The following is a 64,111-nucleotide window of genomic DNA, read 5'->3' on the forward strand; positions in this document are numbered from 1 at the left end:
CACATACTCTTGACACCACTGCAGCTCAGTCCCTTGATAAATTGGTAGATGGGAATGAAATCTTAGCGGCTTTATCAGCAATAGGCTCTGAAAGAGCTCCGGGACCAGACGGTTTCTCTTCTCTTTTCTTCAAAATCTGCTGGCCAGTAGTGGGTATTGATTTCACAAGAGCTATTCAGTGTTTCTTTCAATCAGGCCACCTACTCAGACAGGTGAACTCAACCTCAATTACTTTGATCCCAAAAGTACCTAATCCTTCTTCTTTAAGTGATTTCAGGCCGATCTCATGTTGCAACGTCATATATAAGTGCATCACAAAGATTCTGGCGAATCGGTTAAAACTTTATGCTTCCTCCCTAATCAGTGAAAACCAGTCGGCTTTTATATCAGGCAGACTAATCCAAGATAACATCATGTTGGCTCATGAATTGGTCCGGGACTATGGTAAATCTATGGGTCTAGACAGATGCACGGTAAAGATAGATCTTCGAAAGGCATACGATACAGTGCGGTGGTTTTCTTTGTTTAGAATATTGAAGAAGTTTGGGCTCCCTGATAGATTTATTGGTTGGATAAAAGAATGTGTTTCTACACCACGATTCTCGGTGATGGTAAATAGTTGTGCTCATGGTTACTTCGAGGGGAAGAAAGGGTTAAGGCAAGGCTGCCCTCTATCTCCGTATCTCTTTGTTATGGTTATGGAAGTATTTTCTTCACTCATTCGGATAGAACAACAGGAAGGTCATTTTAAACTCCATCCACGGTGCAGAGATCCTATAGTCACTCACCTTTGCTTTGCAGACGACCTTATGGTTTTCATGCGAGGAAATGTGGGCTCAGGCAGAGCTTTACATGATGTCCGTAATAAATTATTTAAATGCACCGGTCTCGCGGTGAATGAAGGAAAGAGTTCCATTTTTTGTGCAAGCATGCTAAATGAACAGAAGGAGGAATTACAGGTAGCTCTTGGTTTCCAACTAGGTGAACTCCCCATTAAATATCTCGGACTCCCATTACTCGCTTCAAGGTTATCGTATAAGGATTGTATTCCATTATTAAATCAGATTCAAAAGAGGGTACAATCATGGAAGACTCGCTTTCTCTCTTATGCAGGACGACTTGTATTGCTTAAGTCTGTCTTAGGCAGTATGCTTATTTTCTGGTCGTCAGTGTTTGTACTTCCGAAGCGAGTGTTTAAAGAAATTAATCAGATATTTAATAGGTTTCTCTGGAAGGGCTTGGAGGAGGGTAGTAATAGACCGGCCGTTAAATGGCTTGAGGTTTGCTTGCCGAAGGAAGAAGGTGGATTGGGATTGCGTGATATTGAAACCATGAATCAGGCAATGAATCTCCGACATGTGTGGGATATCATCAGTGAGAAGAATACTCTTTGGGTTCGTTGGGTGAAGAAATATTTGATCAGGGGAAAAAACTTCTGGACTATGGAGATTCCAACTAGTTGTTCGTGGTGTTGGAGACGTATTTTGGGCAGCAGAGGTTTGGCTGAAGAGTTAGTCCAGTACCTTATTCATGATGGCCGGAATACCTACTTCTGGAGAGATATTTGGCACCCTTTAGGGTCGCTGGCCGAGTATTTCAAAACGAATCAACGATTTGCTTCCCAACTAAGAGAAGATGCCCGAGTGTCCGATTTTCTTATTAATAGCAATTGGGTAGTTCCTGACCGAGTTAGCCGTGCTTTCCGTGAGGTGTTTAATGAACTGCAGAATATAGATATGGGGGGTTTGGAGCATGACCAGGTAGTATGGAAGGTTACATCTTCAGGTGAATATACAGTAAGGGACACTTATAACGCTATTAGGCGAAGAGGTAATCGACAACCGTGGTCCAAATTAGTTTGGTGTATAGAGGGAGTTCCCAAGCACTCATTTATCGCCTGGATCGCACTTAAGCGAGGTCTGAAAACAAAAACAAAATTGCGGGGTTGGGGTTTAGAGATGGATGAGCACTGCCCGCTTTGTCATTCTGGAGTGGAGACAGACGAACATCTTATTTTCCAATGTACCTTTCCGATCTTTGTGTGGACAGAACTATTGCTTATGATGGGCATACAACGCAATCACTCAGGTAATTGGGTAGAGGAAATTAATTGGTGTGTAGACACATTTCAGGGTAACTCACTCCTTGGCTGAATGGGAGGACTGGTGTTTACAACATATATTTACTACATATGGAAGGAACGAAATAACAGGGTGTTTAGAGGCGAGGAAAGGTCGAACAGAGAGACCTTAAAGGAAGTGATAAGAGCGGTCAAGATTAAAGTGACATCATGGAAACAGAAAGCAACCCAAACGAGCGAGGCATTGCTAATCATGGATCGTTGGAATCTAACACTCCCACTTACCATGAAAATTGCAACTACATGTAAATGGAAGGGTCCTGAACTTGGCCAGATTCTTGTAAATACAGATGGCGCTTTTGATTCGTCATATGGAGGGTTTGGTGCTATATTGCGTGATTATAATGGAGATCCGATTGTCGCAGCTGCAGCCATTACAATGAGAGAGTCAGTAATAACTCATGAAATGCATGGAGTCCGGTTAGGGCTCCAATTGGCTTTGAAATATGGTAGAACTCGGGTCAAGATAGCAACAGATTCTTTGCTTACTGTTTCTATCCTCACAAACCCAGAGAAACCACCACCGTGGCAGATTAAGAGATTGGTCTGAGAAATCAAATTATTATGGGAGCAATTCGAGGAGTGTTCTATTATGCACGTGTATAGGGAAATAAACCAGGCAGCAGATTACCTCTCAAAAATGAAGCCCGCAAATGGAATGATTGAGATGACCCCAGAAGCAATGCCTGAGGAATTAAAGAAGCTAGTGAGAGATGACCAGAGGGGTGTAATTAGAATTAGGCATACTTAATTTGCTGATTGATATGTTTCTTTATAAGTTTATTGTTTCATTCGTCATTTTCTGACTCATTAGTTGTGTAAAGGGTCGGGCCCTTCAACCCGTTGACAATTTCAAATAAAAAAAAAGTTTCTACGATAATGTCAAAAGAAATTGTTTTTCTTTTTATTCCAATGTCAGTTTTATTTTATTTTGTCTTCAGTGTCTTGTTTTGGTTGCGCTTTTCTTTTTGAATTTTGAAAATGGTGGGGGAATGTTGGAGATTTTCAAACTATGAGTTGAAATGTGAATGGATATAACCCCTCACCACCAGTAGCCATGCTTTTTTATTTTAATGGGCATATACCATGGGATGGATGAACCCATTCGTATAGCACCTATTGGTGGGTTATAAATAACCAACCCCCTCCCATTTGAGATACATATCAAAAACGAAATTCTCTGTCTCTCTCTTGCTCTCAATTTATGGTATACAAACAGTAAAAGCATTCTTTAAAATTTTCATCAAGTTATTTGATAAGTTTTCGGGTCAATTACTTTGGCATTATCAATTATATTTAGAGTGTTCACGATTTTGGTCAAGGCGTGCATACTTTGAACCAAGATAGTTGTTAAGACTTCATCGTATCCTGAAGGCATAATTCCGGACCCGTTGAGTACTCGTGGTTTATACCAGAAGGGGGCGAATTACTGTCTAAAAGAATCGATATTATCGAGCTTTGAAGTTTCGTGTATAACAACATCATATTTTCTGATTTTTCCATTTCAAACTTGTTAGCAATATTTTCCAACATGCATTCCATCAATGTCAAGTCCCTTTAGCTTCACTACAGATTCTACATGTCCCTTTTGATGTATGAAGTTCTCTCAATCTGCACGTATTAAAACAAAAATGGATGGTTTCCCTTTATCGGTACTTCTCTCCGTATAACTATAAATTAACTAAAATACCCTCAAGGAAGATTAAATATTTACCTTGCAACCTCAGCACGCCTCTTAACATGCTCAGCAATTTCAGAGAGCTCCCTGTAACTACTCTTAGAGCATCTCCAATGCAAAACTTAAAAAAAACTCTATTTGACTTATATGTTGAGTCTTAATTGAGAGTCTCTTTCTTATGTAGCTAACTTGAGTATCTCTAATTCAAGTCCTTCTCCAATGCAACACTCTAAAAAACTCTAATAGATACACATGTCACACATACATTTAATAGGAAAAAGTGGTTGAGAAAGAAAGACTTTCTATTGGTCCAAAAATTAAATTTGATGACTAGGACACTTACGACTCTCAAAAGAGATCTCAAAAATAGAGTTTCTAGTTGAGACATCTTAGAGCGTCTCCAATGCAAAATTTAGAAAAATCCCTATTCATCTTATGTGTCAAGTTCCAATTCAGATTCTCACTACCAAGTAGCGAAAATAGATATCCTCAATTTTTTTATGTCTCCAATGCAAAACTCTAAACTTATCTTATTTACTTACGTGGCATAGTTATTTTTGTATATAAATAATTAGTTATTTAGAAAATATAGAAGACTCGATTTCTATTGGTTGAAAATTAAATATTGATGAGTTGGACAATTAGAGATATCTCAAAAGGACACTCAAGAATTAGAGCGTCCTCTTGAGATATCTCTATTCCACCATCGATACGTCATCTTAGAGATCCAAATAGAGTGTTGCATTAGAGAGAATTTTTAGGAAAAAACTCTAAAAATCATATGTGGCACACTGATGAGACATGGAAATGTCCCATCTGAGTCTCTTAATTTAGACGAGTTAGTCTCTCTAGAGCAGTTACTCTCACGAATTACTCTCTTTTATGTTCAGGTACCTTTTTACAGAGTTACGCGTGCAAAACGGATAAAGTCGGAAAGAATACAGACTAGGGGAATTTTGGTCATTTGTTGATTCTGACTTCTTGGTCAAGGTTAGTGTTCGGATGGAAAGTAGAGTCCAAGACGAGCCCGTAAGCGAAAACGGAAGTCAAATCGGAGTTCGGATGAGAGACTTATAGCTAGTCAAAGTTTGGATTAAAATCAAGTCAACAGAGACACGTGGCGTGTAAGCTGATAGTGAGGGAGAATATTTCGGTATACTGGTGGTCACGCAGGTTATATTCGGGATCACTCCTAAGATGCTCACTCTGTGTAACCCGGCGCAAGATACTTCCATAGTCCCGTGCTCACAATGCCAGATCTAACGGTCTATGCATTCTCCGTCCACATGTTCTAATCCGAGGAGTTGCGTTGCACATTTACTCATCCAGCCGCAATACACCAAGTCTCCATCCCTACAAACAGTACGTGAACTGTTTCTCTATATTCTCTCCCTCCATTTTTCAAATCGTTTTTTTTCGAATCCAAAACAGAAAGGGATAGAGAAGAATTTGGGAGTCGGTTAGAGGGGGGATCCGATTGATCTTTAGGTCTATATAACAGGAGAGTTCGGCTGAAGAGAGGAGGTATCATCACAGGTTTTGAAGAAGAACAGGAGAGAGAGAGAGAGAAACCGAGAGCTAACACCTTTAGTTTTTCTTGAATCTTTTTGATTTTCCTTTTGTTCCCTCTGCTTCTTAGTGAGAGAGAGAGAGAGAGAGAGAGATTAAAGAGGAAGAGAGAAAGTTAGAGAGAGAGACAGAGAGCTATTGTAGAGAGAGAGAGAGAGACCCAAGAGCTTTAATGGATGTATTTCTTTGATTTTAATTTTATATCTCTTTGATTATAATTAGTCTGTCTTTGTGAGAGAGATAGAGAGAAAGAATTAACAGAGAGATTAAGAAAAGAGAGAGAAAACAGGAAGTTTAGAGAGAGAAAGAGAGTTAAGGAAGGTGAGAAAATAAATTTCCCAGAGGGAAACCATTTCCGGGAAGACGAGAAAATCGTTTTCCCAGAGGGTGCGTTTGGCAGATTTCAGGAAAAACAGACAGAAATCAACTCCTTAAGGCTCTGTTTGGTGGGAAAATCGCAGAAAAGTAAGTTCTTTCTTCTTTTTCTTATATTACTTCAAATATTTATCGTTTCTAGCATGAGTAGCTAAGTCTTTTATATCTAGGGTTTTAGATGAAGTCATAATAATAATTTTTTTCGATAAATTTATTAAAGTTTTTACCATTTTTAACGATAAAATCTTCCGGGTTTTTAGACCGTTCATGGACTAAAACCTGAGTTATATAAAGAACTCTTGAATTAGATCAAAATAAAATTTGTCGTTAGAATTGTTAGGAAGACGGATTCGAAAACCCTAGGTTCCCTTTTTCTGAATACCGACTTATTCCTTTATTTATTTTTGAGTTTTATATTTTATTTCTATTTTACCACCATCAAACCAATTTTAAATCTCAATAGTTTTAAGGTTAGAATTTAGTTTAACTTAGTCTCTGAGGAACGAACCGGTCTTACCGGAACTATTACTTGACGCCCGTGTACTTGCGGGTGGAGACCTTTTAGGGTAACCTTTTAGGCCCATCAAGTTTTTGGCGCCGCTGCCGGGGACTTAGTTTAAATTTAATCTAATTTTATTTCTATTTTTGGTAAGTTTATATTTTTGGACACTTTTACTTGTTTTTTCGTTTTTGGTGTAGAAAAAACACTAAGGAGCAAAGGAGAAGGCGCAACAAGGAGAGGAGCTCAAGAAGAAGAATTTACATTTTTTGTTATTTTTTTTTTATTTGGTGAGAGAGAGACTTTCTTTTTATTTTTGGTTTTAAAGTTTTGACCCTAAATTGGAGGGCTTAATTAAATTGTAACCGAAAATCAAAACGGAACCTCGGGTCGGAACACTCACGGGTCATCTACAAAGGTCATCGCCCGTCTTGAACGGGAGGTAAATTTCTTGAACACCCACGAATCTCCTGTCAGTGGGTTTTTGGTGTGAATTCGTGTGCTTAATTGCTGTGACCGAACTGTTTAGTGTAATCATTCTAGTAAGGGCACTAACCCAGTTACAAGATAAGAAACGGATTTCATCACCGTTCTCTTGCCCACATAGGTAACAACATTCACGAACCTAAACCTCACTTAAAAAGCTAAAATATTATTTAGACATTAGCCCCTAAGGTATCGAGCTCATAAGACCCTTCAAAAACAACTCGGGAAATTGACTTTTATCTAGGCATTCTCAGAGGAAAGTTTGTAAACAATTCTTGTCAAAAAGGCCGCCTCGAGAAGAGGAAACGTTTGCCGAAGGAAGACGGCTGTCACAACGTTCATCGTTGGTTGTCTTCCTGGAGAATTGTCTACCGACTACTCTGATCGAGTAACCTTTATAAACAGTCAAAGTTCAAGTGTTGTGGCGAAGTAGGAGCTGTCTAGATTTGTAGGGTGAATCTGACAAACCTGTCTATTGTCTAGATTTTGTTTAGGTTGCTTGGTGGAGTCAGACTGATTGTGTTTGCTTTCCTATAGGTTCCTCGTAGTGATTCTTTGGTTCGAATATCCTCGGTCGTTGGGCTCTAGTTTATGCCCAATAGATATCGTGATAAGAGAGGTCGTTTCATCAGTAGAGAAACACATTTAAGTAATCTTTTAGCGAATCTCTCTTTGAGTGACACTATGGGTGAGAATCTAAACCAAGCCAGGGATGGAAATCAGCCTATGACACTCAGGGATTACATGAATCCCACTAGAACGTGTCAACCGTCATGCATACAGTTACCCCAATGCACGACTCAATTCGAGTTGAAACCGAGCACTATTCAAATGCTCCCTGTTTTCCGTGGGGTTGAGAACGAGAATCCCTACTACCATGTTAGGGATTTCGAAGAAATCTGTGGGACTATGAATTTCCCCAATATGCCTGACGAAATATAGAGACTTAGGTTGTTCCCTTTCTCACTGAAGGAGAAAGCAAAATCTTGGTTGTATGCCTTACAACCCCATTCCATTACTACATGGGAAGAATTGAGCAGTGCATTCCTTCTGAAATTCTTCCCGAAACACAAAACTACCTCTTTAAGGCAAAGTCTTAACAGTTTTGTGCAGCAAGAAGAAGAATCTCTCTATAAATATCTTGAGAGATTTAAAGAAATCTTACTACAGTGTCCACACCATGGTTTTGAAAAGATAAGACTAGTCCAGATTCTCTATGACGGACTAAATTACCCAACTACATCCATGGTAGAATCATTCTGTGGCGGCGGTTTTACTCATAAATCCGCCGATGATTGCATGGCTTTTCTAGAAGATCTAGCTGAGAAATCCCAGCAATGGGAAACTTCTAGAGGACCTCCTACTAGGGCTAATCCTACTCCGAATAAAGCTGGCATCTAAAGAGTTGATGAGTCAGATCTTAAACTCGCCGCCATGACGAGAAGGATAGAAGCTCTAGAACTTGGTCAGCCTAAAGCATTCAGGGAGGATCCCACTCAAGTCATGAGTGTTGGAAATGAATCCATCTCTTATCCGTGCTCGGTCTATGGAGACCCATCTCATACTGGAAATAAGTGTACCCTATTTTTTGTTCCTGACGAGAAAGAGCATGCTAATGCTCTTTATCTAAACTCTAGGCAAGATAACCGTCAGAAATATGATCCTTATTCGAACACTTATAATCCGGGTTGGAGAAATCACCCCAATTTTTCTTGGTCAAAGGGTCAGGGTCAGGGTCAGATTAGTAGTTCAATGAACCCTCCTGGGTTTAATGCTCCTAGGAATCCTTATGCTCAAAACCAGGGTCAATCTAGTACCCAATATCCTTCTCAGAACAAGGAGTCTTTAGAGGAAACCATGAAGCAGTTAGCTAAGGCCCAAATGGAGTTTGCACAACAGACCAACCAGACTATATCTAGTCTAAGAACCGAGGTAGGTCAACTTACAGAAGCCCTTAGGCAGAGAGAACAGGGTATATTTCCTAGTCAACCAGAGCCAAATTCGAAGGGTAAAATGTCAATGGACCAGGCCAATGCAGTAACCACCCTTAGAAGTGGTAGGGCAATTGACAATAAGGTAGGAGTTCCCGAAGATAGTGAACCAAACTATGAACCACCAACCTTACCAACTAGTACCCCTAGTAAAGAGCCTGTGAAGGCTCCTGAGTCTGAAAACCTACCCATTGTGCCTGAGCCATATGTTCCTAGAGCCCCTTATCCTCAGCGTCTGGTAGAACCTAAGAAGAAATCTTAGTTTGAGGAGATAATGGAAATGTTCAAACAGGTTAGTATTAACATTCCATTATTAGATGCCATTAAACAGATCCCATCTTACGCTAAGTTCCTTAAAGACATATGTACTAGAAAGCGTAAGACGAACGTGCATAAGAAAGTCTTCTTGACTAATCAAGTGAGTTCTATTATCCAACAAACCCTTCCATCTAAGTACAAAGACCCAGGAAGTCCTACATTACCATGCACCATAGGAGAACATGAGATCGAACGAGCATTATTAGATCTAGGTGCTAGTGTTAACCTTCTTCCTTACTCGGTGTACTTACAGTTGGGTTTAGGAGAAATAAAACCCACTCCTGTAGTTCTCTAGTTGGCGGATCGGTCTATTAGACGACCACGTGGAATAGTGGAAGATGTTTTAATAAAAGTTGGTGAATTCATCTTTCCTGTAGATTTCATCATCTTGGATACCGATCCTGTTCGTGATACCCAGAGTCAGATTCCAGTCATTTTAGGACGACCATTCTTAGCTACATCTGATGCTGTCATATATTGTAGGAGTGGACTCTTAAAATTGTCTTTTGGAAACAAGACTGTAGAGATGAACATCTATAAAGCTGGACTTTTTCCAGATGATGTTGAGGATTTTACCGAGTTGAATCTGATAGATATGTTCGTTCAGGATTCTTTACCTGAAACTTTATCCGAGGATCCCTTAGAAACACTGTTGGCTCATTTTGGCTTAGACTTTGATGAGGAGGGAAGTATCAATGAGGTAAATGCTTTGCTGGATTCTACCCCATTACTGGATACTGATAAGTGGAAAGCGAAAGTTGAACCCCTCATTTTGTCAAAGCCAATTGACTCGCCAACTTTAGAGACAAATCAACTATCATCAACCAATGAGTCCAGTGGTCCATCTATCCCAGAGTTGTCTACATCCACAGACAAACCACCTTCCTTAGAATTGAAACCCTTGCCTGACAACTTAAAGTATTCGTTTCTAGGCCCATCTGAAACTCTACCTGTCATTATTGCTTCTGAGTTAGAAAAAGAACAGGAGAGTAGACTGTTAGATGTCCTTAGAAACCACAAAGAGGCCTTAGGGTGGTCAATATCAGATTTAAAGGGTATAAGTCCTTCTGTTTGCATGCACCATATCTATCTAGAGGAAGATGCTAAACCGTCAAGGGAAATGCAACGTAGACTTAACCCTCACATGAAGGAGGTAGTTAGAGCTGAAGTCCTGAAATTATTAGGTGCGGGTATCATATACCCTATTTCAGATAGTACTTGGGTCAGTCCTGTTCAAACTGTACCCAAGAAATCAGGCATTACTGTAGTCAAGAACGAGTCAAATGAGTTAATACCCACCAGGATGACCACTGGGTGGCGTGTTTGTGTTGACTACAGGAAATTGAACACAGTCACGAGGAAAGACCATTTTCCTCTTCCTTTCATTGATCAGATGTTAGAGAGACTAGCTGGGCATAGCTACTACTGTTTCTTAGATGGCTATTCTGGCTATAATCAGATTCCTATAGCCCCTGAAGACCAAGAGAAAACCACTTTTACCTGTCCATTTGGAACTTATGCTTATCGTCGGATGCCTTTTGGGTTGTGTAATGCACCCGCCACTTTTTAAAGATGTATGATGAGCATATTTTCAGATATGGTAGAGAGGTTTCTCGAGGTCTTTATGGATGATTTTTCAGTCTTTGGCTCATCATTCGATCAATGTCTGCATCACCTCACACTCGTGTTGGTTCGATGCAAAGAGAAGAACTTAGTTCTCAATTGGGAGAAATGTCACTTTATGGTTCGCTCAGGAATAGTCTTAGGGCATGTCATTTCTGAAAAGGGCATTGAAGTAGATAAAGCAAAAGTTGAGTTGATAAAAAGCCTCCCAGTCCCTAAGACGGTCAAAGATATTCGATCGTTCTTAGGACATGCTGGATTTTATCGGCGGTTTATCAAAGATTTCAGCAAGATATCTAGACCTCTTTGTAATCTTTTGGCAAAAGAGAACAAATTTGTCTTTGACGGTCCTTGCTTAGAAGCCTTTGAAAAACTTAAACTTATGCTTACTTCCGCCCCTATTGTTCAACCTCCCAACTGGAGTACTCCATTTGAGATCATGTGTGATGCATCTGATTATGCCATTGGAGTCGTGTTAGGTCAACGTGAGAATAAACTTCTTCACGTTATATACTATGCCAGTAAGACGTTGAATGATGCACAGCTAAACTACTCTACCACTGAAAAAGAGTTATTAGCTGTAGTGTATGCCTTAGAGAAGTTCAGATCATATCTCGTTGGGTCTAAGGTCATCATATTCTCTGATCATGCTGCATTAAAATATCTCCTTTCTAAAAAGGATGCAAAACCTAGGCTGATTAGATGGATACTGCTGCTACAGGAATTTGACATAGAAATTCGGGACAAAAAGGGTTCCGAAAATTTAGTAGCAGACCACTTGTCTAGACTTGTAGTCGAGTCTGTCAAAGACAAGTTACCCATGAGAGAGAGCTTTCCTGATGAGCAACTCTTTAGTGTCTCCCGATTACCTTGGTTTGCTGATATAGTGAACTATCTTGCTACTGGTCAAATACCCAAACATTGGACCAAGCAAGATCGTGATAAATTTTTATCTGAGGTGAAACGGTTCTTCTGGGACGACCCATACTTGTTTAAGTATTGTCCCGACCAGATCATTAGGAGATGTGTTCCTGATGAGGAACAATTGAAAATCATCTCCTTTTGTCATGATCATGCATGTGGAGGGCATTTTAGTAGTAAAAAGACGGCTGCCAAAATTCTGCAATGTGGTTTTTACTGGCCGTCTATATTTAAGGATACCCATGCATATTGTTTGGCATGTGAACGATGCCAAAAGTTGGGAAGCATTTCACGTAGGAATATGATGCCCCTTAATCCTATTTTGGTAGTTGAGGTCTTCGATGTGTGGGGCATCGATTTCATGGGTCCCTTCCCAAATTCATTTGGAAATCTGTACATCCTAGTGGCAGTTGACTATGTGTCTATGTGGATAGAGGCGGTTGCTTGCAAAATGAATGATCACAAAGTTGTGATCACTTTCTTGAAGGAAAACATACTTTCACGTTTTGGTACACCGCGGGCAATTATTAGTGATGGGGGCACACACTTTTGTAATAGACAGTTTGAGCTTTTGATGAATAAATATGGTATTACCCATAAAGTGTCTACCCCATATCATCCACAGACTAGTGGTCAAGTCGAGGTATCGAATAGGGAGATTAAACGCATTCTAGAGAAAACGGTTAACACCAATAGGAAGGATTGGTCTTTACGACTAACCGATGCACTATGGGCTTACCGTACAGCGTTTAAGACCCCTATTGGAATGTCTCCATATAGACTAGTGTATGGCAGAGCATGCCACTTACCCGTTGAATTAGAGCATAGAGCATATTGGGCTATCAAGCAATTGAATTTTTCGCTTGACAAGGCGGGTAGAGAGAGAAAGTTGCAACTCAGTGAGTTGGAGGAGTTGAGAAATGATGCATATGAGAGTGCTAGGTTATATAAACATAAGATGAAAATGTTGCATGATAAAATTATTTTAAGAAAAACATTTTCACCGGGTCAGAAAGTTTTATTATATAACACACGTTTGCATTTATTTCCTGGTAAACTTCGTTCTAGATGGACAGGGCCTTTTACGGTCAAGTTTGTGTATCCTTATGGTGCGGTTGACATTGAAGACAGAAATGGTAGTGTGTCCAAAGTGAATGGACAACGGCTGAAACCATTTTTAGAGATGTTGACCGATACAGAGGACGTTCCTATCGAAGATCCTGTCTATCAAAACTGATCTGCTATGATCAGTTTCGTCTGGCTGAAGACGTTAAACTTAGTGCTTTCTGGGAGGCAACCCATGCATAGGACTTCTGAATCTGGTAACATCTTTCCCTATTCCTTTTATTTTGCATAGTCTTCAGAACATTGAGGACAATGTTCGGTTTAAGTTTAGGGATGGGGGATTGAATTTTTAGTCCTTATTTCAAAAATTCAAAAGGGTTCAAAATTTTTAATTTTTGGATTAGAAACGTGAGTCTAGTTGTTTTTGCTTGTTAATAGTTATAGAGTCTGGTTGGTTGTACTATGCTTTTGCTAAGGGTTTTTCCACGAATTTTGAGTCTTGAAGTTGTCTGTGCACTAGCCATGTGAGTATTAGATAGGTGAAGAGTAGATTTTTCTAAGAGAACTTAATCGATCATTAGTGGATACTTAACCCAGGTGAGATTCTGAGCCTTTCTTTTTGTTTCGAGTGATCTCTTCTGAGCTAATTCTGAGTAGAATGAAGAGCTACTCAACCTCGCAGTATTCATTAGAACTCAGTTGATCTCTTGAGTTCAAATTTTACAACCACTAGGGATGCCATCAGGAATGCTAACCTTCTCTTGTAGTCTGAGAAACTTGAAAACAGTGTCAACTATAGGAAGATAGGAACTTCATCATTTAGAACCCTGAGAATAAGGCATGAAGCAAAGTGAATAGAATTTTACCCAAGAAAAGAATAATGTGAAGAAAGTATGTTATGTATTTTGAGTTTTATTACCAGAGTCAGTAGCAAAAAAAAAAAAAAAAAAAAGAGAAATGTTTATGTGGTTTTGTTTGAGTCCCTTGAAGTAGTTCTTGAAGATTTGAAGACGTCGAGTTCTAGTCAGATCCTCATTAGTGTCTATCGACCTCTAGGAAGCATTGTTAGATAGTAGGTCAGGTGAGAAGAGTTGGTTAGCTTCCCCATTCCATATTAGTGGTTGTTTCCTTCTTTGAGATCAGTCGTCCACAGAATTTTCGTCCGTCTTTTTCATGTGTTGAGTTTTCTTCATATTCATACCAACACATAGAGTGAACCATTCTTGAGTGACTTTGATTTTTGAGTGTATGACCGTGAGGCAGTAGTCGAGGCAAAATGTATCGAGACGGTAATCGAGGTCTTGTCTTTTCAGAACCGAAATGATACTTATATTGGCTAGTCACGTGCACTTCGAGTCTTGATTACTAGTGAAAAGATTTTTAGCATTTGTGTGGTTCGATTGCTTTGGATTTCATTTCTATTAACTTCCGAAAATCTATTGGATGAACATTTTTAGTCCACATCATATTTAGACCCTTTTGCATCTTTGATCTTTGAATTTTGTGGGTATATTCACTGCAAACCCTCACGAGACAAAACTCGTCCTCTTGGGTAACCTAGAGGTTTAACGGCTTGTTGCACGTGCTAAGTGCAATCGTGTTTCCCTAAGAAAGTGGTGAAATGGGTTTAGTTTTATTTTTCTGTTTTGCTCGAGGACTAGCAAAATCTAAGTTTGGGGATGTTTGATGAGACATGGAAATGTTCCATCTGAGTCTCTTAATTTAGACGAGTTAGTCTCTCTAGAGCAGTTACTCTCACGAATTACTCTCTTTTATGTTCAGGTACCTTTTTACAGAGTTACGCGTGCAAAACGGATAAAGTCGGAAAGAATACAGACTAGGGGCATTTTGGTCATTTGTTGATTCTGACTTCTTGGTCAAGGTTAGTGTTCGGATGGAAAGTAGAGTCCAAGACGAGCCCGTAGGCGAAAACGGAAGTCAAATCGGAGTTCGGATGAAAGACTTATAGCTAGTCAAAGTTTGGATTAAAATCAAGTCAACAGAGACACGTGGCGTGTAAGCTGATAGTGAGGGAGAATATTTCGGTATACTGGTGGTCACGCAGGTTATATTCGGGATCACTCCTAAGATGCTCACTCTGTGTAACCCGGCGCAAGATACTTCCATAGTCCCGTGCTCACAATGCCAGATCTAACGGTCTATGCATTCTCCGTCCACATGTTCTAATCCGAGGAGTTGCGTTGCACCTTTACTCATCCAGCCGCAATACACCAAGTCTCCATCCCTACAAACAGTACGTGAACTGTTTCTCTATATTCTCTCCCTCCATTTTTCAAATCGTTTTTTTTCGAATCCAAAACAGAAAGGGATAGAGAAGAATTTGGGAGTCGGTTAGAGGGGGGATCCGATTGATCTTTAGGTCTATATAACAGGAGAGTTCGGCTGAAAGAGAGGAGGTATCATCACAAGTTTTGAAGAAGAACAGGAGAGAGAGAGAGAGAAACCGAGAGCTAACACCTTTAGTTTTTCTTGAATCTTTTTGATTTTCCTTTTGTTCCCTCTGCTTCTTAGTGAGAGAGAGAGAGAGAGATTAAAGAGGAAGAGAGAAAGTTAGAGAGAGAGACAGAGAGCTATTGTAGAGAGAGAGAGACCCGAGAGCTTTAATGGATGTATTTCTTTGATTTTAATTTTATCTCTTTGATTATAATTAGTCTGTCTTTGTGAGAGAGATAGAGAGGGAGAATTAACAGAGAGATTAAGAAAAGAGAGAGAAAACAGGAAGTTTAGAGAGAGAAAGAGAGTTAAGGAAGGTGAGAAAATAAATTTCCCAGAGGGAAACCATTTCCGGGAAGACGAGAAAATCGTTTTCCAAGAGGGTGCGTTTGACAGATTTCAGGAAAAACAGACAAAAATCAACTCCTTAAGGCTCTGTTTGGTGGGAAAATCGCAGAAAAGTAAGTTCTTTCTTCTTTTTCTTATATTACTTCAAATATTTATCGTTTCTAGCATGAGTAGCTAAGTCTTTTATATCTAGGGTTTTAGATGAAGTCATAATAATTATTTTTTTCGATAAATTTATTACAGTTTTTACCATTTTTAACGATAAAATCTTCCGGGTTTTTAGACCGTCCATGGACTAAAACCTGAGTTATATAAAGAACTCTTGAATTAGATCAAAATAAAATTTGTCGTTAGAATTGTTAGGAAGACGGATTCGAAAACCCTAGGTTCCCTTTTTCTGAATACCGACTTATTCCTTTATTTATTTTTGAGTTTTATATTTTATTTCTATTTTACCACCATCAAACCAATTTTAAATCTCAATAGTTTTAAGGTTAGAATTTAGTTTAACTTAGTCTCTGAGGAACGAACCGGTCTTACCAGAACTATTACTTGACGCCCGTATACTTGCGGGTGGAGACCTTTTAGGGTAACCTTTTAGGCCCATCACACACAGAGTTTCGAAGATTGAGTGTTGCATTGGAGATGCTCTTAAAACTTAATGCTTCCAGATCATCTTAAGATCTCAATTGAGTTTTGCATTGGAGAGGCCATTGTAGAGGTTTTTTCTCAAAAAAAACTCTAAAGTCCTAGGTGCCACTTAGGATTTTAAGATTGAGTCTTGCATTGGAGATGCTCTTATCCTGGAAAAGAGCTTTTGTATTTGGTGCTTGTAAACCATGAAGTGTTCTTTGGGCCAAAGCCTATTGGGCTTCTCTTTCTCCCCTCCCATAATCATTCTTGTTGGTGAAAGATGTCTCGTATTAGATTCAAACCACAAACTAAATTAGATTCAGGTTTGACGATGAGCAAATTACTAAAGTACTCACAATGTATATTCGACACGATAACACAATCAAAGTAGAAGACAATGTATATTCGACGAGAGAGAAATAGAGTTATATACCCTGTTTTGAAGTAGGTTGTCCCAGGCTTTGCCACTCAATGCGTAACGGATAATGAGCTTAAGAATGTCAAGAGGGAAGTAGAAGACAATGCTGTAAATCCAAATAACAGCTACCCATCCCCATCCAATTCCTCTAACCCTTGCAAATTCTCAATTGGCGTAGGCGGCGATCAGCGAAGCAATCAATTGAGCAACTAAGAAGGCAACCATGAGTAAAAAACTAGGTCGCTCGATAAAGGACCACCTTCTCGACCGGGTAACGAAGATAAGAGCTTGACTCTCTTGTAAGTATAGAGCCATTGTTAGTTCTTCTTTATTATCATTGATTGAATGTACCCCAAAAGTTTTCTGCACACATGTTTGAAACAAATTTCGGGTGTTCATTATAAGCTAAGTAGTTGGGCTCGCAAGTAACTTGTGAGCCCAAAGTAAGTGGTTAGGCCGCACGGATGGGCCCCGTTATGGACCTGGGTTTGGCCGAACCAAGCTTGAGAGGGGACCCTACTTCCTTAGGTTACTAGTGTAGTAACTATTTGGTTTGTTTGGATGAAATTTGGAAATGGGTAGTTAAGTAAAGTTGCTTACAGTAAAGAAATTGGTCTCGACCGCAACCCAAAAGAAGACGACAATCATAACGGCAAGGTATGTACCAAGGACAACATCGGTAGCGAAGATCTCCTTGAGTTTCCATGAATCTGGCATAGGAGATGGAACAATTCTATCCTTGGAAATAGTCATGATAGTTCCGTCATTAAGAATTGCAATAATCAAAACCACGAAAGGTGAGAAATCGAACTTCCAAATCAAAGCAATCAACATGAAACCCAAAACAATCTAATAGTGATAGAAACTGCATATATTGTATAGTTCTTCATCCTCTGGAAGATTGCTTTACTTGTTAAGACTGCACTTATGATCACACTTAGACCAGGCTCTGTTAAGACAATGTCCGAAGCTCCTCTAGCTGCATCTGTTGCATCTGCAACTGCAATTCCAATATCAGCTTTTTTTTAGAGCAGGAGCATCATTCACATCATCTCCGGTCATACCACAAATATGTTTCTTGTTGTTTGATGATAAAAGATTAATCACAAAAACCACAAACAATATATATAAGACCCAATACTATCAATCTATAAATCTCATCAAACTTAGATTCATAATATGAGCTCAAATCTCTTTCAAATAACAAAGTTAAATATCCAAAATAACTACTAACCTTTCAAATGCACAAAACATTCACCATTAACTCAAGATACTGGCTTCATTAGTTTCTCTCACTAGACTTGCTCATACAAATACAAAGAAGCCACCAAAAAAACCCTTAAAAAAAACTTCCTGAACTATCTTCTATTAAGTCACTCTTATCTATCTAACCCTTTCCTATCAATTTGGACACAAACTCAAAACGGGCCCAAGCCCAATATAACATAAAATTTGGTTTATGCCCACTTTCTAGCATCCCCCCTTAAACCAAATTTCCGTAACTTCTCATACCTAACATCCACTTTAATCTTTCAAAGACATCATGCTTCAAGGGCTTCGTAAATATATCCGCTATTTGATCCTAAGACTTGCAATATACCACTTCAATATCACCTTCTTTAACATGTTCACGAATAAAATGGTAGCGTGTATCAATGTGCTTGCTTCTTTCATGACAAACGGGATTCTTGGCTAAAGCAATAGCCGATTTGTTATCAAGGAACACTTCGGTTGGACCAACTTGAGGGCATTGAAGATGCTTCAACATATTTCTTAACCAAATTGCATGACAAACCATAGAGCTAGCGGATACATATTCCGCTTCACAAGTAGATAAAGTCACAATGGGTTGTTTCTTAGAAGACCAAGTAAATGCCGTGTAACCCATAAAAAATACGAACCCCAATGTACTTTTTCTTTCATCTAAGTCTCTACCCCAATCACTATCGGAATAACCGATAAGCTTAAAATCTTGTTCACAAGTGAAAAATAAACCATCATTGAGCGTACCTTTAACATATCAAAGGAGCCTCTTTGCAACATTAAGATGAGATTCATCCGGTGTGTCCATGTACCTACTCACTAGCCCAACTCCATAAAGAATATCCGGTCTTGTACATGTAAGATAACGTAGACTTCCAATCAAACTTTTGAAATATGTAGGATCAACATCACTTCTTCTTGTGCATTTTCTCAATTCCACTCCACTTTCAAGAGGGGTGTTTACCGGATTACATGACTCCATTTTAAACCTTTTAAGGACTTCCTTAGCATAACCTCTTTGAGAAATAAATATGCCATTTTCCATTTGCTTCACTTCAATACCAAGGAAATGACCCCTCAGCCCAATATCGGTCATATCAAATTCTTAACCATGCTCTTCTTGAACTCATCAAATAGTCTTGAATCATTGCCGGTAAATATCAAATCATCAACATAGAGACAAATAAATAACATACCTCCATTTTCTTTCACTTTCATGTATAAAATGTGCTCATGAGGACACTTTTCAAACCCATTTTCTTGAAAATACTTATCAATTCTTGCATTCCATGCACGTGGAGCTTGCTTTAACCCATAAAGGGCCTTCTTCAACTTATAGACTTTATCTTCTTTTCCCTTTTTAACATATCCCAAAGGTTGTTCAACATATATCTCTTCCTCTAGGATACCATTTAAAAATGCCGACTTGACATCAAGTTGATAAATCTTCCATGAATATTGAGCCGCTATAGAGATTAACAATCTAATTATTTCCATACGAGCAACGGGAGCAAATACCTCACTATAATCAATGCCGGCCCTTTGCTTGTAACCTTTAGCTACAAGTCTTGCTTTGTATCTTTGGACTTCTCCACTTGCATTCTTCTTTGTCTTATACACCCACTTCACGCCAATAGGTTTGTATCCCTTTGGCAAATTTGTCAACTCCCACGTATCATTTTTTTCAATTGCATTAATTTCTTCATTCATTGCATTTTCCCATTTTTCTTCTTGGATGACCTCTTCATAACTAATAGGATCACAATCCATGAGAAAACAACACAAGTTTAATTCTTCTTTATTATCTACAACTTCATAAATTTCTCTCAAACTTCTTGATGTAGAAACGCAGCGGAATTAAAGAGATGAAATAACTAAATAAGAACAATGAAAATAAAGATCAAATAACTCTAAATACTCAACTTTATTAAAACTTCAAAGGGGTTTTTCTCTCAATCTGAGAATAATAGACAAACTAGATATCCTTTTATAGGATTCTGGACTTTCCTAGATAGACTTGAATTAGACTTCCTAAATAATTAAAATACTGCAACTGCCTAAATAACTAGACTCAATTCTGGACCTTTCCAATTATTGGAAATATTAAAATAGCATAATTTCCTAAACCTAAATTATCTAATAATCATACTAAAATAAGGACTTCCTAAATCTACTCTCTCTGGCCGGTTGGTCCATGACCGGGTTCGGTCATGGAAATAGTCTCCATGCCGGGTGCCCCTGCATCAGCATCCCCTTCCCTCAAGAGGTTCGTCCCGAACCGTTTGTGAAGAGAATGTAGTTCCTCCGATCCATCTTCAATTGGCAATAACGTCAAGATCTTCTTCTTCCATGGAAATTCATAAACAATCAAACGACCACGGTAAGTGGCATCAACATCAGATTGCCATGGTTGTCCTAGTATGATGTGGCATAAATCCATATCGGTGACATCACAATTAACTGTAGACAAATAAGAAGAACCAATAGAAAGATTAATAGTACACATGTGATCAACCCGTGTAGTAGTACCCGACTGAATCCAAGTGGTTTTATACGGGTTTGATTTAATCATTGTAGGAATACCCAAGTAATTGACCAGCTTTGTAGAAATTAAATTCTCTACACAACCATTATCAATCACAATAGTACACACTTTATTCAGTACTGTTCCTCGTGTAACGAACAAATTCTTTCGTTGAGATAAATTCCTCTTGAAAGGTGTGAAAAGAACTCTCCGAGTGAGTAACATAACCCGATCACCGTTGTCTGGAATAGTGTTAATTCGTTCCAATTGATCTTCATCTGAATCTGAATCTGATTTCTTTTCTACAATATTTGCTTTACCGCGAGAGGGGCAAGCATTAGAATAGTGGCCTGTTTCAAAACAACGATAACACTTAACTGATGGAGGTTTTTTATAAGGATTATCTGCTAGTGATTTAGTACCGTCCTCCGCCTGTTTCGATTGATCTAATTCATCCGGTAGAGTTCGAACTGCTTGACTTCTCGTACTGTGTCCTCGAAAAATGGAACGTGAATCTGATTCAAAAGACCGAGCTACACTAATACATTCAGAAACCGAATTAAAAGCTCTTAAATTAACCAAATCTTTAATATCATTCCGAAGTCCATCCTTGAATTTTTCAACTTTCATTGACTCCGAATCTGAGAGATTAAGTCTTGTAATTAGTCTTTGGAATTCCGAAGCATATTCCTCAACGGAACGTCTTCCTTGGCGGCAACGTAAATAATCAACACATAATTGGTTCTCATAATCCGGAGGGAGGAAACGGGAGAACATTAATGGTTTCAATTCTAACCAAGAAGAAATAGGAGGTAGGTGTAATAAACGACGATTTTCAGATTCCTGTTTCCACCAAGTAAGAGCAGTTTTAGATAAATAACCAGTTACACAACGTACCTGTTCCGGACCTTCAACTTCCATAACATCAAAAAAAATCTCGAGTCTTGATACGTAATCCAAGAAATCTTTAATATTTATCGAACCATCATATGATGGTACTTCCATTCGAATACGGTATGATGAACTAGGGTTTGGACATTCGGTGTCTGTTGGTGGAGTGTGGTGTTCATGTTCGGTTTGAGTGGGTTGGACAACCAAGGGGGGTCGTTGTGGTAGGTTGATTGGACGGTTGATAGGAGTGGTAGGGTCTCGGGTTTGGGAATGGGTGAAGTTGTGTTCTCGGTTTCGGTTTAATGGGTGGAGTTGGTCTCGGTGACGTGGGTGTGTGGTGTTGTCGGGTCGTAGAGGGAGGGTGATGGTCGTCTCGGTTTCATGTGGACGGCGGTGTTATGGAGGTGGTGTAACTGGATCATTAACCGTGGGGGTGTATTGTGTTTCGGTTTGGAGGTTGTGGTGGGTGTGATGGTGTTGGTATAGTGAGTGGGTTTCGGTTTGGTTGGTAGGGATTGAAGGATATCGGGTATACGGGTAAAGAAGACGAGGGTCTTGGTAGGTTGTAATGGTTCCTAAAGGGGCGATTGGTTGGGCTTGGTTGGTGATGTTTCGGTTGTTGGTTTGGTGGTTGGTGAGGAGGTGGTGGTCGGCCGAGAAGTGGCTTTCGTGTGGTGGTCGATGTGGTGTTGTAGTTGGCTCGGGGAAGGAGAACGATGGTGGTGTTGACGTGTGGGTATAGGAGGGGTACGTAGGTGTTTGAAAAGATGTGTTTTGTGAATAGGAGGTGATGAAGGGTGGTGTGATAACCGGAGGGGGGTTGCTAATGGTGTGACCGAATAGTAGTGTCGTGGGCTCGGGAGGAAAATCGAGTGGTGGAAATCGGGTGGTGTTGGTGGTAGTCGGTAGTTGTGAGGGTTGTTGAGGTGTGATGGTGGTGGGAGGTGGAGTTTGGTTTTTACACATACCTTCGAGTTGTTTGGAGATGATGTTGATGGAGTCGTTGAGTTGATCGAATCGTTGATCGATTTTATCGAATTTTTCTGTTGTTTCCTTCTTGTACTCATTGAAACCTTCTTCCAACCTTTTACCTGCAGATAGCCCTTCTTTAATGTTGTCCCATTCAGAGGAAAAGGTTGGTGTTTTCTCCTTAGTTGGTGTAGTAGAGATAGTAGTATTAACCATGATGATAAGAGTGATAAAAAAAAAATTATGGCTCTAGATACCACTTGATGTAGAAACGCAGCGGAATTAAAGAGATGAAATAACTAAATAAGAACAATGAAAATAAAGATCAAATAACTCTAAATACTCAACTTTATTAAAACTTCAAAGGGGTTTTTCTCTCAATCTGAGAATAATAGACAAACTAGATATCCTTTTATAGGATTCTGGACTTTCCTAGATAGACTTGAATTAGACTTCCTAAATAATTAAAATACTGCAACTGCCTAAATAACTAGACTCAATTCTGGATCTTTTCAATTATTGGAAATATTAAAATAACATAATTTCCTAAACCTAAATTATCTAATAATCATACTAAAATAAGGACTTCCTAAATTTACTCTCTCTGGCCGGTTGGTCCATGACCGGATTCGGTCATGGAAATAGTCTCCACGCCGGGTGCCCCTGCATCACTTCTTGTCTTCATTGGTCTTTCACTAGAACTTCCCCCCGATGATGAAGATGATGAAGACGAGGATGAAGGTGATGATGATGATGATGCTTCTCTTTACATCGGTGTTCGTGGCTCTCTTTGAACTTCTCTTTGTGCTTCTTCTTTTTCATGTTCTTCCCCTTCAAGCTCAAGTTCAACTTGAGTAATTTCTTTTCCTTTCCACTCCCATGCCATTTCTTCTTCAAATACAACATCTCTACTAAGGAGAACTTTATTGGCAATAGGGTTGAATAACTTGTAGCATTTTGTTTGTTCATCACAACCAAGGAATATGCATTTTTCACCTTTGTCATCAAGTTTTGTTCTTCTTGCTTCCGGTATCTTTGCATAAGCAATGCACCCAAAAACTTATAAATGAGCCACACTTGGCTTGTAGTAGGCCCATGCCTCTTCCGGTGTCTTCATATACACACTTTTTGTGGGACATCTATTCAACAAATATACGGCACATGCCACGGCTTCCCCCCAAAAATTTCTAGGCAACATTTTCTCCTTTAACATGCTTCTTGCCATATTTAATATGGTGCGATTTTTCCTCTCGGACACTCCATTTAGTTGTGGTGTGTATGATGGAGTAAGTTCATGAATAATCCCATGATTTTTACAAAACATATCAAAATCTCTTGAAGTGTATTCTCCACCTCTATCGGATCTTAATTTCTTGATCACATAACCACTTTGTTTTTCAACCATGTTCTTGAATTCTTTGAATGCTTCGAATACTTCAAATTTATTTTTCAAGAAGTATACCCATGTTTTTCTACTATAATCATCAATGAAAGTAAGGAAATAATTATTACCTCCATTTGTCATCGGCTTTAATGGGCCACAAACATCGGTATGCACAAGTTCTAATGGATTATAAGCTCTCCACCTTCCTTCTTTCGAAAATTTGTTCGATGATGTTTACCAAAGATACATCCTTCACACACTTTATGTGGGTGATCATTATATGGTAAACCCCTTACCATATTCTTGCTTGCCAAAGTCTTCATCCCATCAAAATTTAGATGTCCAAGTCTCAAATGCCACAACCAAGATTTATCTTTCACAATAGAGTTTAAGCATTTTACATCACCATGTTGAATGTTCAAAGGGAATAATCTATTTTTCGCCATCTTCACTTTGGCAATGAGAGTTCCACTTCTATCTCTTAATCTGAGATGAAGATCCTTCAATCTAATATCATATCCCTTCTCTAAAAGTTGTCCCAAACTCAAAATATTATTTTTCATATCGGGAACATAATAAACATCGGAAATATAACTATGGGTGTCATTTTTTAGTTGAATGAGGATATTACCTTTCCTAGCACCGGAATCTTTGAAGAGTCGCCAAACTTTATATTCCCTTTTACATTTTCATTTACTTCAACAAACAATTCTCTTTTCCCACAAATATGATTACTCGCACCGGTATCAAAATACCAAGTATTTGTTTGAGATTCATCAAACCCATCACAAGAAAATAACAATGTAGGATCCACATTAATTTCTACATCGTTCTCAACAAGATTTGATTCTTCCTTCACTTCATTTTTATACCAACATTCATTACTATAGTGTCCAAGTTTGTGACAATTGTAACATTCAATATCCCTTTTATCTCTACCATGACTATTATAAGGTCTAGTAAAGTTTCCTCTACCTCTTCCTCTTGATTCATTTGTTCTTCCTCTATTAAAAGGATTTCTTCCTCTTTGGTTTCCAAAGCCCCTTCTATTATTATCATAGCCTCTTCCATAACTCTCATAGTCTTTTTCCTTTTTTGATATACATTGTTTTTCTTCTAAAGTTAGTTTTGCTTGAAGCACTTGATCAACCGAATAATTTGAAGAGGTTGCAACATTTCTATTCACCCTTTGTTCATGGATTTGCAATGTTCCCATCAATTCATCTACCGTCATAGATTCCAAGTCTTTTGATTCTTCAACAACAATAACCACATTATCAAATTTAGGTGTTAAAGACCGTAAAATTTTCTCCATCACCCGAACGTCATCACATTTTTCACCACACCTTTTCATTTCGTTAACATTAGACAATACTCTTGAAACATAATCGGAAACAAGTTCTCCTTCATTCATACTCAACCTTTCAAATTCACCGCGCAAAATTTGAAGACGAGCCTTCACTACTTTATCAACTCCTCTAAAAGAATTCTTGAGAATATTCCAAGCCTCTTTCGATGATTTTGCTTCGGATACTTTTTCAAATGTAGGACTATCTATCCCTTGAAATATATGAGAAACAAAGCTTTTTATCATTCTTCCATGAATCTTTAAGAAAATTTTTTTGTAAATCATTCATACTATCCTCTTCTTCTAAACTTGGTTCTACATAACCATTTTGAACAATATCCCACAAATCTTGAGAACCCAACAATACACTCATTTGGATAGACCAATGTCCATAGTTTTCTTTTGTTAATCTAGATATTTGAGATTGTACCATATTTGCCATCTTTCTTACAAGATCCCCAATTTTTTTACAAACCCTAGATTCTCAAAGTATTAAAATGCTAAAGCATTATGGCTCTGATACAATGTTGTTTGATGATAAAAGATTAATCACAAAAACCACAAACAATATATATAAGACCCAATACTATCAATCTATAAATCTCATCAAACTTAGATTCATAATATGAGCTCAAATCTCTTTCAAATAACAAAGTTAAATATCCAAAATAACTACTAACCTTTCAAATGCACATAACATTCACCATTAACTCAAGATACTAGCTTCATTAGTTTCTCTCACTAGACTTGCTCATACACATACAAAGAAGCCACCAAAAAAACCCTTAAAAAAAAACTTTCTGAACTACCTTCTATTAAGTCACTCTTATCTATCTAACCCTTTCCTATCAATTTGGACACAAACTCAAAACGGGCCCAAGCCCAATAACATAAAATTTGGTTTATGCCCACTTTCTAACATTTCTTCTCCTGCAATTTTTCACAATTTCATATTTATGCTCAGGGAAAACCCCAGCAAACCCATCAGCTTTTTCGATAAGTTCATCAATGGGAATTGAAGCAATTAATTCATCTTTAGATTGACCAAGAAGGGAAGTAGATGCGTACATATTAGTTCCCATACCAAGCCGACGATTAGTTTCTTTACCAATGGCAAGTTGATCACCAGTTATCATCATGACATTAACTCCAAGATGAGGAGCTCGACGAATGGTTTCAGCATTGTCATGCCTTGGTGGATCAAACAGAGGCAGAAGACCTAAAAACTCCCATGGAGCTCCCGGACTTTCTTTGTTCTTCTCTGGGACTGTTTGTCTTGCTACACCGAAGATCTCTCTCAGCGGATTTGTCAATGACTGTGTGGGCTCTCTTCTTTACTTCTCCTTTTAGGTCACATAGCTCAATGATCTGTTTAGGTGCACCCTTGCTACCTCTAAACCAGTTTCCTTCATCATCGTAGTAAGTAATGGCAGTTCGTTTTTCGACAGGATTAAAGGGTAAGAAATGAACTTCATGAATACCTGCGCGAGCTTCTTTAGGATCACCTAACATATTAACAATGGAAACATCGATGGCATCTTGGTTTTCAGTCCTAGAAATTTTTCAGGGAATAAGAGGAAATCAAACATTGTTTCTTCTTCTTCTTCATCATCTTCAACTCCGACCACCATTTCCGACCACCATCTCCGGCCACCATCTCCGCCACAACCACCACCATGTTCTTCCTCCTCACCCCACTCTCTCTCTTATAGTTTGTCTCTCTATCTCTGCCCCTCTCTCTTTTAGATCTTCAAATACAAACCCTAACTCTGTTTCTGACCCATGAAATCTGAAACTGTTAGAGAGAGATTTTAGGGTGAATGATGAAAACATGAACACCCAAAAACCTGTTCCTGTCAAATTTATTCTTCTATTTCCTTGCAGAGTTTGTCTTAGCACCATTATCAACAACAAATTGAAGAAGAAGAATAACATAAGTAAAATTATTTCAAACCTTCCTATTTATAGTAATAGCTTCTGTACTACTAGTAGTATTGATAATGGTGGTTTTCTAGGTCTTGATGAAGAAGCAGTAATATGTGAGATACTGATTAGATTACGAGTTAAATCACTTATTCGCTTGAGTTCAGTCTGTAAACGATGGGATTCCATAATTCATAAAGATCATGACTTTGCTATTTCACACCTTAGGAGATCAAAACTACAAAACCCTAGTCTCTTTACTAACGCCCAATCACCACCAATGCGAACGACAACAACAAGAAGATTTGATGAAACCCCATGATTATTTTGTGTTGACATCTGACTTTATTGAAAATGGTAAAGGAGCACATATTCATACTGTAAACCATTTGGATTTTTGTGATGATAGTGGTGGCCGGATTTTGGTGAAGATGGTGGTGGTCAGATTCCGGCAACCCTTACTGAAATGGAGAAGAAATGATCAAAAAACTTTGCTTTCCCCCTAAAAATTAGAAAATATACTGATCAACTTTAGTTGACCAGTTTTTGACAAAGTCTTCACACCCCGAAAACTATTTTGATTTCCCCAAAGCGCTGGCCTTTGTTTTTCCTCCCATATAAAATGTTTGTCTAGTTTCAAAATCATTCTAATGTTCACCCATACTAGAGCTTCGAATTTCGATAGTGTCGGTAAGACCTATTTGATCGCCATCATTGTAAGATATGAAAGCTATCATCATCCAAATTGTCATTGTGATAGGCGGTTTGTGAAAAAGGTAGTTTGTAATTGGTTTCTATATTTTGGTTACCAATTCCTAAGTCGGTTTTAGACATTTCTATTATGGAAGGTGGATATATTATATATAGGAGGTTTGAGCGTCTATCAATTCACAGCACACACAACAACTATTCATTAAAGAGAGAGAGAGAGAGAGAGAGATAGAAGGTTATTTCTATTCAGCCCTGTCTTGGGACGAACTTGCGAGTTGTGTGAGCAGGGACGGATCTACATGCAGGCCAAAGGGGGCCATGGCCCCCCTTGACTTGCCGTAAATTGTTTTAGAAATGCTGATTGCTCTCTGGTTTTTCGTATAAATAAAGTTCGAGTCATACTCACTAACATATATGTAGCGTGGGTGAGATGGTAGAGGTCTGAGTTTCAGACGTGAGACACCTGGGTTCGAGCACGGGTAGACTTAGATTTTTCACTTTTTTTTGTTCGGCCCCCCTTGACTACTACTCCTAGTTCCGTCCCTGTGTGTGAGTCGTCTTCGTCTATCTTTCAATAAAGTTTTCTTGGTTGTTCGAGGACGTAGGCTTTACACCGAACCTCGTTAATTTTGTTTGCATATTTAGTTTTTGGCGTAGCTTTTTGTATTAATTTTCATTATCGGATCAATTTCTAAGATAGGTTTGATAGCTTCCGCGAACGTTTAGTACTAACAGTCATTCTTGTTGATATTATTACATTATAAATAAACATCAAGTTCACAAAATCCTAATCGATTTGAGTGTTTTGGAAGGTCCTTTTACCTTTTAGTAGTGACTTCCATGGACGTTTTGAGCTACTTGATGATGAAGTAATATTTGACTCACGTCCATTTTGAGTATCATACAAGTGTTCCAGTGAACTTACAAATCTTTTAACAATTGAAAAATATGTTGTTTAAAATTATACATATGTGACCGTAATGTTAAAATTGTCATAAACATTATATACTAATATAGTTGCGCCCTATACTTTTACTTGCGAATCATACAAGTGTTCATAATGAACTTACTAATCTTTTAACAATCGAAAAAGATGTTGTTCAAAATTATATATATGTATATGTGATCGTAATGTTAAGATTATCATTTTGCTCATTATTGTATCGTAAATTAAATAATGACGACAATCAACAAAAACTTGAGTCATATCATATAATTTGGTTAATAGCAGTTGTTTAGTAGGATAATAAGTACCGAGTGATAAATGTATAAAATACTTTTAGAAACTCTAAATATAAATATCATTTTTCAAAAGCAAACATGTCTAAATGAGATTGTTTGTTATATCCAATAAAATCAAGAATTACTTCTTCATAAGCACGGTATGATTTTAACATTAATATGTTGCAATTTAGTGAGTAGGTTCATAAACCATAAAGTTTTTCTGGCTCAAATTTTTATCTCGGCACATTTTATTATAAGCTTGCTATTTAGCATTTGAATTACTGTTATGACTAAGAAAATTCAAATTTTTTCAATAAAATTAAGATTTCTTGTCTCTTCCAATTGTTGTAGTACCATCTTGAACAACTGAACTAATAATATGACAAACACATCTAACATGCTTTAGTTTTTTTACCATAAAACTCATTAACTGAACATTTTTGAAATAATGTCGTTGCATTTGTATTAGTGGTGGCCTTATCAAAAGTAATATTAATACATTTATCAATAACACCATAGTCTCTGAATATGCTAGATATGCTTCAATATATTTGATCATCATAATGAGAACAACCACACAAACAAAGACCATTAATACGCTAAACAAAATTCAAGAACTATAATTAATATAATGTGTCGTTACAGCTAAAATAACCACATTTTTTGCAATTATTCCGACATATTCAAACTTTTACATTTAGTCTATTTATATCATCCATATTTGGTTTATTAAAAAGAGTTATGCAGTCATTCCTGACAGTATGGCTAATAGTTTTATGATATAGTTGTTGAACATCCTGATATTTATACAGAAACTGGTCTGGTGTTTCTCTCCCATGATACAACAACTATACATTTTAGTTTGACGACTAAGAATACTTCGAATCCCCAAAAGCTTGCGAACTTTGAACAAGTAGTTAGAACGAATAACGAATTGAATTCTTAACATTCTAAATGCTTGTGTAACTATGAATGTAAATGAAAAGTTTAATATATTATTTGGTGGATTCTAGTTGGTATGTATAGGAAAGTTGGCAGCACTTCGCATGGGTGCCTATAGACTAATGGATGCTTCCCAACAATCACGCTCGATTGTTAACTTTCGGGTGCGATCTGGATCATTATATTCAAACTACAAAGCGCACCACTAAAGTGCCCAATGTACCCTGAATGCCAATTAACCCAAGTCACGTGCACCCATGCGTGTTTGCCTGTTTGCACTTTGCATGGTACAAACCACGCAAAGCACTTTATCATTTGAAAGAATCTACCCTTAACACATGGAAGATTCTATATAAGGAACTAAAGACTTTCATTCTGTCTTAAGTGTGGGACCCACTCTAAATAGTTCTCAGTACCAAAGTAATTTGTTGATACCTCATTCATATGGAATCGGATTCGGACGAACTATAGGTTTAAATTCAAGAGCGCGAAGAGGAAACCCGACGAGACATCGCGCTCATAATTTAGATAAGTCAAGGTCCCTTAACTTGAAAAATACCGGTCCATCTAATGCTTTTAGCTAATATCCGATCCAACAAGATGAGCAAGCAAGATTAAGTACCTAAAAAGGAGAGGGGCGGAGAGATGGTGGTGCTGGTGATAGTGAAGAAGATGAATGTTTTAATGGGACTACCACTTGTTATAACTCAATGAATCTAAAACTCAAATGAAGTTCAACTACGATGGCATGTAAATCCTAAAGGAAGGCCATAAGATAAAGATAAGCATTTCTCAAAAAAATAAAATATAGATAAGCAAACAAGATCAAGAACCTAAAAGGGAGGGAGGGAAGAAGAGAGACATAAATGGTGGTGGTGGTGGTGGCGATGGTGGTGGCGGTGGTGGTGGTGGTGAAGAAGGTGAATGTTGTTAATGGGGGAATACCACTATTACAACTCATTGGGTCTGAAACTCAAATGAAGATGAATGGTGATGAAGAAGAATGTCTTAATGAGACCATCACTTACTAATAACTCATTGGGTTTGGAACCCTAAAGATAAAGATGAGCAAGCGAGATTAAAAACCTAAAAAGGAGGGAGGGAAGGGGAGATGGTGTCGAAGGCGGTCGATGAAGGTGGAGGTGGTGAACAAGATGAATGTCTAAACGCGACTACCTTAGAGAACCAGAGAAACTAGGGTTTACAATTCGAAGAATGAAAAGAGGAATTAGGGATTACATAGTTCTTATATGGTCAACATCAGTCAACAGTCAAGAAGGCTTCAGTCAATAGTCAAGGAGAAGTCAATGGAGGGAGACCATTACAGCCCAGCCTGGTCAAGCTTCAGTTGTGATAAGAGCACTCTCCAACTATCAAAGAAAAGTTAGTTGACAAGTTAGTTAATCAAACTAACTTTTCTGTTTTCTGTTTTGAATAACAATCTTAACAAACTTAGTTTGTTTTCTTTTCTTCTCTATCTCTATAAATACAAGTTGTATAACAAGGAAAGTATTATTGGAAATAAAATCTTAAGGGTTCATTGAAAACTTACATGGTATCAGATTCAGCTAGATCCTTCCAAAACTAGGGTTTTCATTGAACTCAACAGCCAATTGATCATTTCTCGTAAAATCACCATCAAAATCAAGAGAAAAGTAGTAAATATTCAGAAAATTACAATCATTTCAAGATGAAGATCTCAAAAATTCATACACAAATCAAATTGTTTCAGAAGATATTTGTTCTTATCAAAGTTATTGATCAAAATTGAAGAAAACTAGTATAAAGATCTAGTTACTTACTGTTTTTTCGTGCAAAGTCTCCAACTTTCTTCAATCTATCCATGGCAGCAGCAAATCAAGGTAATCTCCCACCTATTTCTGCTGTTACTAACTTCATAACTGAGAAGTTAGATGATACTAATTATCTAATGTGGAAAGACCAAGTTGAGACCTTGCTTGGTACCTATGATCTTCTAGGGTTTGTGACTGGTTTGACTGAGGAACCATCACAACTTAGGGTTATTAATGGGGTTGAACAAATTAACCCTGATTTCATACTTTGGAGAAGTACATAAAGTTTTGTAAGGTCTTATCTTAAGAGTACTCTCTCTAAATCAGTTTACTATGATACATATGGATTGAATTCTGCCAAAGAAATGTGGGATTGTATAAATCTTACTCATAATGAGGGACTTGAGTCCAAAAAGGACCAATTAAGAAGAAAATTACAATCTATTAGGAAAGGTTCTGCTTCCATTACTGTTTATCTAAGAGAATTGAAAATGCTAGCAGATTCTCTCATTTCTGTTCATGATAGGATAAGTGAGTCTGAACTAGTTCGTATTGCTATTCAAGGCTTAAGTTCTGATTATGATCAGTTCACAATTGCATTAAGAGCAAATAATGAACATCTTACTTTAGCACAACTCAAATCAAGACTCACTATGCATGAACAATGGCTATTATCAAAGGAACAGGAACAAGAGGTGTATTATGTTAAAAGAACAAATCATTCAAACAAACCTTCTCCCACTTACTATAGGAATCCATCTTACAATAGGAGAGATGGGTCATCTTCTATTCCTAAATCTTCTAGTAATACTGATGTCAAACACAAAAACCAAAAGGCAGAAGATTTTGACTTCTCTACTGTCCCATGTGGCATATGTAAAAGATGGGGTCACTCAGCTGGAGTGTGTTTCTTTAGGTATACACCAAATAAGACTCAATCTGGCTATCACACAGAATCTCAATCTCAGCCAGAAGGTTGTGTATCTGAGGTTAAGAATGAAACTGTTGAACCACAGTCTTATTTCTATGAAGATGAAGTACTACCAGAATGTAACAATGCTGTGACATATGATTATGCTTACAATGATAGTTCTGATGATATCTTCCATGAATGCCATACTGCTATTGTTGAAGAATGCATTGAAGATGATATTTTTCATGATTGTCTAACAAATACTTTTTCCAATTATGATGATGAGAAATGTTATGTTGCTGAAAATGACATAAGTATAGATTCAAAAGACACTTCCTGGCTAGCAGACACAGGGGCAAGTAGTCATATGACTCACTCCTCAGGAAATCTTTTATCTACTTTACCATATCAAGGGAGTGAAGCAGTGATGGTGGGTAGTGGAAATTTTATACCCATCACTAGTACTGGTTCATCCACACTATGTACTTCTACTCATGATTTCAACCTCAACAAAGTACTTTGTGTCCCTAAATTGAAGAGAAATTTGCTTTCTATCTCTAAGTTCACAAAGGACAATTCATGTTCTGTTGAATTTATGCCATGGGGATATCAAATTAAGGATATAAACTCTAAAAAGGTATTAGCTGCAGGGCCAATGCAAAATAATCTATATCCTATTGAAGTCCATAACAATTCTCTTAAGAACAGATCAATTGAAGTACATGCAGCTCAAACAGTAAGCTCCTATGATATCTGGCATACTAGACTTGCACATTCTCATCATGGGGTCATTAAGCAATTACATACTGAAAACAAGATAGCAGTATCAAATATAAATGATAGGAAGTTTTGCAAGTCTTGTGAATTAGGTAAGAGTAAATCTCTTCCTTTTCCAAACTCCCTATCAACAACTACTACACCTTTGCATCTTATTCATTGTGATATATGGGGACCTGCACCCATCAATACTCCAAATGGAGCAAGGTATTACATTCTGTTCCTAGATGATTTCAGCAAGTATAGCTGGATTTATGCCATGAAACTCAGATCAGACAGTTTAAAGTGTTTCACACATTTCAAGTCAACAAATGAGAATCTTTTACAACAGAAGATTGTCATTTTTCAATCTGATGGAGCACCAGAACTTAAACAAGGAGTTTTCAGGGCCTTCTTGGATTCAAATGGAATTATATTCAGGTGTTCCTGCCCATATACCCCTCAGCAAAATGGCAAAGCTGAGAGGAAACATAGACACATCACTGAATTGGGTAATACTCTATCTTTTCATTCCTCTTTACCAAAATTCTTGTGGTTTGATGCATTTAATACAGTTGTCTACATCATAAATAGATTACCAACTCCTACTTTAGAGGGTCTGTCACCTTTTGAGAAACTATTTCATGTCCCTCCTGACTACAATTTCTTAAAGTCTTTTGGGTGTGCTTGCTATCCACATTTAGGGGAATTAAGACAGGATAAACTCAGCCCAAAGAGTATTGAATGTGTCTTTATTGGTTATAGCAATGAACATAAAGGGTATAAGTGTTATGACCCTTTGTCAAAGAGAGTATATATTTCCAGACATGTAGTCTTTGATGAAGGTAATTTCCCTTACACCAACATCTCCAAACTACAGTCTAGTAGTGATCAGCATAGTGAGCAACCTATTTCACTTCCTCTACCACCTATACACAATTCACTTCCTGTTGACACTGAAATTGGGACATCTAGTTTATCTACTAGCTCACCAGCAAATTCTGTGGTTAGGGGTATGACTTCACATGAGGAGGGCATTGCTAGTATACCTACTAGTACACCAGCAACCTCAATAGTTCCAATACCCCCTCAACAGTCAGACATTATTGTCACTAGGGGTAGAAATGGAATTCTCAAACCAAAACAGCTTCCTGCTGATTTTGTTGCTCATTTTACATCACCTCACAGTTTAAATTTAGCCTATTTGGCTCTTCTAGACCTACCCACTGAACCAACCACTTACAAAGAAGCATCAAAACATAGTGAATGGGTACAAGCTATGAATGATGAATACTTGGCCCTTCAAAACAATAAAACTTGGTCTCTAGTACCATATGATAGTACAATGAATGTACTTGGATGCAAGTGGGTATTCAAATTGAAACAGAAGAGTGATGGGACTATAGAGAGGTAAAAGGCAAGACTTGTTGCCAAGGGTTTTCATCAAATGGAGGGCATAGATTATGATGAGACCTTTAGCCCTGTTGTAAAGGCAAATACCATTAGAATTGTTCTATCTATTGCTGTCACAAGGTCCTGGTCTATCAAGCAATTAGATGTCTCAAATGCTTTCCTTCATGGGACATTAACAGAATCAGTTTATATGATACAGCCACCTGGTTTTGTTGAAAAGGGTAAAGAAAGCCATGTGTGTTCATTACATAAGGCTCTATATGGGCTCAAACAGGCTCCTAGGGCTTGGTATACAAAGTTTGCCACCTTTCTATATGGTTATGGGTTTCAGAAAAGTAGGTCTGATCACTCAATGTTTGTCCTTTATTCTCAAAAGGACACCATGATATTGCTATTATATGTTGATGACATAATACTCACAGGAAGTTCACAGTCTATGATGTCTACTTTAATCTCAGACTTAAGTACAACTTTTAAGATGAAGGATTTGGGTATCTTGTCCTACTTCTTAGGTTTAGAGGTTACCTATGATACACCAAGTACTCATATGATTCTATCTCAGACTAAGTATACTTTAGAACTACTGAGCAAAGCAAATCTCTTGGATTCTAAACCATCAAAGACTCCAGTGACAAGTGGGCAAAGGGTTTCTATCAATGATGGTGTGTTACTCTCAAATCCTACAGAATATAGGAGTCTGGTTGGGGCTTTACAGTATCTCACACTTACAAGGCCAGATATCTCTTTTGCTGTGAACTACACAGCTCAATTTATGCATAAGCCAACTTCATCACATCTGATGATTGTAAAGAAGATACTTAGGTATCTTAAGGGTTCCATAGGGTCTGGAATTCGTATTGGGTCAACTGATCTTACTGCAATTACTGCCTATTCAGACTCTGATTGGGCTGGATGCCCAGACTCTCGCAAGTCCACAGGAGTTTTGCATATTTCTAGGGTCGAACTTAGTCTCTTGGAGTTCTAAGAAACAAGCAACAGTAGCAAAATCATCAACAGAAGCTGAATACAAGGCGTTATCTACTATGGCAACAGAGGTTGTTTGGATCTCATACCTGTTGGATGAACTCCACTGCTATGTGAGAAAACCCTTCACACTATATTGTGATAATATCAGTGCTAAATACCTTGCTTCAAATCCGGTTTTCCATGCAAGGACGAAACATATTGAAGTGGATTACCACTATGTTCGAGATTTGGTCTCGAGTGGATCTGTTACGATCCTTCATATTCCCACGCAAGAACAGCTCGCAGATATATTCACGAAGGGTTTATCTCTTGATCTCTTTCAGACTCTTCGCAACAAACTGATGTTTCATCGTCTCTCTTCATCATCGGTTTGAGGGGGGCTGAGAGAACCAGAGAAACTAGGGTTTACAATTCGAAGAATGAAAAGAGGAATTAGGGATTACATAGTTCTTATATGGTCAACATCAGTCAACAGTCAAGAAGGCTTCAGTCAATAGTCAAGGAGAAGTCAATGGAGGCAGCCCATTACAGCCCAGCCTGGTCAAGCTTCAGTTGTGATAAGAGCACTCTCCAACTATCAAAGAAAAGTTAGTTGACAAGTTAGTTAATCAAACTAACTTTTCTGTTTTCTGTTTTGAATAACAATCTTAACAAACTTAGTTTGTTTTCTTTTCTTCTCTATCTCTATAAATACAAGTTGTATAACAAGGAAAGTATTATTGGAAATAAAATCTTAAGGGTTCATTGAAAACTTACACTACCAATTATAACTCATTGGTGTTTAAACCCAATTATAACTCAGATATGGTGGTTATGTTGGTTGGTGGTGGTGGTGGTGGTGGTGATGGTGGTGGTGAGAAGAAGAAGAAGGTGAATGCCTTAATGGGACTATCACTTACTATAGCTCATCGAATCTGAAGTCCAAATACTAATACCACGTAAATCCTAAGCGTACCCCATAACCTTTCAAAAATGGTCGCAATTCCCATCTATGAAAATTCAAAGTAATTAAGAGTTAAACCTCTCTTAACTAAGAAAATGTACCTGCATTTCTGAAAAAAAAAAACAGTATAAAGAATGTTTCTATCTTTCTCTTTTAACCTCTCAAAACCATCAAAGTATAATCTTTCCTTCATCGATTCTTGACACCCAACTTGTCATATCCATTGCCATTTTCTTTAAAGAATTGAAAATAGCACTCAAATGTAAAAGTTTCTAAAACCTTTCAATCTTTATGGAAGAAGAATCAGTATATACAGACGTTATAAAGGTCGGTGAAAAACAACATTTAGAATGCAGTTTGGATGGACAAATATGGTATTGAATGAAGAACCACTTACTTGGTTTTTGTTTAGCTCATTCCAAATAAGACCTCAGCTTGACTCTTCTTCTTTTTCTTCTTCAGAAATTATATTTAGATCGAATGATCTTTTTCGTTTCTGACCACCTATTTGTTCTGGTGCAGCTTTGGGTGTCGGTGCTACTGGGCCTAGGCTCGTCGACATGCCAACCGATGGCAAAAGCTCAGGAGTACGAGCAATCACTCCAATTCCAGATTCAGTTCCGAGACTTTCTCTTGATACATCAGCTGAGAGTGGTGTCTTTGCTGATTCACCTTCCCGATTAAGCTGCAAAAGAAAAGATTATATGTTAGTCTTGTGCATTTGGAATCATCTTTTTCAAGCCTTAGTACAAGCACTCAGGTTACCCAAGCTGGACTAAAAGTAGAAAATGGAGATTTCTTAGGGTATTCTTGGCCTCTCTCTCACCTCAAAAGCAACCTCAAGTCTTAGGTTTGTCCCACCTCAAAGCTCCCTCAAGTCTTAGGTCTCTCTTACCCCAAAAGCTAGGTCAAGTCTTGGGCCTCTCTCACCCAGAGGCGAGGCTTTCCCTCACACTTGTAGACTGACAACCTGCCTATCCATAACTAGTATATAACAATCTCCCTCTCAGATATTGGTTTTAACTTTGGCAGACTATTGTGCTGAGACTTGTTATGTATGGGCTTTGATTCTAGTCATCTATCTTCCATTCAAATGCAAAGTTACAGAAGTTTACCAGAAAACTTTTTGATTCGGTCGTTTTCAGCTTTCAGTTTCCAACAATTGACTTGCGCCTTTCGGATTTCCTGATAAACAAATGTTTAAGCAAAATTGTGTAGAAAAATGTTACAATGTAAGAAAAAAGCGTTGGTAACTTCCCCTTTTCAGATGGCTATTTTGTTTCGATAACTTAATCTTCGTTCCTCTTAGTTCAGCCAAAGTCTGTCAAAATAAATAACTATATTTTGTTAGTCAAGTTCATTGTTTTTTTTTACAGTAAGTATAAGAAAAGATAAGTTAGTATGTACAAAATTTAAAAGTACCCATTTAAGCATTAAAACAAATTTCTCACTCTTTTAAGAAAATTGGTAATTTTAATCACCAAATTGGTTACGATGGTCGTTACAAGGCGTTGATCCCACGACCTCATGGGCTTAAGAGGGGTGGGCAACCGCTGTACCAAAGGCTGGTGGACGGTAAAACTTATTTGATGTGGAAATGACTTTGACATGTTTTTGGTTTAAGATATTTGAAGATCTTTGGCAATAGGCATCTAAGCCAGATGTGTTTCTTGCACAATCAAATTCGTGACCTCATGGTGGAACCGTGGAAGGGTACCTTAGTTTTTGTCTTCTTAACCCTATATATAGAGACTTGGAGAGAATAGAGAAAGAGATACCTTCGTTTTTTGTTTCCTTTGGCGTTCCTTCATAGCTCTAGTGATCTGCAAATATAAACATAAAATAATATCTCTAAAAAAATCTTCATACGAAAATGTAAGTTACACACTCGTGTACATCCTTGTGCACCCTATCCTATGGAAAATATGGTACAATCTCAAGTACCTAGGTTAACAAAGGAAAATTATGGGCATTGGTCTATCCAAATGAGTGTGTTGTTGGGATCTCAAGATTTGTGGGATATTGTTCAAAATGGTTATGTAGAACCAAGTTTATAAGAAGAGGATATTATGAATAATCTACAAAAAAAATGTTCTTAAAGAATAAAGAAAGAATGATAAAAAAGCTTTGATTCTCATATATCAAGGAATTGATGCTCCCGCATTTGAAAAAGTGTCTCAAGCAAAATCATCGAAAGAAGCTTGGAGTATTCTCAAGAATTCATTTACAGGAGTTGATAAAGTGGTAAAGGCTCGTCTTCAAATTTTGCTTGGTGAATTCGAAAGGTTAAACATGAATGAAGGGAAACTTGTCTCCAATTATGTTTCAAAAGTAATGTGTAATGTTGATGAAATGAGAAGGTGTGGTGAAAAATGTGATGATGTTAGGGTGATGGAGAAGATCTTACGCTCTGTGACACCTAAGTTTGATAATGTAGTCATGGTTGTTGAAGAGTCAAAAGACTTGGAATCTATGACGGTGGATGAATTGATGGGAACATTGCAAATTCATGAATAAATGGTGAATAGAAATGTTGCAAGCTTTTCAAATTATTCGATTGATCAAATACTTCAAGCAAAAGTCACTTTAGAGGAAAATATAATATTCGTCCCAAAAAGAAAAAGACTATGAGGATTATGGTAGAGTTTATGATAATAGTAGAACTGGCTTTGGAAGCCAAAGAGGAAGAAATTTCTTTAATAGAGGGAGAACAAATGAACCAAGAGAAAAGGAAAACTTTACTAGACCTTGTAATAGGCAAGGTAGAGATAAAAGGGATATTAAATGTTATAATTGTCACAAACTTGGACATTATAGTAATGAATGTTGGTATAACAAAAAAAAAATGAGGTACGTGAAGATGCAAATCTTGTTGAGAATGATGTAAAAATTAATGTAGATCCTACATTACTTTTTTTTTTGTGATGGACTTGATGAATCACAAACAAATACTTGGTATTTCGACACCGGTTCAAGTAACCATATTTGTGGGAAAAGAGAATTATTTGTTGAAGTGAATGAAAGTGTGAAAGGGTGTGTAAAGTTCGGTGACTCCTCAAAGATTCTGGTGCTAGGGAAAGGTCAATGAAAACAAGAAGCTTGGGAGAGATTTTTGAAGTTATTGATAATGAAGAAGAAGTGAACTTATGTTGCTTTCTCATTGATTATGATCCTACTAGTCATAAAGAAGACATTCAAGAAGAAAAAATGAAAAAGACAATGGATGAAGAAATTAATACAATTGAAAAGAATTATGCATATGAGTTGACAAAGAGGTACAAGTCTATTGGTGTAAATTGTGCGTACAACCAAAGAAGAATGCAAGTGGTGAAGTCCAAAAGTACAAAGCAAGGCTTGTAGATAAAAGTTACAAGCAAAGAGTCGACATTGATTTTAGTAAGGTATTTATTCGTTTTGTTCATATGAAAATATGAATCTATATAGAGGGCAAACATTCATGGAAAAGTTATCAATTTGATGTCAAGTTGACAATCTTAAATAGTGTTCCCGAAGAAGAAAAGTTTGATGAACAACTTTTGAAGCATGATGTCTTTGAAAGATTGAAGTGGATGTTAGGTATGAGAAGCTATGGAAATTTGGTTTAAGGAGGGATGTTGAAAGTGGGCTTTTAAACCAAATTTCGGTTTGGGCCTACTATGAAATGTGGGCTTGAGTAAATGATTTGATCAAACTAGAAGGGGTAAAAAAGGAAAAAGTCTCATGAAATTAATTAAAAGGGTGTAGAGAGTTTTTTTGTTTGACTAGTTCAAGAACAATCAAGAGAGAGAAAGTAAAAGGAGTATAGTGTAGAAGAAACTTGAAGAAGAAGACATAGATTAAGTATGAATCTTGTGTGTAAGGTAAGAACTAACTTCAATATCTAGTTTATTATTGTGAGAAAACTTTGTATGTTTTGCTTATGAGATTGTGTAGATCTAAAGAAACTTTATTATATGAAAGTATGTTGATGAGAACCTTTTGAGTTTATTTGATTGTATTGATGTATCTACACCTCTAATCTCCAACAAAAGGAAGCTCATAAGATAAATATAAGCAAGCAAAATCAAGAACCTAAAAAAGAGGGAGAAAGAGAGAATGAAGAACTATGGTGATATGATGTTGGTTGGTGGTGCTGGTGGTAGTGAAGAAGAAGAAGATGAATGCCTTAATGGGACTATCACTTACTATAACTCATCGAATCTAAAGTCCAACTACTAATAGCACGAAAATCTTAAGAGTATGACATAAGATAAAGATAAGCAATATTAAAAACCAAAATAGGAGAGAACAAAAACAAAAATGTCATAATAAATGTCTACCATAACCTTTCAAAAATGGTTACAATTCCCATCTCTGAAAATTCAAAGTAATTAAGAGTTAAACCTCTCTTAACTAAGAAAATGTACGTACATTTCTGAAGAAAAAAAAACAGTACAAAGAATATTTCTATTTTTCTCTTTTAACCTCTCAAGACCATCAAAAAGTATAGTCTTTCCTTCATCAATTCTTGACACCCAGCTTGTCATATCCATTGCCATTTTCTTTAAAGAATTGAAAATGGCACTCAAATGTAAAAGTTTCTAAAACCTTTCAATCTTCTATGGAAGAAGAAGAAGAATCTGTATATACAGATACTATAAAGGTCAGTGAACAATAATATTTTGAATGCAGTTTGGATGGTCAAATATGGTATTGAATGAAGAAACACTTACTTGGTTTTTGTGTAGCTCATTCTACATATGACCTCAGCTTGACTCTTCTTCTTTTTCTGCTTCAGGAAATATATTTAGATCGAATGATCTTTTTCGTTTCTGACCACCTGTTTGTTCTGGTGCAGCTGTGGGTGGTGGTGCTACCGGGCCTAGGCTCGTCGACATGCCAACCGATGGCAACAACTCATGAGTACGAGCAATCACTCCAATTCCAGATTCAATTTCGAGACTTTCCCATGATACATCAGCTGAGAATGGTGTCTTTGCTGATTCAACTTCCCGAATAAGCTGCAAAAGAAAAGATTATATGATAGTCTCGTGCATTTGGAATCATCTTTTTCAAGCCCTAGTATAAGCACTCAGGTAATCCAAGTTGGCCTAAAAGTAGAAAATTGAGATTTTCTTAGGGTATTCTTGGCCTCTCCCTCACCTCAAAAGCAACCTCAAGTCTTAGGTCTGTCCCACCTCAAAGCTCCCTCAAGTCTTAGGTCTCTCTTACCCCAAAATCTAGGTCAAGTCTTGGGCCTCTCTCACCCAGAGGCGAGGCTTTCTCTAACACTTGTAGACTGACAACCTGCCTATCCACAACTAGTATATAACAATCTCCCTCTCAGATATTGGATTTAACTTTGGCAGACTATTGTGCTGAGACTTGTTATGTATGGGATTTGATTCTAGTCATCTATCTTCAATTCAAATGCAAAGTGGCAGAAGTTTACCAGCAAACTCTTGATTCGGTCGTTTTTAGCTTTCAGTTTCCAACAATTGACTTGCGCCTTTCGGATTTCCTGATAAACAAATGTTTAAGCAAAATTGTGTAGAAAAATGTTACAATGTAAGAAAAAAGCGCTGGTAACTTACCCTCTTCAGATGACTATTTTGTTTCGATAACTTAATCTCCGTTCCTCTTAGTTCAGCCAAAGTCTGTCAAAATAAATAACTAGATTTTGTTAGTCAAGTTCATTGTATTTTTTACAATAAGTATAAGAAAAGATAAGTTAGTATGTACAAAATTTAGAAGTACCCATTTAAGTATTAAAACAAATTTCTCACTCTTTTAAGAAAATTGGTAATTTTAATCACCCAATTGGTTACGATGGTCGTATCAAGGCGTTGATCCCACGACCTCATGAGCTTAAGAGGGGTGGGCAACCGCTGTACCAAAGGCTGGTGGACGGTAAAACTTATTTGATGTGGAAATGACTTGACATGTTTTTGGTATAACCGCTTGGAGATCTTTGGCAACATGCATCTAAGCCAGATGTGTTTCTCGCACAATCAAATTCGTAAACTCATGAGCTTAAGAGGGGTTTGCAATCGCTGCACCAAACGCTGGTGGACGGTAAAACTTATTTGATGCGGAAATGACTTGACATGTTTTTGGTATAACCGCTTGGAGACCTTTAGCAACATGCATCTAAGCGAGATGTGTTTCTTGTACAATCAAATTCTTGACCTCATGGTGGAATCGTGGAAAGGTACCTTAGGTTTTGTCTTGGTAACCCTATATATAGAGACTTGGAGAGAATAGAGAAATAGATATATACCTTCTTTTTCTCTTTCGTTTGGTTTCCCTTCTTAGCTCCAGTGATCTGCAAATATAAACATAAAATAATAAAAAATCTTCATACGAAAATGTAAGTTACACTCTCGTGTACATCCTAGTGCACCCTATCCTATGTGGTTAATAAGAAAAAAAAATGTAATCTTTTCATACTTTTTGAGAGGTGTATATTGTATTATTTAAGTCGGTGCATATGAGTGTACAGGAGGTGCAGATTAATCCGAAAATATATCTATTTAGTTCCAAAAATCATTTATTTAGGCACAATAGAAATTGAGTTTGAGAACATAAATAATTAAGTACTTTTTTAATATCCCAACACTTCAAAAAAAAAAAATAAGAGTTGGATGATTAAGTTTGTTTTGATCTAAATTCATTCCTTTTTATATGATCCCCGTGTGGGTTCTTCTTATATAGAGAGAGGAAAAAAAAAATGTGAGTACAATTTCTTCAACAAAAAAAAAGGCACAATTTCACATATTTGGATTGATTCACCCAAAAAGAACATATTAGAAAATACACCCAAATTATAAGAAGAAGAAAAAAACCTAAAGTATCACTACCAGGATACGGCCACTTCGTAAAACCTAGACATCTACATCACCTTCATGCCCTTCATCCCCCACGAAGCCAGGAACCCTACGCATTTGACCATAAAATCTCCCCCAACTAATCTTAAAACCTATTATTGGTGTTTAGTGTTTGACAATGAGATGAATGATAAGGGTAATTCCGTCCAAAAAATACTAAAACACTTGATAGGTAAGAAAAAGATATTCCAGATGAAAGTAATAAACTAATAGATAGAAAGAAAAAAAATCTAACCTCAGATCCTGCTTTAGGGGCAGCCGTTTTGTCAGCGGCAATAATACCATTAAATTGTTGTTGTTCAGTAGTATATTCAGAAGCATCGCCACCAGAAACAGTGGTGAGCCTGGTTGCCCCACCACTAGAGACAACAGGTCCAAACATACCAACAGCGGCGGCGACCATGGGACCACTTTGAGACGTACCAACACTCCAAGAAAGAGGCGTACTTGGACAGGGGAGAGTCAAAGAATCATCAGCTTCGTTGTTAATGTTAGTGCATGGTGGTAACATTTGTTCTGACCTAGGTTGACGAAGGGCCATGTTGAATGACATCGAATTAGCGTGTTTCAGATTCACTAATAATTGAGCCACGATTGAATCATTATCGATTGCTTCGAACACCCACTCATCTTTTCTTCCTTTCATCATTACCTTCAACTTCATCTTCTTCTTGTCTGCGAGATTAGGGAGAGAGAGAGACAGAGGGTTAGTGAGAGAGAGAGAGAGAGAGAGAGTGAGTGACGAATGAAAACAATTGTGTTTATTTGTTGGTGGTAGTAGAAACTTATATATTTATATGATGTTTCCTGATTTTTGTGTGTCGTCGGATTAGATGTCAACCCTCATCTTCTAGTTGATTGTGTTAGTAAAAAGATGCCAGGTTGTGGATGACTCACAAGAAAATCAAATTATTCCGTGCGGCAGCAAACATTGATGTGCCGTTTGGGTTTAGGAGTTTGGTAACTCTAGTTGATTATGGTTATGGTAGTAATTCAATTTTTGAATTTTCCCTGCTTTTTTACTTAGATGCCTATTGATATGGGAAGTAAGAATTAATTTTCATATTTCCTTTTTACTCACACAATAGACAAACTAATTATTTTTGTACCCAAGATGTATTGAGAAAGTCAACATTAATGATTTCATTTCAATTAGTACACATAGGAAAATATTAGTACTTACTTTTATATGGTAATAATTTAACAAATTTGTAAATTGATATGGAAGATTGAATATCAATATTATAGTCATTATTTTAATATATTTTAAACAAGGGCAGGATTCTTTTTACAAGAAGGCTATAATACCGACTATAACCCAACTAAGGCTCAATATTTTTAGAAAAACACGGTTGGGATGCTATAGGTTCGCTCTGATTTAATTATCAAATTATCATCTCAGTTGAAATATATAAAAGTATGAATGTTAAATCACTAATCCACTACTCAGTTTCGTCAAATCTCAATTAAAATGTCATCTAACTAGTTATTTTGATCCAACTTTAATTATTATAAACTATTTTACAAGAAGTGAAAATATTTTTTTTCCTGAGGAAACTAGATACATTGTATCATACAAAATAGAAATACATTCATATTGTATATTTTTGGCATAATGACTCATTTTTTACTTTTCTTATTTTCTTCAATTGTGAGAGAGATAAGAGAGGGTTAGTGAGAGAGAGAAAGAGTGTGTGTGGCGAATGAAAACATTTGTGTTTTTTTGTTGGTGGTAGAAACTTATATATTTATATGATGTTTCCTAATTTATGTGTGTCGTTATATTAGATGTCAACCCTCATCTTCTCTCTCTCTACTTTCTTTCTCTATATATCCATCTCTGTAGTGGGCATGTCTCAATTGATACGTTTTAACAATTCGAGTCTCACTTAAAAAAAACAAAAAAACATAATCCCACAACCAAATCTAAAGTGAGTGTTGTATACATCCATCAGTTGACTTGAATGGTCATGGCACTTGGAAAGTTGACGAATCTTGACTCATGTTTGAAGTAGGTCAATAGCATATTCTTTTCTCTTCTCTTTTTTTTTTTTAGAGAGATTTAGGGTGTGTGCTGAATCGTATGATGCTAACATTAATTGTACTAGAGGACATATATTTGAATCTTGATTTTCTTTATTTAAAATTTATATACAACTACACGTAACAAACTCATTGATTCGATTCTGGATATCTTGTATCATCGCATAATTTACATCTTAATTGTGGCTCAAGTTTTTTGCATTGATCTTTTCGACACTTAAATTTATATATATATATATATATATATATATAAGATTTGGACGTTATCATCGTAAGTATTTTATTTTCGTAATCTTGTTTAATACAATATGACAACATCTGTATATACTTGAGAATTCCTCTACTGTCCTATTACTCTTCTATTTAGGTATATGTTTAGGATTGTAAGATGCTAATTTTCCATATGAATGTCAAACCTAATATTTCAGGTTTATTCGCATTAGTTACGTACCTTTACTGGTTGCCTAGAATAGGTGAGAGTATTATAAATTATTGATACTTAAGTTTAAATTAGGTCAACAACTTATTCTTCTCTATTCTCGAAAAATTAGGGTTTTGTGCACGCGACGAGACGATAACGTTCATTATAAGAGAAAGCGAGAATTTAAATCTGAGTTTACTTAATGATATACTTTGATATAAATGTAAACCACCAATCACAAGCATATGTGTACAGTTGTAGAAATAAACTAACATTGTACGGTCTCCACATCTAATTACGACTTAATTTTTCGTACTTCTGTCATTCATTTGAGAATTCATTTCAAAATCTAGAATACTCTAAGTTGTGATTATTTTGCTTTTTTTAATTTGGTGAATGATTTTAGTATTTATTTTAGCTCACTTAATGGTGGTCAACCTCTGGTGTTGTTCTTGCCCAACTACTAAGTCTACTCTAACTAAAAGATGAACAGTATATATATATATATATATATACCCATATTTAAAGTAGATGTATATTACTCACATTTGTTTCTAAGTTGCTATTGTCCCAAGGGTCGAAAGTTAATTTCTTATACGGTAATAAAACATCAAAAAGATGCCAGATAGTGGATGACTCACAAGAAAATCAAATTATTCCGTGTGGCAGCAAACATTGATGTGGCAGTTTGGATTTAGGGGTTTGGTAACTCTAGTTGATTATCTTCAACAAAAAAAAAAAAAAAAAACTCTAGTTGATTATGGTTATGGTAGTAATTCAATTTTGAATTTTCCCTGCTTTTTTACTTAAATGCCTATTGATATGGGAAAGTAAGAATTCATTTTCATATTTCCTTTTTACTCACACAATAGAAAAACTAATTATTTTTGTACCCAATATGTATTGAGAAAGTCAACATTAATGATGTCATTTTAGTTAATACACATAGAAAAATATTACTTACTTTTATATGTTAACAGTTTAACAAATTTGTAAATTGATATGGAAGATTGAATATCAAGATTATAGTCATCATTTTAATATATTTATTATAGAATGAAGATGTCCGACCATGATTGGCCATAATGAATCAAGACATATCAAGAGGTTCCTTTTTTTTTTTTGTTGAAGAAGAGGTTACTTAGTTTTTTTTTTATGTTGAAATTTCCATATAATTAAATAAGAAAACTATTACAGTACTTAGAAATTAAAAAAGAAGGGACATTCCTCCAGATCTTGGATCTGTTTTTCTTTCTTGCCCATTTAGCCAATTTGTCGGCTTGCTCGTTCTTCTGTCTTTTAGTGTGGGTAAAGAGAGCATGCTCTAGTCTTCCTTTGACTTCTCGAATTCTTTCCATGTAGACTTTAGATTGCCATTGTATGGAATGTCGACGATCTTGAATATGCTTGATGAGGTTGATGTTATCGCTTTCTATGATGATGTATCTATGATTATGTTCTTCTGCCCATTGTAGTCCTTTAAGTATAGCTAACGCTTCACTCTCTTCGTTGTTTCTTGCTCTAGCTGTGATGCCAATTGCTTCAATAAATCTGGATTCCGCATTGTGGTCTATAAGCCCTGTGCCAATGTAGGTAACTTGAGTATCTCTAATTCAAGTCCTTCTCCAATGCAACACTCTAAAAAACTCTAATAGATACACATGTCACACATACATTTAATAGGAAAAAGTGGTTGAGAAAGAAAGACTTTCTATTGGTCCAAAAATTAAATTTGATGACTAGGACACTTACGACCCTCAAAAGAGATCTCAAAAATAGAGTTTCTAGTTGAGACATCTTAGAGCATCTCCAATGCAAAATTCAAAAAACTCCCTATTCATCTTATGTGTCAAGTTCCAATTCAGATTCTCACTCCCAGGTGGCGAAAATAGATATCCTCAATTTTTTTTATGTCTCCAATGCAAAACTCTAAACTTATCTTATTTACTTACGTGGCATAGTTATTTTTGTATATAAATAATTAGTTATTTAGGAAATATAGAAGAATCGATTTCTATTGGTTGAAAATTAAATATTGATGAGTTGGACAATTAGAGATATCTCAGAACGACACTCAAGAATTAGAGCGTCCTCTTGAGATATCTCTATTCCACCATCGATACATCATCTTAGAGATTCAAATAGAGTGTTGCATTAGAGAGAATTTTTAGAAAAAAACTCTAAAAATCATATGTGGCACTCAGAGTTTCGAAGATTGAGTGTTGCATTGGAGATGTTCTTAAAACTTAATGCTTCCAGATCATCTTAAGATCTCAATTGAGTTTTGCATTAGAGAGGCCATTGGAGAGGTTTTTTCTCAAAAAAAAACTCCAAAGTCCTAGGTGGCACTTAGGATTTTAAGATTGAGTCTTGCATTGGAGATGCTCTTATCCTGGAAAAGAGCTTTTCTATTTGGTGCTTGTAAACCAGGAAGTGTTCTTTGGGCCAAAGCCCATTGGGCTTCTCTTTCTCCCCTCCCATAATCATTGTTGTTGGTGAAAGATGTCTCGTATTACATTCAACCCACAAACTAAATTAGATTCGGGTTTGACGATGAGCAAATTACTAAAGTACTCACAATGTATATTCGACACGATAACACAATCAAAGTAGAAGACAATGTATATTCGACGAGAGAGAAATAGAGTTATATACCCTGTTTTGAAGTAGGTTGTCCCAGGCTTTGCCACTTAATGCGTAACGGATAATGAGCTTAAGAGTGTCAAGAGGGAAGTAGAAGACAATGCTGTAAATCCAAATAACAGCTACCCATCCCCATCCAATTCCTCAAACCCTTGCAAATTCCCAATTGGCGTAGGCGGCGATCAGCGAAGGAATCAATTGAGAAACTAAGAAGGCAGCCATGAGTAAAAAAACAGGTCGTTCGATAAAGGACCACCTTCTCGACCGGGTAACGGAAATAAGAGCTTGACTTACTATACTCTCTTGTAAGTATAGAGCCATTGTTAGTTCTTCTTTATTATCATTGATTGAATGTACCCCAAAAGTTTTCTGCACACAAGTTTGAAACTATTGAGAATGATAACCAGAGAAATGAAAGATGAATTGAAGAAAGAGGAATGAGTGATGAATTGAAGAACTTTTTTATTTCTTTTTTGTATATCCAACATGTCTACATACCAGAAAATATATAGCCTATACAAGATACTAAGTAAGGAAAGAATAATCAATGTATTGGAAAGAATGGTAAGATACTAAGTAAGGAAAGAATAATCAATGTATTGGAAAGAATGGTTGGCAATTAGCTAAGCCAGAAGATAATGCCTTGAAATATCTTCAATCAAATATTTCAAAATCCTCAATATTTTCAATCGAATATTTCAACATTCCCCCTCAAGTTGAGTAGTGGGATTTTCAATACTCAACTTGCCAAGAAAGTGATCGAAATTTTTTCCGCTGACCGCCTTTGTTAGTATGTCTGCGAGTTGATCTTCTGAGCGAACAAACGGAAGTTCAATTATCCCTGTTTCAAGTTTTTCTTTGATGAAGTGTCGGTCTACCTCAATGTGTTTTGTGCGATCATGCTGGACTTGATTCTCTGAAATTTGGATAGCTGCCTTGTTATCGCACAAAATTTTACTAGATTGGGATGGAGGATACCCGATCTCTGTCAAGAGTTTCCGTACCCATAGAATCTCTACTAGACCACGTGTTATTCCTCGAAACTCTGCTTCGGCACTTGAAAGAGCCACCACCTTTTGTTTCTTGCTTCTCCAAGTGACAAGATTTCCACCAATGAGGGTAAAGTAACCAGATGTTGACCTCCGATTTCCTTTATCTCCAGCCCAGTCTGCATCTGTATACACTTGGGTTTCAAGGTGTCCATTTGTCTTGAACAGAACTCCATGACCAGGTGTCCCTTTGAGGTATCTAGGGGTGTGCAGAAATAGACCGAACCAATCAAACCAAACCAATCCAAACCGGTCCAGTCGGTTTTCAAACCAAACCAAACAATGAGTGGTTTGGTACGGTTGTAGATTTCCAAAAACCAACTGGTTTGGTTTGGTAAGTGGATGTAATTTTTAGGAACCATTAAAACCAAACCGAACCAGTCAAGTTCAATTATTATACATAATTGTATTATATATTTACATAATTTTTTCTAAAATATATCTATCATATCTCTATAATTTCATACAAATACACATCTTTGATCAAGTTCTTGCCAGAAACAAGAATAACTACTACACATACAAAACAACAATACTACTACAATATAATGTCACTATCTAGAATTAGATTAAAACGATTCATGTATTACTAATATTAATGTTACTAGTTACTATAAAATATTTCGGTAGATGCTGCACATGTCATTAATGGTTCAAATGTTTTTCGGCGTATTATGTTACTTTGATCGTTTCTACAAGTTTTTAAGGAGCGTTGCCTTCATTTTATACGTCAATGTATGCAGAAAGTAACTCGATTCACCGATTTTTATGGAGAACAAATTGTTTTTATAGATGGTTTGGTATCCAGTAGTATCCAAACCACTTATGATGGTTTGGTTAGTAACCGAACCAAACCACGAGCGGTTTGGTAACGGTTTGAAAAATCACTAACCAAACCATGAGTGGTTTGGTAACGGATGACACCAAAATACCGGATACCGAACCAACGAACACCCCTAGAGGTATCTGATAATTCTCCATACGGCTTCTATATGAGTAACTTGAGGTTGATGCATGAATTGGCTCACAACTCCCACTACGTAAGCAATGTCAGGCCGAGTATGTGAGAGATAGATTAATTTCCTCACTATTCGTTGATATTCTCCCTTGTCAGCTAGGTTAGCATTCTCCTCCATATCGAGCTTCTGGTTCACCATCGTAGGAGTATCCACAGGTTTGCAATCAATCATCCCTGTTTCTGCCAACAAGTCAAGGACGTATTTCTTTTGGCAGATGAAAATCCCTTGTCTTGACCTTAGGACTTCAATTCCAAGGAAGTATTTAAGTCTTCCTAGATCCTTCGTTTTGAATTCTTTGAATAGGTTTATTTTTAACCTTGTCGTCTCTTCTTCATCATTACCTGTGATTATCATATCATCAACATAAATAATTAGGCATGTAACGAGTTCATTCCTTCGTTTAAGGAACAGAGTATGATCTGAGTTACTCTGTTTGAAGCCATATTTTTTCATGGCTAAAGAAAACCGGCCAAACCAGGCACGAGGAGACTGTTTTAATCCGTACAAAGATTTCTTCAAGCGACACACTTCTCCAGGATTGGAATTTTCAATGAATCTAGGAGGGGCTTCCATATAGACTTCTTCTTTGAGTTCTCCATGCAAGAAGGCATTTTTTACGTCAAGTTTGAGGAGAGGCCAATCTTTATTTGCAGCTATAGAGAATAGAACCCTAATTGTGTCGATTTTGGCCACGGGAAAAAATGTCTCGGAATAATCAATTCCGTATGTTTGAGTGTACCCTTTTGCTACAAGCCGGGCTTTGTATCTTTCAATAGTTCCATCTGGCTTGTACTTTATAGTGAAGACCCAACGACATCCTACTGGTTTTTTTCCAAGAGGAAGGGTACATTTCTCCCATGTGTTATTTTTATTTAATGCATCCATTTCAACTTCCATTGCCTATCTACAGTTCTTAGACTCAAGAGCTTGTTCAACTGTAGTTGGAATTTCCTCAGAGCATAGAGATGTGGCAAAAGCTTGGGCTTCTGGAGATAAGTTTCCAGCTGCCACGTTTCCCATTGGATATCGAGAACTTCGAGCTTCTTTCTCGGGAGAGTATCTTTTTGGAGGGACACCTCTGTTGGATCTTGGGGGTAGAACGTAACTGGTTTGTTTAACCTGTGATGAGTCCTGTTCTGCCTCTTGGTTAGGTAAATCAGAAGTTTCAACTGTCTCATGATTTTCACAGTTAGTGGAAGAATCAACATACTCTTGAGTTTGAGAATTACTTACCTCTGACGCCAGGTTGGGAGAGTCATTGTTAGTGGTACTGTCTTCAAGACTAGTGGATTGTGACGTGGGTTGTGACAAGGTTTGTGCTTCGTGATTAATTTCTTCTGAGGATGGCATCCATTTTATCCAACTCAATGTGTCATTGTTCGCCTTATCCCCCTGACCAGTGTGTTGGGTATTATAGAAGTATTCGGTTTCGAGAAAGTCACAGTTCATTGTGGTGTACATATGGCGTGTGTTCGGGTTGTAACATCGATAACCATGTTGATTGACTCCATAACCGACAAATACACATTTCTCAGCACATGCATCGAGTTTGGAACGATCTGTTTTTGGTAAGTGAACAAACACAGAACAACCAAAGACACGAGGTTCAAGAGTAAGGATAGATGGGGGTTTGTGGAATTTAGAGAGGGTTTGAAGAGGGGTTTTTAAGTCAAGAGCTCTCGTTGGAAGACGGTTCATAAGATAGGTTGTTGTGACAAGAGCTTCAGGTCAAAAAGATTTCGGAACTTGGGATTCAATCATGAGTGCCCGGGTTATTTCTAAAAGGAAGCGATTTTTTCTTTCAGATACCCCGTTTTGTTCGGGGGTATGGGCGCATGAGGTTTGATGAATTATTCCTTTTTCCTGACAAAACTGTTTCATGGAAGTATTTACAAATTCCCCCCCATTATCGGACCTAAGAATATGGATATCTTTCTTGAATTGGGTTTTAACCATGGCATAGAAAAATGTGAATTTTGAGAAAACTTCTGATTTATTTTTCAAAAGATAAATCCAAGTCATGCGGGTGCAGTCATCAATGAATGTTACGAAGTAACAGAAATTTTGCCGCCCCACAAGTTTTGCTGGCCCCCACACATCCGAATGAATTAATAAAAAAGGAGAATCAACTTTAGTGTCATTTGATTTGAAAGTGTGTCTATGACTCTTAGCCAAAAAACATGTCTCACAATTCAAGACTTTATTTATTGGAAATAATTCAGGAAATAAACGATGCAAGTACCCACTGGATGAGTGTCCCAATCTTCGGTGCCATAACCAAGCTTCCCTATCTGTAGATCCATGAGCTAGCATCACAGTACCTTGTCGAGTCACTTCATCCACATAGTATAGTCCTTGCCGCTCAGTACCACGCCCAATGATCGTTCCCGTCCTAATGTCCTGTAAGATACTGAAGGTAGGATGCATTAACACAACACAATTGAGCTCTTTTGTAACATGACTTATCGATAGCAATTTATGAGATAAGGATGAAACATAGAGGCAATTTGATAGTTTCATGTTTGGTGAAACTTGAATAGTCCCTCCTCCTTTTACTTCAAGACTTTCTCTATTTGCAGTATGAATTTTGGATCTTTGTGGTTTTGATATTGAGCACATGTCAGATATTTCGTAGGTCATTGTATCGGTAGCACCACAATCAAATATCCATGAGTTTATTTTTTCCATTTTTTGTTGCCATATTAACTTTCCCAATATTAAAAGAATTTTTTGACTCCTTTTTATCCAAGTTAGAAATGTGAGAGGTATTGTCTGTAACCTCTGAACCTTGCAATTCATTTAATAAATCAAGGATTTTTGGACTAAAAAATAGAGGGTTCAGTACTTTCATTTTTGAGTTATTGGGTTTAAAGAATGTAGGTTGAGAGAGTGAAGAGTTTGAGGTGTAATCCTCAAACCCAATACCTGTGATACCATCTCCTGGTTCTTCTTTCACAGCCGCAAAACAACATGAGCCTCCAAGATTTCCTTTTTCTCGACTTCCGGTGGTTTTTTGATTGCCCACGGCGGCAGCGGCCTTGCCCTTTTTGTGTCCGTCAGCCCACCATTCTGAGTATCCCACTAGTTTGAAACACTGTTCTTTCGTATGTTTGGCCATGCCACAGTGGTCGCACCTTAACTTGTTTTTATCAACCCGGGGTGATGACAGATTGAGTTACTGGTCTGACCGACGGCCTCTAGAAACGAGCCCTAACCCATCAGGATCACTTGTTGAGTTTAGACCCGATCCCACCCCTTATTGTATGTTCCCGAAGATGCTTTGATGTGCGCTTTCCTTTCGGACATCAGCGTAAGCGGCTTCGGCGGACGGCAAGGGATCCCACCGGAGGATCTCCCTTTTAAGGGAATCATACTTTCGGTCAAGAGCATTAAGGAATTGAAAGAGTTTGTTTTCAGACCTGATTTTATTGTAAGTGGCGATGTCGGTAGAACTTTTCATCGGGTTCGGGTCTCGGCGTTCTATTTCTCCCCAGATACCCTGCATAACTATCCAGAATTCTTCCAAAGGTACACCATTTTGCTTGAGCTCGTTTGCTTTAACATGGAGATCGAAAGTTTGAAGTTTGTCTTTGCCACTACTATACGTAACTGAAAGAGCGTCCCATAGTGTTTTTGCTGTGGGAAACTCCGTCAAGTTGCAAGCGAGGGTTGGTTCAATACTTTGGATGAGCCAGGAAAAAACGATCAAATCATCTTGTTCCCACTGTTCATCAACGGGTTCTGGTGGATTTTGGGTGAGATGATTTAACAACGCTTTCGATTTCCCCCCTATGGCTACTCGTATCATTCGAGCCCATAAAGGGTAGTTTTGGCTTGTGAGATTGAGACTAATCTTTAGACTATCAGAAGGATTTGATTTTGTGTTCTGGGTTTGGGTTTGAACTCCATTTTTAAGGAGATTGACAATCTGGATGGCCAAATTTTTGGTATCTTCTTCAGACATTTTTGTTTCGGTAGATGATGAGCACAACAGGTTTTTTTTTTTTGGATCACAAACACTGCTCGGATACCATATTGAGAATGATAACCAGAGAAATGAAAGATGAATTGAAGAACTTTTTTATTTCTTTTTTGTATATCCAACATGTCTACATACCAGAAAATATATAGCCTATACAAGATACTAAGTAAGGAAAGAATAATCAATGTATTGGAAAGAATGGTAAGATACTAAGTAAGGAAAGAATAATCAATGTATTGGAAAGAATGGTTGGCAATTAGCTAAGCCAGAAGATAATGCCTTGAAATATCTTCAATCAAATATTTCAAAATCCTCAATATTTTCAATCGAATATTTCAACAGAAACAAACTTCGGTTGTTCATTATAAGCTAAGTAGTTGGGCTCGCAAGTAACTTGTGAGCCCAAAGTAAGTGGTTAGGCCGCACGGATGGGCCCCGTTATGGACCTGGGTTTGGTCGAACCAAGCCTGAGAGGGGACCCTACTTCCTTAGGTTACTAGTGTAGTAACTATTTGGTTTGTTTGGATGAAATTTGGAAATGGGTAGTTAAGTAAAGTTGCTTACAGTAAAGAAATCAGTCTCGACCGTAACCCAAAAGAAGACGACAATCATAACGGCAAGGTATGTACCAAGGACAACATCGGTAGCGAAGATCTCCTTGAGTTTCCATGAATCTGGCATAGGAGATGGAACAATTCTATCCTTGGAAATAGTCATGATAGTTCTGTCATTAAGAATTGCAATAATCAAAACCACGAAAGGTGAGAAATCGAACTTCCAAATCAAAACAATCAACATGAAACCCAAAACAATCTAATAGTGATAGAAACTGCATATATTGTATAGTTCTTCATCCTCTGGAAGATTGCTCTACTTGTTAAGACTGCACTTATGATCACACTTAGACCAGGCTCTGTTAAGACAATGTTCTAAGCTCCTCTAGCTGCATCTGTTGCATCTGCAACTGCAATTCCAATATCAGCTTTTTTTAGAGCAGGAGCATCATTCACACCATCTCCGGTCATACCACAAATATGTTTCTTCTCCTGCAATTTCTTCACAATTTCATATTTATGTTCAGGGAAAACTCCAACAAACCCATCAGCTTTTTCGTTAAGTTCATCAATGGGAATTGAAGCAATTAATTCATCTTTAGATTGACCAAGAAGGGAAGTAGATGCGTACATATTAGTTCCCATACCAAGCCGACGATTAGTTTCTTTACCAATGGCAAGTTGATCACCAGTTATCATCATGACATTAACTCCAAGATGAAGAGCATGACGAATGGTTTCAGCACTGTCATGCCTTGGTGGATCAAACAGAGGCAGAAGACCTAAAAACTCCCATGGAGCTCTCGGACTTTCTTTGTTCTTCTCTGGGACTGTTTGTCTTGCTACACCTAATGATCGAAGATTTCTCTCAGCGGATTTGTCAATGACTGTGTGGGCTCTCTTCTTTACTTCTCCTTTTAGGTCACATAGCTCAATGATCTGTTCGGTTGCACCCTTGCTAGCGCTAAACCAGTTTCCTTCACCATCGTAGTAAGTAATGGCAGTTCGGTTTTCGAAAGGATTAAAGGGTAAGAAATGAACTTCATGAATACCTGCGCGAGCTTCTTTCGGATCACCTAACATATTAACAATGGAAGTGATGTAGACGCAGCGGAATTAAAACAAGAACAATAAAATAAAAGAAGAACTGTAAAGAAAACGATAAATAAACTAAAACTTAATTAACTTCAATGGTTTTTCTCTTCAATCTGAATGTCAATAATAGACTGGACCTCTTTTTATAGACTACTAAACTTTCCTAGATAGACACAAACTAGACTTTCCCAAATAACAGAGATACTAAAATAAAGAAACTTCCTAAACCTAGATTCATTATGAATCATACTTAAATTAGGACTCTTACTAAACTGCTAATCTTTGGCCGACTAGCCCATGACCGTGAGGCCTTGTGGGGCCGTCTTAGATGCACATGCATCAGCTCCCCGTTCCCCAGAAGGTTCGTCCCGAACCGATTCGACGAAGAAAACAAGTTGACGCAGCCGCATACGATGAACTCTGTCATGGCGATCCGTAATTCCCACTTCGAACGAATTTTGCAAAGAATGCGAATGATACATATTTGCAAGAAACCACCAACCTTAGTCTCATATTGCAATGAGTGTCGCACAATTAGTTTTGGTGAATAAACAACATTCATCTTGCCATCTTCCCACGGTAGACTCAACCACTTAATACGTTTCAAGAAAGTGGTAAGTAATACGAGCAAATCTGAAGTAAGAGCAATTGTAGCTAATTTACAGGATTCCTCGTCAAGGGCCAAATTGGAAGCATAACCAATTCCCAAAAAGTTAACGATGTTGAAACATGTAGCATCGATATGCCACTCAAAAACGGTCGTCCCACATTCATCTTCATGAAGTTTATAGAATATAATTTCATCATAATACGTCAACTTATGAAATCCCCGAGGTAATATATCATACTATCGACAAACTAAAGTTGACAAATCCGTGTATGGAAGCTTAGGGTCGATTTGGTATTCACTAAGGATTCCTACCACATAGTTTTTAATAAGCCCTCGCCAGATATCGTTTTCTAAATAAATCTCCTTCATCGTATCATCAAATTCATCGGCTTCCGTTAACCAATTACTATCCAACCACTGAATTGCTTCTTCATTGACATCTTCAATTTTTTTCTTATCATCTGCTCCGAGTTTAACATCAATCTTCTCATCCGTAATTGTATTCCTCGTGTTATAAGTATAATTCCAAAGAGCATTCTTTGATTTCACTTTCTTCATGTGTTCTTCGTCTTCTGACTTGTATTTCTCGGCTTCGTGACCCATATTCTCCATTCCTTCATTCGATAACCTTCCGTCCCTTTTCTGTAGATCAGTTTCTACATCATCATTATCATTACAAAGTTTCGCCATGTGCTCAGAAAGCAATTGATTATCACGTTCGCTCACAACTCTTGCTGCCTCCTTCACAACAAGTTTTCCCGTGTGACTATCAATTGCTTCAGTGTAAGCTTTGATTTCATTGTTATGAACAGTTATTCCCTGGTCCTTGTCAAGAGTCTAGGTGGTTAAAACATAGAGTGGAGGTGCCACCAGTTTAATTTTTACAGAATAATCAGCATTACTAGCGGCGTCATCTTTTCTCATAGCTTCCTGAATGTGAAGAACCCCATCACACTGGAAACGTTTCATTACAATATCTTCATGAATTTTCGTTGGTTGTGGAGTCATTCTCCTCCCTATGTCTTTTATAAGAGAATCTTTCATCTGGTGTCAAAGAAGGTAGCACTATAGTCATCTCTTGCCCATCAAGATCAACTTCTTTAACTTCACGGGTAAGCCTATCCAGAATACAACCAGGATCTGCCACAATTAGTTTTAATGTCTCAAAAGCATGCCCATATTTGTGATACAAAGGCCAACCTATATGGATGTAGAGATCCTCTAGATCGAGTGATAGAGTCTCGACAACATGACGCATAATAGAGCGAACAAGGTTGCTCTTAGCATACCTTTCCTCACAAGTCTGAATACCTTCTTCCGCAACTCTTTTCTTACTAAAATCGATATAACCTTTTTCTTTATCAACCCTAAGAACCATAACAGGTTCTTGAATACCTACCTTGATCAAACTACTCCCACTACGAATACGATGATGAGAGAGTGCAGAAAAAGAAGACTGGGCATCAACTAATCCCGCTTTTTGGATTTCATTATTAGGATCAATTTCAAAAACTTTCTTAGAAGTATGAATAACTTCCTCATAATCACCTAAACCTCCATGAGTAGCCCAGAGACGACTATAACCTTTAAACCAACCCGGTTTAAGTTCTACCATCGTATTTGAGAGAGAAATAGGTGATGTGGGACATAACTGATTCGGAAAAATTTTATGATTCGAAACAACTAATTCTTCTCCCGGAATTATATACGGATCAAATAAATTGTCGGAGATTGTGTTATCCAATTGGATCTCTTCTTCCTTATCCGTCTCATCAAAATTTTCTTCCTCCATTATTGAAAAACTATGATTTTTTTTATCAAGAACCCCTCCTTCAATATTATCAATCTTAGTGATTGAAGTAACTTCGGAGAACTGTCTTCCAGATTCAATTTTTGTTTCGACACATGACAAATATTCATCGAGAGGAAGAAAACCATACCTGAGGATGCTTTTCAACGTCGTCCAATCGTCTATGATTTGTTTTCCTTCGTCAATGAGTCTCCATTGCATTGCATTGAATTGTTCATAAATTCTTTCGGACATATGTTGTTCAACCAAAAAAACTTTATCATTGTCATGAACTTCTTGATTTCTGAACTAATCTTCCATGCGTTGAATCCAGAAATTTATATGGAATTGACCTTCGAAGAGTGGAATTTTATAAATTTGATGAATTTTTTTTTCATCCTTCCAATCCATATAAAATTGAATTGTATCTCTAATTGGATCCCAACATAAACGTGGAAAATTTTTCCAACATTCAAGAGGAGATGTATCCATAGATATTTTTTTTTTTTTTTGAGAAAAAAATTCCAGAATTTTGATGGCTCTGAATACCACTTGATGTAGACGCAGCGGAATTAAAATAAGAACAATAAGATAAACGAAGAACTGTAAAGAAAACGATAAATAAACTAAAACTTAATTAACTTCAATGGTTTTTCTATTCAATATGAATGTCAATAATAGACTGGACCTCTTTTTATAGACTACAAAACTTTCCTAGATAGACACAAACTAGACTTTCCCAAATAATAGAGATACTAAAATAAAGAAACTTCCTAAACCTAGATTCGTTATGAATCATACTTAAATTAGGACTCTTACTAAACTGCTAATCTTTGGCCGACTAGGCCATGACCGTGAGGCCTTGTGGGGCCGTCTTAGATGCGCCTGCATCAGGAAGCATCGATGGCATCTTGGTTTTCAGTCCTAGAAATTTTTCAGGGAATAAGGGGAAATCAAACATTGTTTCTTCTTGTTCTTCTTCTTCATCATCTTCAACTCCGACCACCATTTCCGACCACCATCTCCGGCCACCATCTCCGCCACAACCACCACCATGTTCTTCCTCCTCACCCCACTCTCTCTCTCTTTTAGTTTGTCTCTCTATCTCTGCCCCTCTATCTTTTAGACCTTCGAATACAAACCCTAACTCTGTTTCTGACCCACGAAATCTGAAACTGTTAGAGAGAGAGTTTAGGGTGAATGATGAAAACATGAACACCCAAAAATCTGTTCCTGTCAAATTTATTCTTCTATTTCCTTGCAGAGTTTGTCTTAGCACCATTATCAACAACAAATTGAAGAAGAAGAAGAACATAAGTAAAATTAATTCAAACCTTCCTATTTATAGTAATAGCTTCTGTACTTCTAGTAGTAATGATAATGGTGGTTTTCTAGGTCTTGATGAAGAAGCAGTAATATGTGAGATACTGATTAGATTACGAGTTAAATCACTTATTCGCTTGAGTTCAGTCTGTAAACGATGGGATTCCATAATTCATAAAGATCATGACTTTGCTATTTCACACCTTAGGAGATCAAAACTACAAAACCCTAGTCTCTTTACTAACACCCAACCACCACCAATGCGAACGACAACAACAGGAAGATTTGATGAAACCCCATGATTATTTTGTGTTGACATCTGACTTTATTGAAAATGGTAAAGGAGCACATATTCATACTCTAAAACATTTGGATTTTTGTGATGATGGTGGTGGCCGGATTTTGGTGAAGATGGTGGTGGTCAGATTCCGGCAACCCTTACTGAAATGGAGAAGAAATGATCAAAAAAATTTGCTTTCCCCCTAACAATTAGAAAATATACTGGTCAACTTTAGTTGACCAGTTTTTGACAAAGTCTTCACACCCCCGAAACTATTTTGATTTCTCCAAAGCGTTGGCCTTTGTTTTTCCTCCCATATAAGATGTTTGTCTAGTTTCAAAATCATTTTGCGGCTTGACTGAAATACCGAGGAAGAAGCTAAGTGGGCCGAGGTCTTTCATAGCAAATTCGGCAGACAGGTGGGACATAAGAGTGGTCCGTAGAGTGTCGGATGATGTGACAAGAACAATATCATCGACATAGAGTAACAAATAAGCTACCTGAGATCCCTGGTGAAAAGTAAATAAGGAAGCATCACACTTACTCTGCACAAAGCCCAAAGTGAGAACAAAATCTGTAAACCGTTGGTACCACGCCCGGGGTGCCTGTTTCAACCCATATAAAGACTTCTTGAGTCGGCAGACATGATCAGGAAAGTCTGTGTTACGAAATCCCATAGGCTGATACATATATACAGTCTCGTGTAAGTGGCCGTGAAGGAAGGCATTAGTAACGTCCAACTGGTGTATTTGCCAAGACTGAGATAAGGCAATAGAAAGCACCGTACGTATAGTGGCCGGCTTAACAACCGGACTGAACGTCTCGCCACAGTCAATACCAACCTGTTGTAGGCGGCCATCACAAACTAACCTCGCCTTATAACGTTCCAAAGACCCATCTGATTTGAACTTGTGTTTAAATAGCCACATGCTTCTGATGACATTCATGTTTGGTAACCTCGGTGTTAATTCCCATGTCTCGTTCTTAATAAGAGCATGGTATTCGTCAGTCATGGCGTTATGCCATTCCGGTATGGACAAGGCCTCGAACGGGTTTTTGGGTAGGGGGACGGTGGTGGAAACATGTAGATTTAGTCGAGCTTGAGGTTTGGTGATGCCATCCATGGCGCGAGTGCGCATGGTGCGGGTGGGTGGTTGGGTTTGAACCGTGGTGGGTTGGGTTGGAGTGATCCTGGTATGGTGCTGGGCCGTAGGGATGGGCTGGGTGGTTTGGGCCGAAGAAGGTGATTGTGGTGGTGAGTTGTGGGCTTCAGTGGATGAGGAAGGTGTTGGGTGAGTGTGGGCCGAGGGGTTAGGTGTGGCAGATTGGGCCGAGGGGTTTGGATGATCAGTGAGGGTCGGTGGAGTGTGGGATAATGAGTCGACATGGGGCCAAAGGACGGGTGGGAACTCAGATAAAAAATCATAGTTCGGTGGTGGTTGGATGGTGTTGGCAAATGGGAAGGTGGTCTCGTCGAAAGCAACATGCCGGGATATGATAATTTGTTTGGTTTTAAGGTTGAAGCATTTGTAGCCACGGTGGGTGGATGGGTAACCTAAGATGACACACGGGGTGGACCGTGGGTCGAGTTTGTGGATGGTAGTGTTGGGAGTCAACGGGTAGCAGAGGCAACCGAAGACTCGGAGATGGTCATAAGAGGGTGTGCGGTGATATAGGATTTCTGTGGGTGTTCTATTTTGTAAGTGTTTGACCGGTAGGATATTGAGAAGATAAGTGACGGTTTCAAGAGCATGGTGCCAAAATGTATTAGGTAGAGATGCATGAGTGAGAATCGTGCGGATCATGTTATTGATCATACGAATCATGCGTTCCGCTTTGCCGTTTTGAGATGACGTGTGAGGACATGACCGTCGAAAGAGGATACCATGAGAGGAGAAGAAGGTGATGAAAGAAGAATTTATGTATTCGGTGCCGTTGTCACATTGAAATGTTTTTATGGGTCGCTCAAATTGAGTTGTTATTTGCTTGTGAAAGTGAAAAAAGGTGGTATAAACTTGGGACTTATTTGATAATGGGTAAGTCCACAAAAAATTAGTAACATCATCAAGCAAAAGAATATAATATCGATGTCCATTAGAACTCAAAATGGGAGAAGTCCATAAATCACTATGAATTAAATCAAACGGATTAAAAATACGAGTAGTAGAGCTAGCAAAGGGTAGTCTAATACTTTTGCCAAGTACACAAGATTGACAAATATTATTATTGAAATTGGAAAAGTTGACGAAATGATTAGACTTTAAAGATTGTAACGGTGCACGCCCAGGGTGTCCAAGACGTTGGTGCCATAGAGAGGAGGAGATAGCAGCAAAGGTGGAGGGAAAGGTGGTGGTTCCGGGCCCGAGCACAAGTGGATAAAGATCACCGCTGCTGTTGCATCGGAGGATAGGGATCCGGCTCTTGTAGTCCTTCACAAGAAAACCAAACGGGTCAAATTCGACAGAGACAGAGTTGTCGGTGGTGAATCTACGAACTGAGATTAAGTTTTTAATCAATTTAGGTGCATAAAGTACATTTTTGAGCACAAGTGGTAGGAAGGGTGGGGATAGGGTTTGGTTACCATGTCCAAGTACCGGGATGGTTGAGCCATCACCAACGATTATTTGTTGTCCCATACTATTATTAGAAAAAGAATCGAAGTTAACAGAGGTATTAGACATATTACCTGTGGCGCCTGTATCCATGTACCCGGTTGGCTCTTGCGTGTTGTTGAGCGACATAGCATGTAGAGCTTGATCAATATCTGTCGGAGTGTAAGCCGTATGATACGATTGTGACGGTTTGGACCCGAGGAGGCCGGCTCCACTGTTGCTGCTGGTATGTCGATTAGTGGACGTTGGGTAAGGGCAGGGAGGTGTGCCCCATGATGAAGGAGACATCTGCTGTTGATGGGCCTGCTGTTGAGGCTGACCAGGCCATGGGCCGTAAGGGCTAGGAGGCCAGAATGAAGGGTAAGGAGCAGCCCAGTAGTTGTCGCCACCTTGGCCTCGTCCGCGACCCCATGATTGTCTGCCTCGCCCACGTCCACGTGAACGTCCACGGCCCCGGCTTCGATCGTACATAGGGTCTGTTGGAGATTGAGAGAAGGTGGGTCGGGTGGTGGTGTTCAAAGCTGTACCGGCTTTCTGTGAGGCATGTAGGGCTTGTTCTGCCTTTTGAGATTCGATCATGCAAAGTTTTGAACGAGCCTTGTAAAACTGAGGTAACGGCTCTTGTCCTTGAAGAATGGTGCGATGCTTTCGTACTGTTCAGTGAGCCCAGCGATGAGTTGCAACACAAGATCATCATTATTGACCGGGTGGCCGACACTAGCCAATTGGTCAGCCAAAGTCTTGAGTTGTTGACAGTAGGCTGACATGGTTTGAAAGTTTTCAAGACGGGTGTTTGTAAAACGGTGGCGGAGATGAATAGCACGAGCACTCTTGTTATCTTGAAAAAGATTTTCGAGAGTAGTCCATGCTTGGTGGGCTGTTTTATTCTTTCCTGGTTCGATAATGGTGTGAACGAGGTCTTGAGATATCGTGCCATACATCCATTGAAGAACAATGGAGTCGAGTCTCTCCCAGGCCTCGTCGGTGGATGTTGAATGAGGTAAGAGGTGATCATAAACCTGGTAAGCTTTGCAATGGATTTTGAATAATTCCGACCAGGAAGGCCAATGGGCGGTGTCTATCTCGAGTTTGATAGGGATGAAGTTGGTGATGTTTGAGACAGTGGTGGCTGGGTGTATTTTATCCATGGTGGTCTATTGTGGAAGAAGGGTGAGGAGAGAAGATTCAATAAAGGGTAATAAAGAGGTGAAGAGGGATAGAAGATGAGGAAGGTGGTGGAGATTTAGGGGAGGACAGCCAGGGAAGAGGAGGCTGCCACCGGATTAGGGAAGGATTAGGGTTCCTGGTTCTCTTGATACCATG

At 37.8% G+C, this 64,111-nt stretch overlaps 3 pseudogenes; 1 reads left to right on the forward strand and 2 right to left on the reverse strand.

The window, feature by feature from the left end:
- Positions 1-3,653: 3,653 nt before the first annotated feature.
- Positions 3,654-26,454, reverse strand: LOC147537209 (ATPase 9, plasma membrane-type-like; annotated as a pseudogene).
- LOC147537210 (uncharacterized) lies at positions 5,069-12,837 on the forward strand (annotated as a pseudogene).
- A 21,716-nt stretch (positions 26,455-48,170) lies between the features above and the next one.
- LOC147537211 (plasma membrane ATPase 2-like) lies at positions 48,171-58,576 on the reverse strand (annotated as a pseudogene).
- Positions 58,577-64,111: the final 5,535 nt, after the last annotated feature.

This window comes from Eschscholzia californica, unplaced genomic scaffold (genome assembly GCF_041429995.1).
Source record: "Eschscholzia californica isolate CP2 unplaced genomic scaffold, dmEscCali1.0.p SCAF_5, whole genome shotgun sequence".
Lineage (NCBI taxonomy): Eukaryota > Viridiplantae > Streptophyta > Magnoliopsida > Ranunculales > Papaveraceae > Eschscholzia > Eschscholzia californica.